The sequence below is a fragment of the Phyllobates terribilis genome, unplaced genomic scaffold, assembly GCF_046119375.1.
Source record: "Phyllobates terribilis strain yellow unplaced genomic scaffold, ASM4611937v1 Scaffold_6__1_contigs__length_29720123, whole genome shotgun sequence".
In the NCBI taxonomy this organism is placed as follows: Eukaryota; Metazoa; Chordata; class Amphibia; order Anura; family Dendrobatidae; genus Phyllobates; species Phyllobates terribilis.
Genome location: NW_027362766.1, coordinates 18718088 through 18790176, shown reverse-complemented (window position 1 = coordinate 18790176; position 72089 = coordinate 18718088). Strand labels below are relative to the sequence as shown.

The window sequence follows — 72089 nt, the reverse complement described above, 5'->3', positions numbered from 1 at the left end:
CCTGTCCAAATATATCAAGGAGATCCTAGCCATGGGATTTATCTTGAAGTCTACATCCCTGGTTGGAGCAGGTTTTTTCTTTGTAAAGAAAAAGGACAGTTCACTTTTGTTACACGCACTCTGCTAGGTTCAGGTAGGGCGAGATGGGTTTCATGAATTCTTTCTAATCCTGGGGGAACCGTTACCCAGGGCGACTATAGGCTACAGCTTCTCTCAGGCACACAATAGATTAAATTGCTGACCAGACACATCTGACAAGAGTCTTTTTCAACAGTTTAACAATGGAATTTAATCTGAAGCACAGCCAGTGCAATTCAGGGTTATTACAGCAACAATCTTCATTACAGAACAGTCTGAGTTTCTTGAGCAACAGGCTCCAGTAACAATACAGTAGTTTCTCCACAAGGCACAGAATTACATTCTCTTCAGTAGCATAATTCAGCATAGATTAGATCTCTTAGCAGCAGACTTCTATGCATACACAACCAAAGGCTTTTCCTTCACAAGGACACATTAGTACACGACATTCTTTATCCTGCATGGAGGTGGAGGGGCAGAGGGTTTGATGAGGGAGATGATCCCTGTGACACAATTCCTTCCAGTCCTTATCTTCCTGTCCAATAATACTTTGCACTGTTAGTTCAGGGAGTTTATCTGACCTGTGTTTAGTTTCTCTCCTGATCTGAATCCTGTTCAGTTGCCTTCTGTCAGATCCAGGTAACACACCACCTTTGGCTTCAGCCAGACTACAATAACAAGTTCCCCACAATCCCCCTGGGGCTCTGCTAAAGCACTTCCTGTCTCATGTGACTGTGTTAACCCCTCTAGTTGCTGGATGCTTCTGAAGCACAACACGTCCTGTCTCCTGTGCTTGTGTTATTTGTAACAGTTGCTGGATGCTTTTGAAGCAACAGCACTACTTCTGCATGTCACACTCTTCCCTCCTTTTTGAATGTCGTCCTTGTCTTAATTGGTCAATCTGACCAATTCGGTGAAAGTTGAGTAACTTTATATGCAAATTGAATAGAAAAGACTTCGGCACTCCAATGTAGATGCTTTTATAATGCTTTATTGAGACCCCATATACAAAGAGCAGGGTGCTTGCTGCCAACAATTCGACCTTTTGGTCTTTTTCAAGGCAATAAACTTCTAAATAAATATACAGAAAAGAGAATCAAAATCTATGGATGTCCAAATAACATGAAATACATCCTAATACAGACCAAAATATAATTAATTAGGGTCATAAATGTTATTCCAAATTCATAATTATTACTTCATATGGCAATCTGATAGAAGTGATGTAAATTAATGGAGCAGTGATATCTGAAATTGATCTACATATACATATATTTCATAGAGATTAGGTCCAAAAAAAGAAATACATCATTATCAAAGGTGAATAATACAGAAATAGATGAACAAAATCAATACCAGAGGTCTGGTAGTCAAAGGAAATCCTGCAATATCCTGGCATAATATAAAGAATGACACCGATAGTGCAAATTCATGTATTAGTGCTAATAAATAGAGACAGTGTGTCATGAGACCATGTCCAGAGGAACACACATACCTGCTGCGTGGGGTGCCTATGGAATCGCCGTAGTGGTGAGCGGTGTGGTGAAGGTCCGAGGGAAATGACATCCCTTATATACCCCGTAGTGTGAGTTTCATTGGTGGTTTAAGTGTGTAACAGTGCACACTAAGGGACATCCTGTCATGCGCAGTACGAGGTCCGGCTGTTGGACAGTACGCCATGGTGGAACGTACTGAGGCTGTGTGCCCACTTTGTGTTTTTTAAGCGTTTCTGTGGCGCCCCTGAGGGTTCAGTCGCCACAGGGATACTGCACCTCAGTAGAGGTGTGGTATCTCCTCTTCCAGGTAAGGATGGAGCACTTCTCAGGACCCTACTTCACCATTCAACACTACACCACTCCTGTCCTGTAGGGGGCCTAGATGCACCAGGGTGCTGCCCCGGCCCGGGATATAGGAGATGGGGGGAACCCAAGATAGGGGGAACCATGTAGTGGGTGAGGGTGGAGAACACACTTTTAGGGTACACTTACCCATTCATATTTAATCTTCAGCCATCTTAAGTTCAAGGTCTTTGATTGTGATCTTCATCGCTGAATGTGGCTTTCTGTTAAGAACCTGCAGCCTATTGAAGATACACGGTCCTTGTTCTCTGGCCTTGAGACGAGGAGCGGGTCAGAGTTAACCACTGCCTCTACCTGGTCAAGGTCCCTACCTAAGAAGGCCTAGGAGGGGAGCAGAGGAGACAAGCTCCACAGGCAAAAGGATCCCAGGGGGATACGGACGGAGCGGCATACGCCACCTGTATTTGTAGCACCCTGAGGATTCGGCTGCTACAGGGGTATTACACCTCAAGCCAGAGGTGTGGTATTCCACTCCCGGGTAAGGATGGAGTGTGGAACTGAGCTCAGTAGGCTGCATGCACTACACACATCCCATTTCCGGGGAACAGACTGATGGTACTCCCACTAGAGAAATGTGCAGGTACGACAGTGTCTGTTCCTGGCTGGAGTGGGAGGGGGGTGGAACATCACAGTAGTGTAGGGGCAGATAGGGGGAGCAGTCTGGGTAGTGCTAGGAGCTCATTGGGTGCTGGTCACCTGAGCTCACACATAGAGGGAGTATATAAGGTGGGCACCATCTTAGGACAGGGTCTTTTGCAGAGTGAGGTCAGTCTGTCAGAGTTGAGCAGAGGAGAAGAGCAGCTCCAAGGCCAAGAGAGAGAGAGAGGAGAAAGAAAGACCCAGAGGGGGAGAAAGAAGGAACTCCAAGAGCCCAAATTAGACCAGAGGGAGAAGAGTTGGCAACAGGGTACCGGATCCCAAGCTGGCAGAGGCTACAGCACACCTTAGCCAGGAACCGGAGGTCGTGGGCAGGATCTGCCACGATCACCCACTAAATCCACCCGGAAGGCAGACCAGGAATAGGGTCAGGGAACCCAGAGACAAGGGTTTACCACCAAGAGGCCCGAGGGAGCCGGACATAGGTGGATCCCTGGTGGGGAAGGCCAGAGAAGAGGACAAGACAGAAAGGGAGCTCAGGACCACGCTCCAGAATCACCTGGGGGTTGGCTGAGTCCAGGACCTGGTGGACGCAGCGCGGCTCGGGTGGTCACTTAAGGCCGGAGTGACCAGAACAACTGCAGTAAGTAAACAAACCCTGAACTGCACAGCCCGACTCTGAGTCTCATTTCCATCCTCGCTGCACCACCACAACCCACATCCTCTGCAACTGACCCCCTGAGGCTATACCCCTCCCGCTGGGGGTTATACTACCTGAGCTGCACATACATCACCAGCCTCAGCGGACCCTGTTGCAGCGGCGGCCGTACTGACCGCAATTCAACGGGTGGCGTAGTCGACACAAAAGAACATCTAGTAACATCATAAGGACTGCCACACACTGAGTTTGACACCCTGGGCACGGACCAGGTCACAGCCACTCGGAGACTACAACCCCCATCTGATCCGGCTCCGGGTATCCCTAACAGCACTGGCCCAGGGGGCGCGTCAACTTTGGCGTAGTCGGCAGGATTACGTGCCCGCAACAACCGGGTACTGCGTGCCTGAAGAAAAGTACACCGTTACCTCAAAAAGAAGTCTCCTGCCGGTTCCGGAGGGTCCCCGCCAACGGACCCCATCACAGGTCGTTTCCCGCCGGTTGTCCGCCATTTGCAGCTTTTTCCCGCCATCCATGGAGTTTCCCGCCACTGGGAGACGATTCCCGCCATTTCCAAAGATTTCCCGCCTTGGAAGAGCGGACGCCATTATGGGCGTGCCAGAGGGTGGCAAGAGGTCACCTCCCATCGTGGTCCAGGTCGAAGAATGGCGCCAAAAGCGGAAACCGCGCCCACCAACAGAGACTGTGATGCTGGAAGTGTCCATCAGCGTGAGAGAACTGCCCCTGGAACTGAAGTTGCCCCGGGACCACCCTCGATGTGGGCGGAGACAGAAGAAGAGAACAAAGATGGGTGTCGCCTGGAGCAGTCTGGAGAGAGCGCACCCGGAGACAAGACGTCTGGAAGAGAGTCCAGAGAGAGCCTACCCGGAGATGGAGGGAGAGTCAGGCAGCACCGACCCAGTGGTCAGGAGCCTGTTGCAGGTCGCCACTCCAGAAGGCCTGCTGGAGATCCTAGCACAGCTCCCCCGAGACCGGGAGTGTGCACAGACCGCGCTGGAGGGCCTCGCACGGAGGATGGCCCGGGTACAGCGAGAGACGTTGGCGGAGTGGAGCCGAGAGATGGCCCAGCAGACCGGAACCCGTCAGCGGAGCACGCCGCCCGAGACGAGGAGACAGACCGCCTCTGAGGATGGCGCAGGAGGAATGAAGGCAGGAGACGGCGCCGAGAAGGGAGCTGAACGGACGGAGGCAGGTAAAGGGGACGTCTCTACCCCGAGCCGGGAAACCGCGTGCCTGCCCCAGCTCCCCGTCGCAGAGCCCGAAATTCCCCCTGCCGTGCCCGTCGCTGCATCGTCACCACCGCCGACTAGGCCTCAACCGGAAACCGCGGCCGCGACCCCTGTGACGTCACACGCCTCGACCTCGAGCGTGGCCAAGCAGGAAATACCACCGGCCTGGTCGCAAGGCCTAGTACCCCCGGGCGCCGCTATTCCAACAGCGCCCCCTACCTCCGCGGAGCCACCGGCCTGGTCGCAGGGCCGAATAACCCAGGGCGCCGCCGTTCTTACGGTGCCCTTTGCCTTTAAGGTGCCCCAGGCCTGGTCGCAAGGCCTGGTTAACCCGGGCGCCGCTACCATCAACGCGCCCTCAACATCTCGAGTGCCGCACCTGGGTGAAAATCTATTCGCCCAGCATACGTGCCCGGATGGGCAGCCCTTCATCTGGCCCCAGGAGTACATTCAGCTAGAACTCCAGAGAGCAAGGCCCATGTGCGAGCCCCTGATTCCGGCTCCGAAGCCTGTAAAGAGGACCTCGCCCCCGCTGGAGGAGGCACAGTTTGAGTGGGACCCCACCGGAGGAGACCTCATGGGGTTCACTCAGGAGACTCGGGCGGCCGCAGCGGAGCGTGCAGAGTGCTGCCGCCAGCAGCTCGAGGTCTTCGAGAAGGAGCGGAGAGAGAGGCGGGTCCGGGAACAGCAAGCACAGATAAGGAGCGTGGAGCAGAAGAGCCGGACCAGGAGGAATCCCCGTGCAGCTCATGGTCCGCCTTCCACCGGGACTGTGATAAAATTCAACATGCAGCATGGGTGGGGCTTCATTAGAGACCATCATACCCCCGGCGACGTCTTTGTGACCCGCAGAGACGTAGAAAGCCATCTGCCGGAGGGACACAGAGGTCGTGACCTGTATTTAGGGGACGAGGTCACCTTCACCCGGCACAAGTGTGCCAAAGGACCCTACGCCCTCCATGTACATCGCCTGACGGAGGAGGAGCTGCGGTGTGAGGAGGAGCAAGAGGACCCGGACGGGTCTGAAGAATCTAAAGAAGGAGCAGGAGGACGCCGTCGTTGAAGTACGGTAGAGAGAGACTGTATAAAGTTACCCGTCAGGGTATAAGAACTGTTCTAGTTAAAATATAGTCCCCGTTGGGACCAGCCAAGAGTGAACTGTTAACCCCGTGTGTCCCTATTCCCACTGACCGAGGACTGAGAGCGGTCAATCCTCCCTAATACCTGGCCGAGGACTGAGAGCGGCCATATCTCCTTGTATATAGTTGCGCTTCCTAAAGCGCCCCCTACCGGTTTGATAGGAAACTGTTTTCTTCCAAAAGAGACTGTCGCACTTTACCCGGTCACAAGTTGCACCGTGACCGGAGGAACCAGAAACAAGAATGTTTATATGAAAAGTTTATTGCTGCTGCTGATGTTTTATATGTTTTATATGTTTATGTTTTATGAAAAAAAATGTATGTTTGTGGATGTTTATATCTTACAGCCCGAGGACGTGCTGTGATTTACCAGGGGGGAATGTAGCACCCTGAGGATTCGGCTGCTACAGGGGTATTACACCTCAAGCCAGAGGTGTGGTATTCCACTCCCGGGTAAGGATGGAGTGTGGAACTGAGCTCAGTAGGCTGCATGCACTACACACATCCCATTTCCGGGGAACAGACCGATGGTACTCCCACTAGAGAAATGTGCAGGTAAGACAGTGTCTGTTCCTGGCTGGAGTGGGAGGGGGGTGGAACATCACAGTAGTGTAGGGGCAGATAGGGGGAGCAGTCTGGGTAGTGCTAGGAGCTCATTGGGTGCTGGTCACCTGAGCTCACACATAGAGGGAGTATATAAGGTGGGCACCATCTTAGGACAGGGTCTTTTGCAGAGTGAGGTCAGTCTGTCAGAGTTGAGCAGAGGAGAAGAGCAGCTCCAAGGCCAAGAGAGAGAGAGAGGAGAAAGAAAGACCCAGAGGGGGAGAAAGAAGGAACTCCAAGAGCCCAAATTAGACCAGAGGGTGAAGAGTTGGCAACAGGGTACCGGATCCCAAGCTGGCAGAGGCTACAGCACACCTTAGCCAGGAACCGGAGGTCGTGGGCAGGATCTGCCACGATCACCCACTAAATCCACCCGGAAGGCAGACCAGGAATAGGGTCAGGGAACCCAGAGACAAGGGTTTACCACCAAGAGGCCCGAGGGAGCCGGACATAGGTGGATCCCTGGTGGGGAAGGCCAGAGAAGAGGACAAGACAGAAAGGGAGCTCAGGACCACGCTCCAGAATCACCTGGGGGTTGGCTGAGTCCAGGACCTGGTGGACGCAGCGCGGCTCGGGTGGTCACTTAAGGCCGGAGTGACCAGAACAACTGCAGTAAGTAAACAAACCCTGAACTGCACAGCCCGACTCTGAGTCTCATTTCCATCCTCGCTGCACCACCACAACCCCCATCCTCTGCAACTGACCCCCTGAGGCTATACCCCTCCCGTTGGGGGTTATACTACCTGAGCTGCACATACATCACCAGCCTCAGCGGACCCTGTTGCAGCGGCGGCCGTACTGACCGCAATTCAACGGGTGGCGTAGTCGACACAAAAGAACATCTAGTAACATCATAAGGACTGCCACACACTGAGTTTGACACCCTGGGCACGGACCGGGTCACAGCCACTCGGAGACTACAACCCCCATCTGATCCGGCTCCGGGTATCCCTAACAGCACTGGCCCAGGGGGCGCGTCATATTTCTTACTCTGGCCTAGCCAGAGGGATTCCTGCTGCAAGAGGGGTGACCGGCCCCCGATATCTGACTCTGTTACTTCACATCTCAGTCAGAAAAGCCCGGAGGCTTATTGGATCCCAGGAGGGATACGGACGGAGCGGCCTAAGCCACCTGTATCTCTCACACTGCGTTTATCCAGTGGGACCCGGCCTTACACCTAGTTCTAACCACACACAGTCAGGAGAAGACTTAGTGGGAGAACTCACCAAGGAGGGGAACACACACCAGAGGGGTCACGACTGGTGCTCCTGATCTACCTGGAAACTGCTGGACCCCCCTTCCCAGTGGCCGCAGAACACCGCGAGGAGCAGAGGGAAGCTTTGCGGCTGAAACTTCATCAAGTGAGTAAAAACCCTGGATGACTTCACACCCCGCTTCAGACTGTTATTTCCTGCGCGGCACTGCACCCACCATACTTCTCTCACACTGCCCTGAGGTCCGCTCCGCCTGTGGGCAGCCGTCCCATCTAAGCTGCCTTTAACACCGGCCTCAGTGGACTGAAACAGCGCTGGTGTCTATCACCGGAAACCGTAGGTGGTGTAGTCGGAAAATACCACTCAACCCTGAAAGCCCATTAAATCTTTTATGTGACGGCCCTGGGCACGGACCGGGTCCGGGCCACGACTGCAACCCCCAACAGCTGACCCGGTTCCGAGTAACCCCCATGTCCCAGGGAGGGCTGTGAGCGTCACATTTCCACAGCGGCAATTCCTCTGCAGAAATGCTTAAAAAACGCTTGGTAGAAGGGTTCCCCAATGATAATCCGCATGTGCTGTGCACATGCTGCGGAAATTTCCGCTGCGGATTATCATTGCGGAAAAATCCCCAGCACTACCAACTATCTTGCGTAATCGTGGTGTTTTTGCCGCCATTGACTTGCATTGAATCGCATAATATCCGCATCACTACATGTGCACATGCAGATATTAAGCGATTCAATGTGCGGATGGTACCCGGGTTTGGAGAAGAGGAGACGCTCATCCAGACCCGAGTACCATAGTACCTGTAAAAAAAAAAAATGAAAATAAAAAATCTACATCATACTCACCTTCTGATGTCCCCCGGTCTCCTCAGCGATCCGTCCTGGCTTCCCGGCAGCTTGCGATGGTCTAAAAGGACCTACCATGACGTCATTTAGTCATGTGACGGGTCACGCGACCGCTGACGTCGGCGGTCGCGTGATCCGTCACATGACTAAATGACGTCATGCCAGGTCCTTTTACACAACCGCGAGACACCGGGGAGACCGGACGCATCGGATAAGGACACCGGGGGCAATCAGAAGGTAAGTATAATATTTATTTTTTACCATTCTTTTACGGTCACACTATATAAATCCATGCCGGTTGCATGGATTTATATAGTGTAACCAAGTTGTCAAGCACTTTCCAAGTGATGCTAAAATCGCTTGGAAAGCGCTTGATAACCCGCATGTAAAATCTGCATGTGTTTTTTCTGCCAGGGAGATGCAGAAACGCTCAGGAAAAATCCGGAGAATTTCTGCATCGTGGGCGCATAGCCTGACAAGGACTTCCGGACATGCGCAATGGCGTCGCTGTTCATGCGCATTAGAGGATCCAAGGGAACAGCGCTTGTTGCAATAGAACATATTGGGGGAAGATTTCAGGCATGCGCTATAGCAGGGGTCTCAAACACGCGGCCCACGGGTCGCATGCGGCCCTTCAGGCTGCTTCATGTGGCCCGCAGGCACCATAGACCCCGATTGCGGCCCGGTCCAGGAGCTGCCGACAGTTGCGCTTCAGTTTAGTGTATTGTCGCGCAGAGACCGGCTCTCTGCACAGCAATACCAGTGCCACCCGCCGGCCTATCAGAGGCCAGCAGCAGCGTATGACGTCACTGACACACGCAGATGTCAGCTGCTGGCCTCTGATAGGCCGGGGCTGCCATTGGTTTTGCTGTGCAGAGAGCCGGTCTCTGCGCGGCAATACACTGAACTGAAGCGCAGCTGCCGGCAGCTCCTGGACCGGGCCGCAATCGGGTCTATGGTGCCTGCGGGCCACAGGTGCAGAAAGGACGCTGAGGGAACGGAGGACAGGTGAGAAGAATCTTTTTTTTTTCTCTTGTATGTGTAGAACGGCACAAGGGACAGTCCTCCAAGATTGGGACCAGGCTGGGGACAGTCCTAAAACATGGGGACCAGGCTGGGGACAGTCCTAAAAGATGGGGACCAGGCTGGGGACAGTCCTAAAACATGGGGACCAGGCTGGGGACAGTCCTAAAAGATGGGGACCAGGCTGGGGACAGTCCTAAAAGATGGGGACCAGGCTGGGGACAGTCCTAAAACATGGGGACCAGGCTGGGGACAGTCCTAAAAGATGGGGACCAGGCTGGGGACAGTCCTAAAAGATGGGGACCAGGTTGGGGACAGTCCTAAAAGATGGGGACCAGGCTGGGGACAGTCCTAAAAGATGGGGACCAGGCTGGGGACAGTCCTAAAACATGGGGACCAGGCTGGGGACAGTCCTAAAAGATGGGGACCAGGCTGGGGACAGTCCTAAAAGAAGGGGACCAGGTTGGGGACAGTCCTAAAACATGGGGACCAGGCTGGGGAAAGTCCTAAAACATGGGGACCAGGCTGGGGACAGCCCTAAAACATGGGGACCAGGCTGTGGACAGTCCTAAAACATGGGGACCAGGCTGTGGACAGTCCTAAAAGATGGGGACCAGGCTGGGGACAGCCCTAAAACATGGGGACCAGGCTGGGGACATTACTACAAGAGGGGGACCAGGATGGGGACATTCCTAGAAGATGGGGACATTACAACAAGATGTGGACCAGGATGGGGCATTACTACAAGATGAGGACATATCTACAATATGGGGACCGGTATGTGACATTACGACAATATGGGGCCCAGTATGGAATATTACGACAAGATGGGGACAAAGATGGGGGACATTACAAGATGCAGACCAGGATGGGGCACATTACTACAAGATTTTGGCAGAAAAACTTCAAAATAAAGCATGAAAAAATATTTTGCCACTAAAAATGCTGCTTTATATCTAAACTAAAGTAAACAAAAAAAGTGCATGTTTTATTATCGCCACATCCATGACGACCCAAGCTATAAAAAATAAAACAGCAAAAATGTTCAAAAGGTGTATAGAAAAAAAATAGTATCACTAAAAATGTCACTTTGTCCTGCAAAGAATGCGGCCCCCCAAATTCATTTTTCCGTGTGCGGCCCATATACCCAGCCGAGTTTGAGACCCCTTTTCTATAGTGTTATAGGTATAAATTAGGATCAATGACCACTAGTGTGCAATTAGAATAGGAAAGTGTGTAAGGACTGATTATAAGTATCATCCAAGCCTCTATTTCATGCACTATGAAAACGGAATTAATGAGGAACCTGGAAAACAAACAGAGGGAACAATCAAATGCACATTAGTATACTATTTCATATATATAATATATAGCACATAATATGAAAGCAGATGTAAAATTTACATGGGTCCTTCAGAATTTTTTTTTTTAAATCAGTAATGCAATTCGTATTCCCTATTTAAACCTTTTGGAGACAGGGTTTGTAGTGTATGAATCCAAAAGGTTTTGCGTTCTTTAAGTCTTTTGATTCGATCCCCCCCCCCTTCTCCTATTAAATGGAACATGGTCGATGACGTGGTATCTTAATTGTGATATTTTATGTGACATCTGGCTGAAATTGGCCGGTATGGGTAGCAACATGCGACCACATCTAATTGTAGATTTATGTTGGGAAAAACAGTCTCGGATATGTTGGGTGGTCCGCAAGGACATCCGAGACCACAAGGACATTTGATAAGATCTATCACATAGGATGAGTCGCACATGTAATACTCTTTAATAGGATACCTTTTACCTGATTGTGGATGTGTAAATGAATCGCCTTTCATGACATTAGAGCACTGTATGCCCCCCAAACATGGGAAAGTGCCATGGCGCGGAGTCGCCAAGGTACGTTGTTCGGGACCCTTACCAGTTGATTCCACATCTGCCCTAACTAAATAATCCCGGATGTTATGGGGACGTTTATTACATAATAGAGGTTTTTGAGCAAATTCAGGTATCATTGGATACGATTGTTTCAACAACACCCAATGTTGTTGAATACATTTGAAAATGGAGCCACTAAAAGGATGATAAGTGTTGGTAAACTTAATCCTTGTATGTTTATCGTCAATTGATGTTCTATTATTATTATACTCTAAGACAAGTCTCGGGGAACCCCTTTGCTGAAATTTCTGGTCCATTTCTTTGTCAGAAACAATACGTTCCACTCTATGACGTTGTGATTTTAGTAAAGATTTTTTGATGTGTCACGGGTGGCAACTAGACTACAATAATAAACTATTTTTATCAGTTTCCTTGACATATAGATCACTTTCTAGTGAACTTGTTTCCGTGATAGTAATCGTAGTATCTAGAAAATGGATTGATTTCAAATTATGGTGTAAGGCAAAGGCCAGGGGTCTCAAACTCGGCTGGGTATATGAGCCGCACACGGAAAAAAAATGAATTTGGGGGGCCGCATTCTTTGCAGGACAAAGTGACATTTTTAGTGATACTATTTTTTTTCTATACACCTTTTGAACATTTTTGCTGTTTTATTTTTTATAGCTTGGGTTGTTATGGATGTGGCGATAATAAAACATGCACTTTTTTTGTTTACTTTAGTTTAGATATAAAGCAGCATTTTTAGTGGCAAAATATTTTTTCATGCTTTATTTTGAAGTTTTTCTGCCAAAATCTTGTAGTAATGTGCCCCATCCTGGTCTGCATCTTGTAATGTCCCCCATCTTTGTCCCCATCTTGTCGTAATATTCCATACTGGGCCCCATATTGTCGTAATGTCACATACCGGTCCCCATATTGTAGATATGTCCTCATCTTGTAGTAATGCCCCATCCTGGTCCCCATCTTGTTGTAATGTCCCCATCTTCTAGGAATGTCCCCATCCTGGTCCCCCTCTTGTAGTAATGTTCCCAGCCTGGTCCCCATGTTTTAGGGCTGTCCCCAGCCTGGTCCCTATCTTTTAGGACTGTCCCCAGCCTGGTCCCCATGTTTTAGGACTGTCCCCAGCCTGGGCCCCATCTTTTAGGACTGTCCCCTGCCTGGTCCCCATCTTTTAGGACTGTCCCCAGCCTGGTCCCCATCTTTTAGGACTGTCCCCAGCCTGGTCCCCATCTTTTAGGACTGTCCCCAGCCTGGTCCTCATCTTTTAGGACTGTCCCCAGCCTGGTCTCCATCTTGGAGGACTGTCCCCAGCCTGGTCCCCATCTTGGAGGACTGTCCCCAGCCTGGTCCCTATCTTGGAGGACTGTCCCTTGTGCCGTTCTACACATACAAGAGAAAAAAAAAAGATTCTTCTCACCTGTCTTCCTTCCCTCAGCGTCCTTTCTGCACCTGTGGCCCGCAGGCACCATAGACCCCGATTGCGGCCCGGTCCAGGAGCTGCCGGCAGCTGCGCTTCAGTTCAGTGTATTGCCGCGCAGAGACCGGCTCTCGGCACAGCAATACCAATGGCAGCCCCGGCCTATCAGAGGCCAGCAGCTGACATCTGCATCCTAGTGCAGCAGCGTATGACGTCACTGACACGCGCAGATGTCAGCTGCTGGCCTCTGATAGGCCGGGGCTGCCATTGGTATTGCTGTGCAGAGAGCCGGTCTCTGCGCGGCAATACGCTGAACTGAAGCGCAGCTGCCGGCAGATCCTGGACCGGGCTGCGATGGGGGTCTATGGTGCCTGCGGGCCACATGAAGCAGCCTGAAGGGCCGCATGCGGCCCGCGTGTTTGAGACCCCTGGTGTAAGGTAAATGTCAAGTTGGGGATTTGAGTATTAAGATCGTTAAAGAAGGACAATAGGTCATCTTCAGTCCCGGTCCAGATCAGGAAAATGTAATCAATGAAACGTTTCCAATGTAAGGCATGTTTCTGAAATAGTGAATCGGTATATACAAAGTTATCCTCAAAATTGGCCATAAAAATATTGGCATAAGGGGGGGCAACATTGGAGCCCATTGCTGTTCCCCTCTTCTGAAAATAAAATAGTTTTTAGTGAGTATCAAAGTAAGAGTGTCAACACAGAATCGAATCTGTGAGGTTGTCAGGTCAGTATGCTGATGAAGGAAGGATGACATAGCTGTGATGCCTTCATGGTGATCTATACTTGTATATAAGCTATTGACATCCATTGTTACCAAGAAGCTATTTGTGGGGATGGGGCCCAATGTTCGTATAGACGACAGAAAATGAGAGGTATCCTTGAGATATGACGTAATTATAGGAACATGGGGTGTTAATATCTTCTCAAGTGTAATAGCTAAAAGCAACGATGGGTCTGCCTGGTGGTTGTCTTAAATTCTTGTGTATTTTAGGTAATGTATATGTAAAATGGCGGGTTTCCCTCCAAAAATATCAGTTATTAATGGGGAAACTCTCCTACACCTCTATTGAGGTCCGATATTAACTATTAACATCAAACTTGACTATTAATAATTAATATCCACTAACGTTACCTGTGCCTTATACTATACACCAACGGAGACAAAACCGTGTACTAATAAAAGGTATTTATTACACAAAAGTCTACAGTTAATATACTACTATTTATCACACTAACACAGTACACAATAATAATAATACAATTCCCAATTACCTAATATATTTTCCACCCACGTTTCCTAATCACTCATGCGGCCCACCCAACTATAATAACTTTCTCTATATATATATATGCAGATACAAGGATATCAATATCTAGGAGGGTTAGTACAGGGTATGTACGGCTAGTAAGGAAAGAAGTTACAGGGGAAGAGAGATACTCAGCCATGTGTTATTATGTCCTTCTCCAAGAGTCAAAGAGGCCCAGCCCATGTGGGCTCTGGGGTTTTAAGTCCAGCCAGTGTCACAGGAAATGATGTTTAATTCCTCGCCCATTGGCTAAGGTCTTTGTTCATGTTTTATGGCCTGTAAAATGTTATCAATGTCCCTCTGGACCAGGTCAATGTAGGTTTCCACATGGTGGTAGGAGCGGGGTGGGGTAGAAATGACTAGGAACCCATAGCTTTAAATTGAATAATGAGAATACAGAGTCACTTTGTTCAGTCAAACTATCACTAACCATACATTTGTCTCCCAGGAAATGGACCTTGAGCCTGAGGGTCCTATAAAAATAATGTAATTCCTTTTCCAAGAGGAATGTATCAAATGATGGAGTAGGGCAAAATGACAGTCCTTTTTGTAAAAGTCAATTCTTTAAATTGTACGATGAGATGCTATATACGACGTTACTTGTCCTACCTGGGATCGCGTCGTCATCCGTGTGCTGTCTGACTGTTGCGCGCCTCCCCCTCCGCGTCTTGGTTTGTATGGGCGTGTTTGGCGTTGTTCTAAAAAACGACCTGGATGTTGGGCACCTCGTCCACTGTCGGTAGATGAATTGCCTTGCCTGTTGAATTGGGTCTGCCTTGCCTGTTGAAATCTTTAGAACGCCATCTGTATACTTGGCTTTGTAAATAATCCTCTGCGTCACGGAGAAACTTAGATTTTTTCTTTTCTTGAAGATCATTGCGATAGTTGCTGATGGTTTTATAAATATTCGTTTTTAATGTAGAAAATTCTTCTGAGGATATTGTATTGCTAAATTGTTGCTCAGTTGTGGAAATCTTGGTGTTCAGGTCTGAGATCTCCCTCTGTAAGAAATCAATGGTTAGAAGTATAATGTCCATAGTGCCATATGAATTAATAATTATGAATTTGGAATAACATTTATGACCCTAATTAATTATATTTTGGTCTGTATTAGGATGTATTTCATGTTATTTGGACATCCATAGATTTCGATTCTCTTTTCTGTATATTTATTTAGAAGTGTATTGCCTTAAAAAGACCGAAACGTCGAAACGTTGGCAGCAAGCACCCTGCTCTTTGTATATGGGGTCTCAATAAAGCGTTATAAAAGCATCTACATTGGAGTGCCGAAGTCTTTTCTATTCATTTTGGATCTTATTTCTTCAGCGCACCCACCTTAGGAACCCACCTCATTTATTTACTTTATAAATGTTATGCCAATTTGTATATAAACATTTATAACAACCTATTCTACGACCTTTTTCTTTTAGTACTCTTGTAAAAAAATAAACAATTAACACAATCAGCATCTCTTCAGCTGGAGCTTTTCGTACGTCTTCAACCAGCTCTCTCTCTCTCACTAGGCTTTAACAGTTCTTTGTTTCTACAAAGTCTTTTAAGGAAAATCAAAGCATGAAAACAAGTCTTTCCACCAGGCAACATCTTCCATACTGCATCTCGGTGGCGAATACCACTCCAGTGGGCTTACCTGGTTTGCAGGCAGAGATACCTGTTTCCAGTCGACAGTCCTTGACACTTGACTCAGTTCACCAAGTGTCTCGTACGTCATCATCACGGGCCTCCTCACTTCTCGAGTCGACATCCTCCTGGTGGGTTGTTCCTCAGGTACCACGGGTTCTTCGGTCACAGGAGTTTCTTCCGCCGCACTCATTTCCCGTGCTTCCTCAGATGCCCCTGGAACTGTCTCTGTAAGTTCCTGTACTTCTCCAAAATCGCCTGGTTCCACACGGTCTGGTCATTTTCCTGAGTGTCGATTAGTCTCTCCAGTGACCGGTGTTCGATCATCAGATCTTAATTGGAGTTCATCTGTACTCCTTGGTACAAACTCTGGAGCCTCAGGACTTAGTTCACTCTCCTGAGGATGGTACATCCCTCTCCTTGCCGGTCCGAGAAATACAACGATGTGCACTTCTGCATCGGAACTTTCAAGGTCACTATCCACCTCCAGAGCTTCAATCTGTGGTGGTCTCTAAGTCGATCTCAGTCGAAGTCAGTCTGCTTCTGGGAAGTCTTGTTGTGGTGGGAGATAATCACAGGGTAGTAATAAATTCTGATGGACTAGTCTGGTTTTCTGGTCTCCTCTTTCCAATCAAATTTCATACACTGGACTGTCATCAGCTTTCCTCTTTACGACCACATACACCTTGTCTTCCCAGTACGACCAAAGTTTTCCTGGACCACCTTTCTCACATACGTTCTTGACTAGCACCAGGCTTCCCGGTGCCAATTCTGCTCCATAACATTTTCATCATAGTACTCCTTACTTTTGCTCTGTCCTTGCCTAACCACTTTGGATGCTATGTTGTATGCCTTTGCCATCTGTTCCTTCCATTTCCAAACATACTCCGGATACGTTCTGTAATTCTCTGACACCGGAGTATCGAACATGATGTCGATTGGCAGTCTTGGTGATCATTCGTACAATAGGAAAAAGGGTGAGTAACCTGTTGCATCGCTCTTTGCACAGTTATAGTCATGTACCACTTTTGACAGAGAACTCTTCCTGTCTTTCTTCTCATAAGCTGTTAAAGTGCGCAACATCGATGATAATGTCCAGTTAAAACGTTCCACTTGTCCATTACCCTCTGGGTGATAGGGCGTTTTGTGGGATCTCTGAATTCTACAGTACTTTCCTAGCTTGTCAAAGAGCTGGTTCTCAAATTCTTTTCCTTGGTAGTGGTGTAACCTCATAGGGAACCCAAACCTCAAAGCAAAATGATTTTTAGATCTTTTCTGCCGCTGTTTGACCAGCTTTATTGGTGGTGGCATATAATTGGGCAAATCGAGTAAAATGGTCCATCACCACCAATATGTATTCGTAACCACCCTTGCACGTCTCAAGATGTCAAAAGTCTATTGAGACCATCTCAAACGGATACGTAGTTTGGATGTTGCCCATAGGTGCTCGGGTTGATGTGTTGAGACATTTATCTTTCAGACACCCACACTCTCTGGTCACGTACCTCTCAATATCTCTCTGCATGTACGTCCAGAAGAAACGTTCACGGATCAAGTTGGTTGTCCTTTCCACTCCCAGGTGTCCCATGTTTTCATGGAGTTCTTTGAAGACCAACCTACGGAATACTCTGGGTAATACCAACTGCAGGTTTTGTCCTCCCTTACGATACAGGATACCGTCTTCACTGAGGTAGAGCTTCGTGAATCCTTTCATTAAAACAGATACTGCTGGTGACTCATTATCTCTCTCCTGTTTACTTGGAAATCGATTTTGGTCCACATAAAGTAGTATTCTACCAATTATTTGATCTTCCCATTGTGCTCTATGGATTTTTCCTTTTGGTAGTTGTTGAATGGACAGGGGGTGATCTTGTTCTCTCGCTTTTATGGTGGTTTCCACTGTCAACGGACACCACAATGGTGTGTCTTCCTCTTGATAAGCTTGTACTGCTTGGGTAGTGCTCTCAATTGCTTCCAGACTGACTTGGTCCGAGCATTCTTGCATGAACTCCTCAGGCTCTAGTGGCATTCTCGACAATCCGTCAACATCCATAGTGCATTTTTTTGGCCTGTACTTGATGCTGAAATTGAAGTCAGCTAGATCAGCGACCCATCTCTGACCCATTGCATTCAGTTTGGCAGTAGTGAGGACATAGGTCAAAGGGTTGTTGTCAGTGTATACCTCAAACTCTTTGCTGTAGTAGAGATAATATCTAAATCATTCACAGATAGCCCATTTCAATACCAGGAACTCAAATTTTCTGGAATGTAGATGGTAATTCTTCTCGGCGTCTATCAACATTCTAGATTCGTACCTGATGACTCTCAATTTTCCATCTTGATGCTGTTACAGGGCAGCTCTCAGTCCAACTTGAGAAGCGTCACAATGAAGAACAAGTGGTAAGTTGAAATCAGGATATCCCAAGATGGGTGGTTATTAGTGTTGAGCGAACATGCTCGACACTGCTCGGTACTCGCCCGAGCATCACGCTACTCGGGATGTTCGGCGAGCACAGAGCATTTCCAGGTTACTCAGGCGGGAGCTCGGGTCTCCGCCCTGCATGTTTGGCGCTCTTTACAGAGCCAATGAACATGCAGGGATTGCCAGCCAGTCACTGTAATGCCGCAGCCATGTTGGTTGTGGGCATTACATTGATTGGCTGGCCGCACAGCATCACCTCGAGTATTTAAAATCGGGCGCCGCCATCTTGGACACAGATGCTCCGGATCAGACAGTGTAGGGACAGCGCTGCTGAGTTAGGGAGAGATTTATACTGCGAAATAGTTAGTGTAGGGTCTGTAAAGGATGCCAGATCAAACAAACAGTCCTTCTCAGGACTAATATCCATCCCAGATATCAGGCAGGCAGGCTGTATAGGAGACGCAGTGGTTATACCAGCAAACGCTGCATTACAGTCCTGTATGCTGCTCCTGTTGCTGAAATTGCTGGACTTAGCACCAGGTCTCGGGGGCCAGGAAAAATCCTTTTCTTTTCATCTAAATCCTCTTTTTTTTTCCTCCTTCACACTGTACAAATACCCGTCTTTTTAACCTTTTGGTGTCCCCCCCCCCAAAAAAAAAAATAGTGTCTCCCTGATTTTTAAGACACAAATATATCTGTTGAAAATAGTCTGGTATAGGCCAGAGAGACAGAAGTGTGGTTTTGCTGTTCCACGGTTCAAACCTCTGTATTATCCACTTTTGGGCCATTTGTATGTAAAAAAAACAGTTTGAGCGTGTCGCTCACTGTTCAGCCGCAAATATATATATTTAAAAAAGTCTGGTATACACCAGTAAACAATAACTGTGGTTTTGCCATTCCACAGTGAAAAATCTCTATTATTCAGCTTTTGTTATTTTTTCCGTAAAGAAAAACAGTAATAGTTTATCCCTGCTTGTTCTGATTGTTTAAAAGATTCTGGTGTAGGCCAGAGAACTAGAACTGTGGTTTTCCTCTTCCACGGTTCTAATCTCCTTTTTATTACCCTTTTTCCATTGATAGTGCGAGTGTAAGCTATTTTACTTCCTTTACAATGGGCAAGGCGCGTGGCAAGGGACGTGGAACTGGACGTTCTGGTGATGGTGCGTGCAGAGGACGGGGCCGTGGCCAAGGTGAAAATGTGCCACAACCAACAGCCACATCTTCTCGCTCCCACTTCTTGACAGAATTACTAGGGAAGCACAGAACAACACCAGTATTGCGAACTGATTAGTGTGAACAGGTTATTAATTGGATAGCAGATAATACTTCCAGTTACCTGGGCACCACCACCTCCGGTCTGTCTTCCACACGGTCAACTCTTAGTAGCCGTGAGTCTCGACCGCATACTCCTCCTCACCCTGATGCTCCTTCCTCCCACCATGCCGAGTGTCGTCAGACAGCAACTGATCCCACACTTGGACACTTTGAAGAGCTGTTCACTTGTCCATTTCCAGATTTGTGCCCCTCACCTGCTCCGCTTGAAGAGGTGGAAGAGGAGATCCCATGTAGCGATGCCCAAATATTTGAACAGCCACGGCCACAGGAAGTCGACGCTGGCAATTTGTCACAAGAGGTGGACGATGACGAGACACAATTGCCAGGAAGTGAGGAGGAGGATCGTGGTGCGCAAGTGGAAGAGGAGGAGGTGGTGGATAATCTAGTAACTGACCCAAAGTGGCAGGAGGACATGCAGAGCGAGGCCAGCAGCACACAGGGTAAGGGAGGCAGAGTACCCCAACAGGCAGGAAGAAGCAGTGTGGTGGCCACACACAGAAGGCAGGCAACAGTTCCCTGTAACACCAACATGAGGAACGTTGCCAGTACAACCGGTAGGTCTTCCAGAGTCTGGAATTTTTTTTAAAGACTCTGCTGATAACCCCAAAAAGGCCATTTGTACCACCTGCCATTCCAGCAACAGCAGGAGTGACAAAACTACCAGCCTGACCACCACTAGCATGATCAGGCACATGTCAGCAAAGCACCCGACTTTGTGGGGCGAACCCCAGGGTCCACGACCAGTGTCAGCGGGTGTCACCACTGCTTCTTCCGCTGTTGTGCGTGCAATAGAACCCCCTGTTGTGTGTACAAGGCAATCCCCTGTCCATACTGCATGCAAAGATGCCCCCTCCTCTCAGTCTTCACTTGTTATGACAGTTTCTCAAGAAACAGCATCAACGTCCACGTCCCACCGCAGCGTTCAATTGTCCATATTCCAGACCTTTGAACGAAAGCGGAAATTGGCAGCCAACGCCCCACAGGCCACAGTCCTAAATTCGCACATTTCACGACTGCTTGCATTGGAAATGCTGCCTTTTAGGCTGGCAGAGACGGAATCCTTCCGCAACCTTATGGCGGTGGCTGTCCCTCGGTACTCGGTTCCCAGCCGACACTATTTTGCCCGGTGTGCCATCACCGCACTACACAAGCACGTGTCCCAAAACATCTGCCGTGCCCTCAACAACGCAGTTACTGGGAGAGTCCACCTGACAACGGACACGTGGACAAGTGCTTGTAGCCAGGGACAGTACATCTCCCTGACGGCACACTGGGTAAACATAGTGGAAGCCGGGACCCAGTCAGACCTTGGGACGGAATACATCCTCCCCACACCGAGGATTGCAGGCCCTATGTCAGTCAGAGTTGCCCCCACAGTGTACAGCTCCTGCGCATCATCCTCTTCCTCCTCCTCATGTTCAGCCTCCATCTCAGATATCACCACATCAGTTACAAGCTGGAAGCACTGCAGTACTGCCTCAGCCAAGCGGCAACAGGCTGTGCTGAAACTCATAAGCTTAGGTGAGAAACCTCACACTGCTTGTGAGTTGTGGACAGCTGTGAAAGAGCAGGCAGATCTGTGGCTGAGACGGCTGAACCTACATCCAGGCATGGTCGTGTGTGACAATGGCCGTAACCTGGTGGTGGCTCTGAGATGAGGAGAGATCACACACGTACCATGATGCCTGGCTCATGTGCTTAACCTCGTGGTTCAGCGGCTTCTTAAATCGTACCCCGAGTTGCCAGATCTGCTCGTCAAAGTACGCCGCCTGTCAGCTCATTTTCGCAAGTCGGCTACAGCTTCCGCCACCCTTGCTGTGTTGCAGCAGCATTTGCAGCTTCCGTCACACCGACTGGTGTGTGATGTCCCCACACGTTGGAACTCTACCCTCCACATGTTGCAAAGGATTTGTGAGCAGAAGAGAGCACTTGTGGAGTACCAGATGCAACAAGGCCGTCGATATTCAGGTCAGACTCCACACAAGACCTCAGGAGTGGATGTCTGACATATGTACCATCTTGACAAACTTTGAGGAGTCCACCAAGATGGTTTGTGGCGATGACGCCATTATTAGCGTCAGAATCCCACTTGTCTGTCTTTTGCAACGCTCTCTGCAGAGAATTAAAGAGGAGGCATTGCAGCCAGAGTATGATGAGATGGATCAAGAAGCCGTAGCGGTCAATTACACACAGCCCAGCGTCATCTCATCCCAACGTGCATTGGGGGACAATGAGGGAGAGGAGGAGGGTGAGGAAGAACAGGAGCTTGTATCACGTGCTGTAGACAGTAGTACCTGTACAACTGTCATACCGTCGGTTCAGCGTGGGTGGCCTGAGGACAGGGGGGAGGAGGAGGAGGAGGAGAGCATAGTCAGTCGTCATCTTGGTGAGGACACGGAAGTCTTGCCCGTTACCAGTCTGGCACGCATGGCTGACTTTCTTACGCTGCCTTAACCGTGACCCTCGCGTTGTCAAAATGTTGGGTGACAGTCATTACTGGTTGGTGACACTTTTAGACCCCCGCTACAAGGAGAACTTTCACTCTCTTATTCCTGAGGTGGAGAGGTCTACGAAAATGGGGCAGTACCAGAAGACCCTTGCTGCAGAACTGTTAAAAAAATTCCCATCTGAACACGCTAGCGGCAGAGGTCACAGTTCGTTGACCAACCAAGGCGTACAGGCGAGAGAGACGCAACTCCAATCCAGCAAAGGCAGGGGAACACTGTAAATGTTCTGGGACAGTTTTCTGAGACCCGCCCAGCTTACAGGCCCTGAGGCGCGGGTTACTCTCACAAGGAGTGGAAAGTTTCAAAAGATGGTGAGGGAGTACCTTGCCGACCGTACCAGCGTCCTCCGTGATTCCTCTGTGCCTTTTAATTATTGGGTATCCAAGCTGGAATGAACTCACTCTGTACGCCTTGGAGGTCCTGGCCTGCCCTGCCGCTAGCGTGTTATCGGAGTGTGTTTTTAGTGCCGCTGGGGGAATTATAACTGATAAGCGCACTCGCCTGTCAACTGACAATGCTGACAAGCTGACCCTTATCAAAATGAACAAGGGCTGGATTGGGCCAGACTTCTCATCACCACCAAATGACAGCAGAATAACATAAAGTCAAATCCACTGTGTTATTTCAGGAGGTGTATTCCCATGCACTGCTTCACACCCACACATGGGTATACGCTTCCTCATTTCGGCTGTTTTATGTTCTTCTCCTTATCCTCAGCCTCCACCACCACTATACCACCAGGGTGACCGTGGTCCGTGTTGCTATTATTGTTAGTTCCTCTGTCCTAATTTTTGGCAGCTTTTGCTTCGAAGGCATAAGCAAAGACTGTGGGAGACCCACTCCCCAATAATGGGAATAATATTTTTAAGATCCTGTACTGTATGGCTCTTGTAAGGGGCATTCAAACCGTCTGGTTAAGCTACTGGGACCTCCACGTCTCTTCCGAGGGGCATTAAAACCGTCTTGTTAAGCTACTGTGACCTCCACGTCTCTTCCGAGGGGCATTAAAACCGTCTTGTTAAGCTACTGTGACCTCCACGTTTCTTCCGAGGGGCATTAAAACCGTCTTGTTAAGCTGTGACCTCCACCACTTTTCCAAGGGGCATTAAAACCATCTTGTTAAGCTACTGGGACCTCCACGTCTCTTCCGAGGGGCATTAAAAGCGTCTTGTTAAACCACTCTGAACTCCACAGCTCTTCCAATGGGCATTGAATTGTTGTTTTTAATTAACTCTAACCTCCACGACTCTTTGTACAGGCATTGCATTTCCTCCTAATTTTTGGAAGCTTTTGCTTGGAAGGCATAAGCAAAGACTATGGGAGACCCACTCCCCAATAATGGGAATAATGTTTGTAATATGCTGTACTGCATGGCTCTTGTAAGGGGCATTGCAAGTTCCTCCATCCTAATTTTTGGCAGCTTTTTCTTGGAAGGTATAAGCAAAGACTATGGGAGACCCACTCCCCAATAATGGGAATAATGTTTGTAATATGCTGTACTGCATGGCTCTTGTAAGGGGCATTGCAAGTTCTTCCATCCTAATTTTTGGCAGCTTTTGCTTGGAAGGCATAAGCAAAGACTATGGGAGACCCACTCCCCAATAATGGGAATAATGTTTTTAAGATGCTGTACTGTATGGCTCTTGTAAGGGGCATTCAAACCGTCTTGTTAAGCTACTGGGACCTCCACGTCTCTTCCGAGGGGCATTAAAAACGTCTTGCTAAGCTACTGTGACCTCCACGTCTCTTTCGAGGGGCATTAAAACCGTCTTGTTAAGCTACTGCGACCTCCACCACTTTTCCAAGGGGCATTAAAACCGTCTTGTTAAGCTACTGTGACCCCAACGTCTCTTCAAAGGCGCATTAAAAGCGTCTTCTTAAACCACTCTGAACTTCACAGCTCTTCCAAGGGGCATTGAAATGTTGTTTTTAATTACCTCTAACCTCCACGACTCTTCCAACAGGCATTGCATTTCCTCCTAATTTTAGTCAGCTTTTGCTTTTCAATGCAAAGACGAAAACTAAGGGAGACCCACTCCCCAATAATGGGTAGAAGGTTTTTAGTACGCTGTAATCCACTTCTGTTTCAAGGGGCATTGCAGTTCCTCATAATTTTTGGAAAGCCTACCATTCACTGCTTAGGCCAACAGTGTACAGGAGACCCAGTTGCTATAAATGGAAAAAACGGTTTAGTTAAGGCCCTCTGACCTCCTTGTCATTTCCAAGGGGCATTGGAGTGCCTCAAAATTTTTGGTAGGCATTGCACTCACTGTATGCCCTATAACTGTGTAGCCGAACCGCTCCTTTTGGTACAGAAACATATCCTACGAGACATATGTGGTTGACTGGCCTGATATTGATGTGACTGGTTCCTGTTCCTCCTGCTCTTTCTCCTTTGCCACCACCTCATCCATCATTTATCACCTGAAGCTTTGTTTTAACGGGAGTCATAGAACTGGGATAGTAGTAGGAAAACATCCAGCAATCCTCGGAGGAGGTAGGATATGCGCCAAAATGCTGACCACCTCTGGCCTAACCGCTACTACATACATGTGTGTCACCCCAGGCCTGGATGCCACAAACTTGTAAGGCTGTGTCTGAGAGCAGGAGGGAGGTTCTCTGGTCATGGATCATTTGCATGCAGCACCTCCTGTCCCAGGCCAGTAGGGGGAGCAGGTTGCCCCTATAAAAACTGGTACTGAGGGCAGGGTTAGAGAGACCAGGACCCACTTCTGAAGTATCCAGAAGGGTTCCCAGAAGAGAGGGACAGGTCAGCCGCAGCTGAGGAGTCCAAGAGGCAAAGGAGGAACAGAAAGCCAGGGACAGAGGCGACGAGAGCCGGTCCTGGTTGAAAGGGAACTACAAACCGGACACTGGGGTCCGAGGCTGTCAGGGTTGCAAGCCCTGCAGCAGATAACCAACCCGCAAGGGATTTCAGGTCCCTTGGCCAAGAAGCCTGGAGGCTCCGCCACACAGAGGGACTGGTACAGCACAGAGAAGCTACAGGTACCAAAGGCCCGAGTCTCAAGCCATGCAGGCGTAGTACACGGCAAGCTCAGGGACGTGGGCTACCATACCACTAAAGGGGGAGATAGTCAGCAAGGGCAGAGAGAGAACGGTAGGCCTACCCACTCACCCTGGCCAGCGGAGCTCGCCTGAATGCCCTCAGACACCCAGGTCCATTCCTACCCTGTACTCCTGTTGGGTCTATGATAAGATCAGTAAAAGACCCTGGACTGCATTATTGGACTCTGTGTGGTTACTGCTGTGCCTGCACCATCACCCCCAGCATCCTATTACACTGCCCTGAGGCTACACTCCTCACGTGGGGAGTTGTACTATTCCCTGCTGCATCCCCAACACCAGCCTCAGCGGTCTGCCTTGCAGCGGCGGTCCTCCCTGACCGCAATCCACGGGTGGCGTAGTCGGACATTACCTACAGCACATCATAGACTACCACTGGCCTGACCACCCTGAGCCACGGGACTGGGTCGCCGCTACTACTCCCAGCATTGCCCTGAAGACCGGTCCCGAGTGCCCCACGGCCCAGGGGGTGAGTCACATGCGCTTGTGACGCGCCCCTGGGCCTGAGTCGCGCAGCGTTGCGCACGCGGGAGCCTACCCGGAGCCGGATCTGATAGGGGTAGTAGTCTCGTGGCGGTGACCCGGTCCGTGCCCAGGGAGTCAAGCTGAGTGGCAGAGTTTAGCAGAAGATGGTACGGTGTTTGACTACGCCACCCGTTGAACGCGGCCACGAGGCCGCCGCTGCAGGGCAGACCGCTGAGGCCGGTGGTACGATTGTGCAGCGTAGATGGTATAACCCCCAACGGGAGGGGTATGGCCCCAGGGCAGCCGACGTGTTTGAAGGGGGTAGCAGAATAGCATGCAGGTAGCAGGAACCACTCAGAGACGGTGCGGTGTAGTTCAGGGTCTTTACTGATGACAAAGGTAGACCCTCCCGGAGTACTGGCTAGCGATCGGGGCCTGGTCAGTCCGTGAGCAGATGGGATCTCCCCTGGCCAGGCGGAGTTGTAGGCCTCCCCAACTAATTGTACTCTTCTGGCTACCTTGCTAGAGGCGGGTAAAAGTAGCCCACGTCCCTGAGTGTACCGTGTGGTGCTCACCCATATGGCCGGTGACTCGGGGCCTTCTGGTAGCTTCCGCTCCACGACGGCGGTGCTGGTCCCTTGCGTGTGACCGTGCCTTCGGGTTTCTTGGCCAGAGGACCTGAAATCCCCTGCCGGTCGGTTTCTGCTGCTGGGTAAGGATTAGTCCCCACAGCCTCGGACTCCGGGTCCGGTGAGAACTCTTCAATCAGGGCGAGCTCTACAGCTTCCAGCCCCTGACTCCTTTTAGCACTGCTCCCACTGAGCTCCTGATCTTTCTTTCCTATAGCTGCTCCTCTCCAGACCAGACTATGTCTCTGTCTGGGACTCTTCTTCTCCTCTTTCTCTCTAACCCTGCCTCAGCCCCAGTCTTATATAAGGGAAGTTCTTCCCCTCCCAGGACTGGGCAGGAGGTGTGGCATGCATAGGATTCCTGGCCAGGAGACCTCCCACCTGCTCTCAGACGTAATATTGCTATTACTGTGGAAACCAGACCCCTGGGGTGCCACACTTGCATTCCAAGAAAACAAAGCAGATGCTAATTTCTATCATCATCATCATACTCCTCACCTTGGCACTCTCAACTCCCCTGATGGAGAAGCCAGGGCCCACCGGAGGAGTCTGGTTCTCTGGTGGGCTCGTCCAATGCTGCCCTAAAGCAGGCCAGGCTAAGAAAAGTGTGGGGGAAGGTGACAGGAGAAAGAGGGGCGGCTGGGGACCGTTTATGGACACCCGGCCACCCCCAGGCGGCTGGGGACCGTGTGTGGACACCCGGCCGCGGGGCGGCTGGGGTCCTAGTATGGACACTCGGCCGCCCCCTGGTGGCTGGGGACCGAATGTGGACACCCGGCCACCGGGCGGCTGGGGACTGACTATGGATACCAGGCCGCCAACGCAGCCATGACGTGGTGGCCATATTCCGCCTCCACATGCCTAAAAGGCCCAATTTAAAGTGCAAGCAAACAGTATGGTATTGCAGCCTGGGGGTGGGTGGGTGGCAGGCTGCATACTTGCGCTTGCATTGCAAGGAATGGGAGAGGTACAATTGAACACTGCCCTGGGACAAGGACTTGAACGGGGATAGTTGCAAGTCTGCAACGACAGGTGCAGGGTGGGAGGCATCTTCGCATGTACCATGAATAGGGGTTTTGCATGCACACACTACAGTGGAATAGGCTGTCCTTCCCACTAAATGCACTGGGGAGGGCACAGGTAATGTTTTGGTATGCGCGCTTAATCTTATGTATAAGGCGCACCGGGACAAATAGTGGCGGCTGGGGACTGAGTATGGAGACCTCGCCGCCGACGCAGCCATGAGGTAGTGGCCAGCTTCGACCTCCTCCAAACTAAAAGGCCCAATTTCAAGTGCAAGCTAGCAGTATGGCATTGCAGCCTGGGGGTGGGTGGGTGGCAGGCTGCACACTTACGCTTGCATTAAAAGAAAACAAAGCAGATGCTAACTTCTATCATCATCATCATGCTCCTCACCTCGGCACTCTCAACTCCCCTGATGGAGAAGCCAGGGCCCACCGGAGGAGCCTGGTTCTCTGGTGGGCTCGTCCAATGCTGCCCTAAAGCAGGCCAGGCTAAGAAAAGTGTGTGGGAAGGTGACAGGAGAAATAGGGGCGGCTGGGGACCGTTAATGGACACCAGGCTGCCCCCAGGCGGCTGGGGACCGTGTGTGGACACCCGGCCGCAGGGCGGCTGGGGACCGAGTATGGACACCTCGCTGCCGAAGCAGCCATGAGGTAGTGGCCAGCTTCGACCTCCTCCAAACTAAAAGGCCCCATTTCAAGTGCAAGCTAGCAGTATGGCATTGCAGCATGGGGTGGGTGGGTGGCAGGCTGCACACTTACGCTTGCATTCCAAGAAAACAAAGCAGATGCTAACTTCTATCATCATCATCATGCTCCTCACCTTGGCACTCTCAACTCCTCTGATGGAGAAGCCAGGGCCCACCGGAGGAGTCTCTGGTTGTCTGGTGGGCTCGCCCAATGCTGCCCTAAAGCAGGCCAGGCTAAGAAAAGTGTGGGGAAGGTTCCCGGGACAAATAGTGGCGGCTGGGGACAGAGGATGGAGACCTCGCCGCCGACGCAGCCATGAGGTAGTGGCCAGCTTCGGCCTCCTCCAAACTAAAAGGCCCCATTTCAAGTGCAAGCTAATAGTATAGTATTGCAGCCTGCGGGTGGGTGGGTGGTTGGCTGCATATTTGCGCTTGCATTGCAAGGAATGGGGGAGGTACAATTGAACACTGCCCTGGGACAAGGACTTGCACGGGGATAGTTGCAAGTCTGCATCTTCTGATGCGGCAAGGATCACTTCTGATGGGCACACTTTTAGGCAGTGACCTGGGTGTCAGAGATGCTTCTGTAGCGCCCCAAGGGTTTGGCCGCTACAGGGGTATTGCACCTCTGCCAGAGGTGTGATATTCCACTCCCGGGTAAGGATGGACTGTGGACCAGGGCTCAGGTAGCTGCAAACATTACACTCCTCATTCAGGGGGGGGGGGACAGCTCGATGGTGCTCCCATTAATATAAATGCAGGCACGAGTGACCTTGTTCCCTGCCTGGAGTGGGGAGGGGGGGGACCTAGTGATGTGGGAGCAGATAGGGGCTGGTTTCTGGGCATAGGTAGGAGCCCATTGGTTGCAGGTCACCTGGGCTCACACACAGAGAGGGAGGTATAAAAGGTGGGCACCATCTTAGATCAGGGTTGTTGTTGTTGAGAGAAGAAGTGCAGTCTGTGAGGAGAGGTGACAGGGGGCAGAGGCTCTGCAGGAGCTCTGCTCCAGGGCCAGGCCTAGGGTAGAGGCCGGGGCCTGAGAGAAGAGAAGAGAACAGAAAGGAAAGTAAGAAGGAACAGAACACTAGGAGAGGCCCAGAGACACGAAGGCAGAAGGAACCCTAAGGACCCAGGAGATTGCGGGTGACGGGTTGGCAGAACAGGGTACCGGATCCCAAGTTGGTGGAGGTGACTAATCCTTAGCCAAGAACCGGTGGTCGTGATCATTTACTGGTGCGACCCCTCACTACACCTACTAGGAAGGCACACCACATAGGGTCAGGGAAGTGGGCACCTAGCCCTCCCAGGAGAAGACCCGAGGCAGCTGGACAGAAGTAGTGTCACTGGTGGGGCACGGCTGACGAAAGGATAGAAGGGAGTCCTGTGCCACACTCCGGAATTGCCTGGGGGTTGATCGAGCCCCCTGCCTGGTGGACGCAGCACGACTCAGGCAGTCCTACCTGTGCACAAGTGACCTGGATGAGAACTGTGAGTAAAGAACCTGATCTGCAACACCTTGTCTCTGTGCTTTCTCACCGTGTACAGCACTACTAGTACTGGGACGCCCCGCACCACAACCACCGTCATCGCTCTACATTGCCCTGAGGCTAAACTCTTCCCGTGGGGAGTTATATTACACTCTGCTGCCCTCACAACATCAGCCTCAGAGGTCGGCTCAGCAGCGGCGGTTCTTATTGACCGCAATCCACGGGTGGCGTAGTCGGACATTACCTAAAACATATAAAAGACTGCCACTGGTCTGACCACCTTGAGCCACGGGACCGGGTCGCCACTACTACTCCCAGCATTGCCCTGAAGCCCGGTCCCGAGTACCCCACGGCCCAGGGGGCGAGTCACTTCCAGGGGTCTTCCCCATGCTGTTCCCAAGTCTTTTCAGCACTGTATGCATGTGTCACACAGCACATGGCCAGATAAGGTTGTAAAATGTTAAAATGACATTTCCCGGTGAATGCATTTGTCACGGTTGAAAGCAATACAAAAGTGCAAAAACGCATAAAAAATGCTACTTGTGAACACAGCCCAAGGTGTGGAGGAGTATTTTTTTTTTTGGTTATTTATTTTACCTTATACACAAGTCATTACCCTGGAAAGGAACTTCCTTAACATATTTCACAGGAAAGCAGTTTCAGTTTAGTTTTTGAACGTTTTATTGTGAGCCCTTAAAAGTGGCTTAATACCTATGACCACGTTGTTGACAGCAGTGACCTGGGGGTCAGAAATGCTTCCTGGGGTGATCCCCATGTCATTTGAGCACTGTCACTATCGTTTTGGGCACTTGTTAGGCTTTTAAAAGACTGCCGGGGGTGCCGCCGCAAAAATGCTCGGGTCTCCCATAGACTAACATTGGGCTCGTTGCTCGGGTCGAGCACCCGAGTATCACGGCGAGCTCGGTCCGAGCTTCGAGCACCCGAGCATTTTAGTGCTCGCTCAACACTTAGTGGTTTTACCAGGTAGTCTACTAGTTCTTCCAATATCTCCTGGTGGCCTGCTGTCCAGAGAATGGGTTTTTGGGATGAAACGGTGTTGTTTCTTTTAAGCCCGGTCCTACCCGCGTTCTTCTTTTTCTCCGTGGGTGTTGTTGACTCTGTCGTCGTCCCCAAGAGGAGTTATAGCGGGGCAGCAATCCTGGAGAAGTTCCAAACGTAAGTACGATAGTAGGAGAGGAATCCTAAAATCTGCCTCAACTCCCCGACAGTAGAGGGCCGCTTGTCTTTTAAGTCCAGTATTGGAGCGATTTCTGCTGGGTCCCTTGTATATCCTTCTCCGGACACAATTTTCCCTAGAAATCGGACTTACCTTTTGAATAGTTCACACTTCTTTGGGGTCAATTTAACTCTGTGTTGTTGATACCACTGTAATACGGTCCTCACGTGTTCACAATGCTCCCGAAAGGTTTTGCTGTGTACCACATTGTCATCCAAGTACGGCTGGCAGATATCGTCCCTCAATCCTTCCAAACGAGTCTCCATGCTCCTCTGAAATTCTGCTGGAGCTGAACTGAGCCCAAACGGTATGCTGATCTACTCATATAACCCCCACGGTGTGATGAATGCTGTCAAGGGTCTACTGGACTCTTCAAAAAACCCTTGGTGGTATGCCTTACCCTGATCGAGGACAGAGAACCAGGTACTTCCTGATAGGCTATCCAGCATATCTTGAATCTTTGGTATCGGGTGTCGATCAGGTACTGACTTTCGGTTTAGTTCCCGGTAATCACAGCAGAGTCTCAACGTACCGTCCTTCTTCCTAACACAAACAATAGGAGAGGAATAAGACGACTTTGACTTTTGGACCCAACCTCTGTTGATTTGATCTTGTAAATACTCTTTCACTTCACGGTGTAATGGTTTCGGCACAGGCATGTATCTTCTGGTTATTGGGGTCGTGTCTTTCAAATTGATTTTCAATTGCAATGACGGGATACAGCCTATATCAGAGTCATCTTTAGAGAATGCATGACACTCTTCTATCAGCATCTGTTTTGCTATCGCTATATCTTCAGCACACAAGTTTTTCAGGGATACTGGGGGATCCCAGGACCCTGAGGTGGGTCGTGCAATTTCCTCCCCTGGGCAACTCATGTTCCTTTGTGGGGAGACTGAATTCACGGTAGACCCATGGGCGGGTCTCACACTAGCTGGATATACCGTTTTAACGGTTTCAATGTGACCTAACACGGTCTTTGGATCCAGTCTAATTTCATGTTTCATAGTATTCATCACCGGTACTGCACTGGAGTAAACCCACCAGTGGGAATCGTAAGCACAGTCTCACCTTGAACTAGGCCTTCCGGAAGTTCAGAGGAGTCTTTTCTGTACTTTTCTTCCTGGTTCTACCCGGACTTCACACCTCACCCCCACCATATGGTTTGCAGGGATGATGGTTGGGTGCCAGCCTACCTTGACTTCTTTTAGGTCCATTGTATTTTGTGCTTTCTTTACTCTATGAATCACATTTTCCGCCACGGCGTTGGATATGGCAAATGATGTGGCAATTGCATCCACCACCAGCGCCCCTGACTTGTGTTTCGTGATGGCCTCACTGATTACATTATAACCCAGGATAGGACCCTCTGCCACGTTCTGATCACTAGTCACGAGAAAAGGTACCAAAAGCTCAATGGTGTTGCTGTTCTTTGTGGTCCTCAGTTGGAAAGTCACTTCCACCCAGCCTATGAAAGGGATTTCGGTCTGGTTGACAGCTTTGCCGTGGAGTTCCACTGGTTCTAGGAGTTCTTTTAGTGACCAAAGGCAGGTATATGGCAGGTAGCGCCTTCTCCATTCTTCATTTAAAAGGCTCACTTGGGCTTCTGTGTCCCACAGTGCTTTTACTAGGAGTCCATCTAGCTGGCACTGTGTAAAGCACCTTTCACCGATTAGGCTGATGTGGCTATCTTTACTGACCGAGGAATCCTCCTCCCAAGAGTATATCGTTTGGCCTCCACACTGGGCATTAAGTAACTGATGCCCCTGTCTACCTTGCAGCTGTTGTAGATGGGAACACACTTGGGGATAGTACCGACGCAGCCGTTTTACCTCATGTGCTGTTCTGGGATTTGGTGAGATTTGGATTTGCTTCTGGGGACTCCTCCATGTCGCGGTTACCAGGTTTTCACCTCAATTAACTCGGCTTGCAGTTCTCCTATTACTTCCTCCCAGTCAGAGCTGGCGGTCCTCTCTTTTGTTGGTGATTTAAGGTCCCCTTTCGGAGGTGGCACTGGAGGGTCTCCATGATGATCTTCGGACTGGCCACGGGGATCTCCAACTTCAGCTGACACATTTTACTGATTTTAGGAGCAGAGCCTTTCTTTAACTTCTGTTCGCTCTCTGACTCCAAAAAAGCTGCCTCATTCATTTTTTTCAATTAATGAGTGGGTGGAACAATTCTGAAGTACTCTCTTTATAGTGCCCTTTTAAAATTATCTTCAGCTGTTGAAAGGTCAATTAACTCTTCATTTCTAGCACACTACGGAGGTTCAGTCCTGGACTGATTGCTTTCACCACCCCCTCAACAATCTCATCTGGCTGGTAGCCTTTCTGTAAGCCTGCATCGATCTGGTGCAACAAGTTCATATAAGACAGTTTCTCTTTCTGTTCACACTCTACAATCTGTCCAAGGATCTTGAATACTTTATGGTGATTTGTGGTGTTAGAAAGGACTGTCTTCCTGATTTATCTAACCCGAGCAGGGTAAAGGTTCTGTCTGAGTCTGTCACCTGTTCAGAGGTTTTGGTCGATTCCTGCAGGGCTGTTAGGGATTTGAATTGTTCTTTCAATTCCTGTAGTTCTGTCTGCGGACAGAGATTCCCGCTTTTGGTAATTGGTGCCGTCCCTCCATCCTGGTTAGAAACTGTGTTAGCTCCTGGAGGAACGACTCCATGACGCCTTCAGCTTCTTTCTCCCCCAGCTCATCCATTTTTGCATTAATGGCAGCTAACAGTTGCCTACGGTTGTGTGCTTTAGAAATCTTTATATGTTCAGCTACTGTTCTCAATTATTCACAGGTTAACTGAAGAAGCAGCTCACTAATTCTGTCCATTTGTATTTCCACATCCATTTCTGCTAGTGAGTTTTCTTTAGGGCTGGTCCCCTTTAACTGGTGTAGCAGAGTTGAGTTGAGGTGCTGTGCTGCTATATTTCTCCAGACACTTTTCCTCTTCTCCCTCTACACACTAATTCCCACTCAGGATTCCCCGTACAGGCCACCAATGTTACACTCATGCCGCTAGGTTCAGATAGGGCGAGACTGGTTTCATGAATTCTTTGGAATCCTGGGGGAACCGTTACTCAGGGTGACCATAGGCTGCATCTTCTCTCAGGCACACAATAGATTAAATTGCTGAGCAGACACATCTGACAAGAGTCTTTTTCAACAGTTTAACAGTGGAATTTAATCTGAAGCACGGCTAGTGCAATTCAGGGATATTACAGCTAGAGATGAGCGTTGTTCTACTCGAGCTGTTCGCCAATCTCAAATTCGAGCTGTTTTGGGCGGTGTTCGAGCCGTTCGGCGAACACGAACAATTTGAGAAAAATTCGGCTGTTCGAGGTTATGTTCGATAACTGTTCGTGCACCAAAATCATAACTGGATTTTTTCTCAGTAATGATGAAAATTAATGTTAATACGCAGTTTGAGTGTACAGCGGGGTGGGGGGAGGGGCAGGGGATGGATCTCTGCAGGAACAATGAAGATCTCCATTTTTTTTTCTCTTTCCCGCATTTGCAGTGGGGAGGTGCAATCTGTCAGCCTATCAGCAGCGCACACACGGAGCGAAGTGCTTTTTTTCACACAAGCAAGGGCATGTGTCATTGGCAGTGTATGTCACATGTCCTTGCCCTATAAGACCCAGCCATTTTCCCCGTCGCCACCATTTTCTCACTGCTGCAGCTGCGTGTTAGACGGCACCGCTGTTGCTGTGTGCGCTATACCTTGTTAATTTCAAGCCAATTTTCGCACAAATATACAGATAGCTTGGGAGTAGGGAATAGTTGTGATTGCAGTCCTTTTAAGGACTAGGTTACAGCATTTCCTACGACTTTTATCAGGGAGGTCTGTGCTCTTAAATAGATAGGTTGTGGGAGTAAAGACTAATTGTAATTGGAGTCCTTTTCAGGACTAGGTTACATCAGTTCCTATCAGTTTTTGCCAGGCAGGTCTGTGCCAGTGCTGTGCAAGTTTTTTTCACAGCATTTGGCTGAATCTAGCAAAGCTAATCCTTTTTGACCTATTGCAGAGTGTGTTAGTCAGTGGAGTAGCCTATCTGTGTTGCAAGATATAACACCTGTGTATAGAATACCAATTTTTTTACTGCACCTAGTGAAGTAAAATCTTTTGGGCATAGCATCATTCTATTAGTCCATCTATACTGACCTCCATCAGGTTGCAAACTGAATATAATTTTTTTCTGCATCTAGCTCTGAAAAAATATTTGGGCTTCTAGCAGTGTGTGGGACTTGTTCTATTAGTCCTTCTATACTGACCTCCAGCAGGTTGCAAATTGAATATAACTTTTTTCTGCATCTAGCTCTGAAAAAATATTTGGTCTTCTAGCAGTGTGTGGGACTTGGTCTATTAGTCCATCTATACTGACCTCCATCAGGTTGCAAATTAAAAATAATTTTTTTCTGCATCTATCTCTGAAAAAATATTTGGGCTTCTAGCGGTGTGTGGGACTTGGTCTATTAGTCCATCTATACTGACCTCCATCAGGTTGCAAATTAAAAATATTTTTTTTCTGCATCTAGCTCTGAAAAAATATTTGGGCTTCTAGCAGTGTGTGGGACTTGGTCTATTAGTCCATCTATACTGACCTCCATCAGGTTGCAAATTAAAAATAATTTTTTTCTGCATCTAGCTCTGAAAAAATATTTGGGCTTCTAGCGGTGTGTGGGACTTTCTCTATTAGTCCATCTATACTGACCTCCATCAGGTTGCAAATTAAAAATAATTTTTTTCTGCATCTAGCTCTGAAAAAATATTTGGGCTTCTAGCAGTGTGTGGGACTTGGTCTATTAGTCCATCTATACTGACCTCCATCAGGTTGCAAATTAAAAATAATTTTTTTCTGCATCTAGCTCTGAAAAAATATTTGGGCTTCTAGCTGTGTGTGGGACTTGGTCTATTAGTCCATCTATACTGACCTCCATCAGGTTGCAAATTAAAAATAATTTTTTTCTTCATTTAGCTCTGAAAAAATATTTGGGCTTCTAGCAGTGTGTGGGACTTGTTCTATTAGTCCTTCTATACTGACCTCCATCAGGTTGCAAATTAAAAATATTTTTTTTCTGCATCTAGCTCTGAAAAAATATTTGGGCTTCTAGCAGTGTGTGGGACTTGGTCTTTTAGTCCATCTATACTGACCTCCATCAGGTTGCAAATTAAAAATAATTTTTTTCTTCATTTAGCTCTGAAAAAATATTTGGGCTTCTAGCTGTGTGTGGGACTTGTTCTATTAGTCCTTCTATACTGACCTCCAGCAGGTTGCAAATTGAATATAATTTTTTTCTGCATCTAGCTCTGAAAAAATAGTTGGGCTTCTAGCGGTGTGTGGGACTTGTTCTATTAGTCCATCTATACTGACCTCCATCAGGTTGCAAATTCAAAATAATTTTTTTCTGCATCTAACCCAGCCAATAGTTTTGGCCTAATACCACAGTTTGGCCACTCAGCTCTGCTCGGTTACCATCCATTGTTTTTTTGTGCAAACAACTCCAGAGTTGTGAATTAGTTAACCACCAAAATGAGTGGAAAAAGGCCTGCTGCTGGTGGAAAGGGGAATAGGCGTGTTGGGAAGGGGAAAAAAGGTTGTGTCCGTGGGGTAGGTGTTAAAGCAACAGTAACATCTGCAGAAGAAAGACCATCTTCCAGCCAAACTAAAATGTCTACTTCTTTTAGCGGACAATGTGATAAGATCCCTTTCTTACGGCCACGCCAATCGCTACAAATTCCAGATGAGGCACAAAAACAGCAGGTGCTTCAACGGATATCAAGTGCTCCTTTAAGTGGGCTCTCCTCCACATCAACTTCAACATCACAAATACTCCAGTCCTCAAAGGTGTCACCCAAATCGCACTTGCTTCCTCACAGCTCCCAAATCTCCAGCTGCCCGTCTGAGTATGAGGTAGAACAGATGGTTGAGTCTGCAGAGCTGTTTACTCATACTATAGCCTGGGAATCAGAGGTCGACTCCAGCGCTTCTGTGAATCCAGACGAGGAAATGATCTGCACTGATGCCCAGAATCTTTATGAGTCGGATCCAGGACCAGACGCAGAAGGTTCTGACCATAATGTAGACCCTCATTCCCAAACTGTAACTCCTGTTGGTGGAGACAATGAGGAAGACGATGATAAGACTCAAATACCTGATTGGAGCGACAACTTTAGTTTTTTGTCAGGGCAGGAACAGGTTGGCTCTGAGGACGACGGGTGTGATAACGCACAGGGTGATGATGATGAGGTCGGAGATCCCACTTACTGTCAACCCACAGTCAGCCAAGAGATGAGGTCAGCAGAGGAGGTGGAGGAAGATGCTAGTGACGACGAGGTCAGGTTGCGCCTTCCTGGACAGAGACGTAGTACTGGAAGCACGTCAACAACTGCATCCTCAAACACAACTCTGCCTCTCACCACAAGTCGTGGTGGCTCTTCAGGTCGCATGGGTGCTAAGCCTTGCATAGCCTGGGCATTTTTTCAGATCGATAAAGATGACCCAACTCGTGTTATCTGTAACATTTGTCAGCAAAAGCTAAGTAGAGGCCAAAAAATACATAGTTTGAGTACTTCATGCATGAACCGGCACATGGACATGAAGCATAAGTTGCAGTGGGAAGCTCAGTGTGCTACAATGCGGCCTAGCCGGCCGGGCCAATCACCGTCTGCCATATCTTGTGCATCCGCGGCCTCTTCATCCTCTGTGACTGGGGGGACAGCAGTCACACCTGTTTTGGGGCGCAGACCTGCCACCTCTTTACCCGCAACAGCCAGCGTGATTGGCAGGTCATCATTTTCTTTGGAGGTGGTAACACCAGCTGGTGTTGAGCGCTGTCCGACATCGATAGCACCACCTTTGGATCAAGGCAACCTAACATGTCCGCCTGCATCTTCCTCACAGACCGGCAGTTTGCCGGGGACACCCTTATCAACCCCGTCTAAGCACAATAGCCAGCCCTCGGTCCCTCAGATGTGGACAAGTAAAAGACCATTTCCTCCTAGCCATGAGAAAGCTAAGAGGTTGAATTTCACCATCTGCAAGCTCTTGGCTACAGAAATGCTGCCTTTCCGCCTGGTGGACACAGAGGATTTTCGAGACCTTATGTCCGTCGCAGTGCCCCAGTACCAGATGCCCAGTCGGCACTACTTCTCAAAGAAAGGTGTGCCTGCGCTCCACCAGCATGTCGCACACAACATCACCGCTTCTTTGAGAAACTCTGTGTGTGACAGGGTGCATTTCACCACAGACACTTGGACGAGTAGGCATGGACAGGGGCGTTACATGTCGCTGACTGGGCACTGGGTAACTATGGTGACAGCAGGACAAGGGGCTGCTGTCCAAGTCTTGCCGTCCCCACGAGTTGTGCGTCAATCCTCTTTATGTCAAAGTTCCTCCACTGCTTCTGCCTCCTCAACCTCCTCTCGGTCTTCCACCTGCACCCAAAGCCTGTCTGGTCATGCCACAAGCTTTCTAACTGCGCAGAAGGGATCCTGCACACCTCCTTACTATGCTGGCAGTAGGGCTCAACGTCATCAGGCGGTTTTTACATTGAAATGTCTGGGAAATGTGAGTCACACAGCTGAGGAGTTGTGGTCAGCTCTGGAGAACCAATTTCATGAATGGTTGTCTCCACTGGACCTGAAACCAGGGAAGGCCGTGTGCGACAATGCTGCAAACCTGGGTGCGGCCCTTCGCCGGGGCAATGTCACACACGTGCCTTGTATGGCTCACGTGTTGAACCTGGTTATCCAGCAATTTTTAGCCCACTATCCCAGACTAGATGGCCTTCTGCAGAGGGCACGGTCGCTGTGTGCTCACTTCCGCCGTTCGCATCCCGCAGCTCAGCGACTTACATCTCTACAGAAGTCGTTGGGCCTGCCACTTCACCGGCTAAAATGCGATGTGCCTACCCGGTGGAATTCAACTCTGCACATGTTGCAGCGACTGTGGCAGCACCGACAAGCCCTGGTGCAATACGTTCTGACGTATAGCCTGGGCCAACGAGATTCAGAGGTGGGGCAAATCACGCTGGAGGAGTGGTCTCAGATCAGGGACCTATGCACCCTTCTGCACAGTTTTGAAATGGCGACGAAGATGTTTAGTGCTGACGATGCCATTATCAGCATGACTATTCCGGTGATTTACATGCTGGAGCACATGTTAAACAGAATTCGGAGTCAGGTGGTGGCACAAGAGGAGGTGGAGGAAGTAGAGGAGGAGGAGTTGTATGCGGAAGGGCTAACATCTGCAAGGTCCAGACGGTCGGCAGCACCAAGGCGGTAGGCATGTGAGGGTGGGGGAGATGGTTTTACCAGGGCGCATGGTAGCAGCCAAACTAGTGAGGAAGGTGCAGGAGCCCAGGAAGAAGTGGAGGACGAACTGATGGAAGACTCATCAGATGAGGGAGACCTTGATCACATTTCTGTTGTGCGAGGTTGGGGGGAGAGGACAGAGGAAGGAAGTATGATTGTTACCTCGCCACCAACACAACAGGAACTTGGTGCTCCTGGATGCGCAACACACGAGTGCCTTCTTGCTGCACTACCTGCAACATGACCCTCGAATTGTGAGAATTAGAAATAATCCTGACTACTGGGTTGCCACACTGTTAGATCCCCGGTACAAAAGTAAATTTGCAGAAATTATTCCTGCCATAGAAAGGGATGCACACATGCAGGAGTATCAGCAGAGACTGTTGCAGAATCTTACATGTGCTTTTCCACAAAATACCAGTGGTGCACGTAGTGAATCTCACAGTTCCAACTTGCCAACCGTGGGACCGTCAAGTGTTCAGCACTCAAACCGTAACAGAACCACAGTATCTGCTGGTAACATCAATTTTGCGGAATCATTTCACCACTTTTTTAGCCCATCCTTTGCAAGGCCACAGGAGACAAGAAGTCTGACACATAGTCAACGCCTAGAGACGATGGTACAGGAGTATCTCCAAGTAAACATTGAAGCCACGACTGTGTCACTGGACCCTTGCTGTTTTTGGGCTTCCAATCTGGATAAATGGCCGGAGCTAGCCACTTACGCCTTGGAGATCTTGTCATGCCCCGCAGCCAGCGTTCTGTCTGAACGTGTGTTCAGCGCTGCTGGTGGTGTGCTGACAGATAAGCGCACGCGGCTCTCCACTGATAATGTAGACAGACTCACGTTCATAAAGATGAACAAATCATGGATCCGAAACGACTTTTCTACCCCTGTGTCATCCTGGGGAGAGTAAAAGCTTGATGATTGGTTAAAATCACCCTACCAACCGTTTTAAGCTTTCAAATTACTAATCATGTTTATCTGTATCTTGACTGGAAAATAATTTGGGCTTTGTAGCAGTGTGCAGCACTGATCCTATTAGGCCATCTATACTAAAGCTTCACCAGATTTAAAATTAAAAATAATTTTTAGCTGCATCTAGCCCGGAAAATAATTTTGGGGCTCCGAGATGCGCAAGGCACATAAGTGCCTTCTTGCTGCACTACCTGCAGCATGACCCTCATATTGTCAGAATTCGAAGTAATCATGACTACTGGGTTGCCACACTCTTAGATCCCCCAAACTTTTCGATCAACCTTTTCATTTTAATAAAGACCAAAAAAATGGTCATTTTTGAAATTATAAGCATTAGCAGGTTGTTAGAAACTGAAATCAAACAGTTTTCAACTCAAAACTTTATTCTAGGTGATGTTACATTTTCACATAGGACCCCTTGTTCGAAAGGAGCTTCTGAACTCTCTCGTCCATTGAATTTGTCAGGTTTTGGATGGTTTCTGCTTCAATTGTTTTGCATGAGGACAGAATACCCTCCCAGAGCTGTTGCTTAGATGTGAACTGCCTCCCGCCATCATAGACACTCCTTTTAATGATGCTCCAAAGGTTCTGAATGGGGTAGAGGTCAGGGGAGCATGGGGGTCACACCATAAGTTTGTCCCCTTTTATGCCCATATCAGCCAGAGATGCAGATGTTTTATGTGCAGCATGAGATGGTGCATTATCATGCAGAAAAATGATCTTGCTGTGAAATACACGGTTCTTCTTCTTGAACCATGGCAGGAAGTGCTGTTTGAGAAAATCCACATACATTATGGAGTTCATCTTTAGCGCCTTCAGGGATCCTAAAGGGGCCGACAATCTCTCTCCCCATGATTCCAGCCCAAAACATTACTCCACCTCCTCCTTGTTGGCGCTGTAGCCGTGTTTGCGTGGGGTGTCCATCAACCAGCCATCCTCCACTCCATCCATCTGGACCATCGAGCGCTGCACGGCACTCATCCGTGAACAAAACAGTTTTGAAATCAGTCTTCATGTAATGTTTGGCCCACTGGAGCCGTTTCTGCTTGTGTGAAGTGGATAGAGGAGGTCGACAGGATGGCGCATGCACAGCTGCAAACCTCTGAAGGACCCTGCATCTTGTTGTTCGGGGGACGTTGTCTGCTGCTATGACAAGGCTTTTTTGCCGCTGCTCTTTCAACCTGACGTAATTGCCTGTAGGAAAGAGTCCTCAATTTGCCCTTATCAGCACGCACACGTGTGTACTGTGAATCAGCTACATACTTCTTGATTGCCAAGACACTTCATCCTGATCATCGCACAATGTTGATTGTAGTCATGCCTTGACCTAAACACTCCACAATTTGTTGCTTCTCAGCAGCCGACACATCCTTTTTCTTTCCCATTTTGGCAGAAAATGTAGGCTGCTTAATAATGTGAGAGAGCCTTCTTAAGTAGTCTTGCCTTTCATTGGACACACCTGCCAAACTAATTAGCACAGGTGTCTGCAATTGCTTACAGTGATATAAAGAGCCCTGACACACATCACCATCAATGGGTTTAACTGACAAACAAACAAATTCTTCCCTTATCACTCCTAAACACTTTTTGTATAATAATTTGGAACGCAGTGTACATGTGCTTTTCCACAAAACACCAGTGGTTCACGTAGTGAATCTTACAGTTCTAACTTGCCAACCGTGGTCTGTATGGAGTTGTTCAATAAAGGGCCCAAAATTAAGATAACATAGATGGGAGAGGTCTCTATGAATAGGAATTCCTAAGTATTTGATACCCTGTGAGGGCCAGGCAAAGGGAAAGTTGGACTGGATGGAATCCTATATGGATTTAGGGAGGGAGACATCGAGGGCCTCAGACTTCGCTGCATTGATTTTAAAATTTTACCATGTAACAAAGTGATCTATTTCAGCCATAACAGCAGGGATGGATATATGTGATTGAGTGATATATACTAGGACATCATCAGCAAATAGAGAGCACTTGTACTCGGTGCCTCCCACCTCAATCCACCTAATATTGGGGTTATGGCGAATTGATGAGAGCAGGTGCTCCGTCACTAGGATGTATAAGAGAGGGGACAGAGGACATCACTGCCTTGTCCCATTGGTGATTGTGAAAGGTGATGAAAATGTTCTGACGCACCCCCTGGGCCTTGGGACACCCGGAGCCGGACCCTTTTTGGTGGATGCTGGTGGTTGTAGTCTTCGTGGCGGCGACCCGGTTCCGTGGCTCAGGGCGGTCAAACCAGTGGCGGAACTATTTATGTGGTTTTCATGTTTAAATGTCCGACTACGCCACCCGTGGATTGCAGTCAGAGTGAACCGCCGCTACAGGGCAGACCGCTGAGGCTGGTGTTGTGGGTGCAGCAGAGCGTAGCATAACTCCCCACGGGAGGAGTATAGCCTCAGGGCAGTGTATGCGGAGGATGGGGGTGATGGTGCAGGGCAGCAGCAGTAACGACACGGAGTCAGTGATGCAGTTCAGGGCCTTTACTCACAGTTCTTATTATCCAGACCACGTCTGCAGGTAACGGCTGCCCACGTCGTACTGTGCTCACCAGGTGAGGGGCTCAGACAACTCCCAGATAACTTTGGAGCACTTCACAGGACCCCCTTTGTGTGTCCTTTGTCTGGCCTTTCTTACCAATGCTTCTGTCCGGCTGCCTCGGGCCTCCTCTTGGTAAACTTGGCGCAAGTTTCCCTGACCCTATGTGGTGCCTTCCTAGCGGGTGTAGCGAGGGGCTGCGCCACATAAAATGTCAGAGCCTCCGGTTTCTAGCTGAGGGTCGTTTCCTGCCTCCACTAGTTCGGGGACCGGTCTCCCCCTTTGGCCTGACCCCTCCACGCAGGTGGATTCGGGCGTGCGGTGGCGACTCGCCCGTCCGCACCCCTGGGATCCCTTCATTCCTCGTTCCTGGAGCCTTCTCCGCTCCTCTTCCTTCCTTCTCCCTCTTCCAGGCCTGGGCCTCTGTTACTAGGCCCGCCTCCGGAGCAGAGCTCATGCAGAGCCCCTGCTCCCTGCCACTTCTGCTCAGACTTCTCTGCACTGAACTAAGATGGTGCCCACCTTTTATACTCCCTTCTCAATGCACCCAGGAACTGCTTCCTCCCTGCTCCTGCACTACAGGGTTCCCCTTCCTCAGTGTTCCCTCCCCCCACTCCAGCCAGGGACAGGGACTGTCGTGCCCATCTCAGGGGCATATTGGTCGCCCTGCCCCACGGCAATGTGGTGTAATGCATGCAGGTGTCGGGTCCTGATCCACACTCCATCCTTACCTGAGAGTGAGATATCACACCTCTGGGTGAGGTGCAATACGTCTGTAGCAACCGAGCCCTCAGGGTGCTACAGTTCCATTTATCTTCAGCCTAGGTGACGTATTGCGATACAGGGCCGTGATTTTGGCTATAAAAGGGTCCCCTAGACCCCTACCCTAAGCTTTTTAAGAGAATCATATATGGTGTGCCAGGAGACTCTATGGAATGCTTTCTCAGCATCCAACGAGAGTATCTAATTACAAATTTTTAACTGCATCTAGCCCAGGAAATACTTTGTGCCTAGTAGCAGTGTCTGCTAGTGAGCGGATTATCCCGGCTGTTAAGCAAGCTGCACCACCTGTAGTTTAGACACTTAATTTTTTCAAAGGAAATGCTTCGGGACCATGGGATACTTAGTGAAGAGCATCAGGAGGCACCCCAAGGCATAGGGGCTGGGACTGGCAGTAGGATGCCTTGCGGTGGACAGCCGAGCTCGATCCTTATAAAAGCTTTTTAACTGCAGCAGCTTTAGTGGACGCTACTGGAGCTGGAATTACCGCGGCTGCTGGCATGAGACTTGCCCTCCAATAGATCCTTGTAAATGGATTTAAAGTGTATTCATTCAAATTAGAGAGACAATTTAAATTAAAAAGCTTAGAGCTGCCTCCACCACAGGGGGGCTCGCTCGACCCACCAGCGGACAGGCACCAGTATTGGGAGAGGGGGGCTGGCCGTCAGGGTTCACCGCGGCTCTGGCACAAACCCGGCGACACGGAGGTGGCACGGGCAGGAGCGGACTGGCCGTGTCGGCTTCTCACTTTTTGGATTTTAGAAGGGCATGACATGCCTATATCTGTGTCTCCCCCTCCTTTTACTCCTCCACCTCTTTTATTTTCGCATGACTATATGTACTTGTCACTTTTCCATGTGTTAGTTATGTCTTCTGAGCAGTTTGTCAGCTTTTGGACACCTTTGAAGGTGTTTTCTATGTGTTTCTATGTGTTTTTGTTTGCCTGCCATTGGTTTTAACGGTGTTCGAAGGTGTTCGACGAACAGTTCGACGAACAGTTCGGCGAACACACGGGTGTTCGACGAACCGAACCGAACTCGAACACTACGGGGGTGGCTCAACACTAATTACAGCAACAATCTTCATTATAGTACAGTCTGAGTTTTTTGAGCAACCGGCTCCAGTAACAATACAATAGTTTCTTCACAAGGCACAGTATTACAGTCTCTCCAGTAGCATAATTCAACATAGATTAGATCTCTTAGCAGCATACTTCTATGCCTACACAACCACAGGCTTTTTCTTAACAAGGACACAATAGTACACGGCACTCTTTATCCTGCATGGAGATGGTGGGGGGAGGGTTTGATGAGGGAGATGATCCCTATGACACAATTCCTTCCAGTCCTTATCTTCCTACTCAATAATACTCTGCACTGTTAGTTCAGGGAGTTTATCTGACCTGTGTTTAGTTTCTCTCCTGATCTGAACCCTCTTTCAGTTGCTTACTGTCAGATCCAGATAACACACCACCTTTCTCTTTGGCTTCAGCCAGACTACAATAACAAGTTCCCCACAATCCCCCTGGGGCTCTGCTAAAACACTCCCTCCAGACCAGCAAGGAGAGCTCTTCCCCTTAGCAACTGGGATCTGAAGGCGGGGTTAGTTAGAGTTAGTGAGAGGAGTGGAAGACAGGACAGCGAAGAGGAAAGACCTGGGGAGTGGAGCTGCACGGCAGCTCACCCCAGAGAGGAGCGTAAAAGAACCGGACACCGGAGTCTGAGGTTGTGGGGCACTGAAGGCCCAGCAGCAGAAACCAGAGGGCAGGAGACTGCAGGTCTCCTGGCTCCATCAGATGCTCGGAGGCTCCACAGCACATAGGGCCTAGCACAGCCACGTGGGAGCGACACTCCGGGAAGACCCGAGCTGCCTGCCATACGTTTTACTCAGGGACAAGGGCCACAGCACAGCTATAAGCAGCAGGGCCAAAGAGATTAGCACAAAGGGAAGGCCTACAACTTCACCTGGCGAGCTGCATTCCCAACTTGCTTCCAGGCCGCCCGGACCTCTACTACAAGCTAGTACCCGTGCCCCGGTCTGCCTAACCACCGCAAGTAAAGATAAGAGGAAACCACAATTAAGTTGTGGACAGGTTATTATCTGCGCCATCCCCTGCACTACACTGCACAGCAACATCTATAGCATCACCATTTCCTGCTCTGGAGCTAAGCTCTGCCTGTGGAGAGCTGTCCCAACTCTGCTGCGTCACCATCTGCTCCAGAGGATCTGCACCGCAGCGGCGGCTCCATATAGCTGCATACCACAGGTGGCGTCACGATCATCTATAATATAACCGCGGATGCGTCCCACTGCCTGAAGCCTCAATAGACTGCGCATGTGACTCGCCCCCTGGGCCGTGGGGCACACGGATCCGGGCGATAGGGGAACGATGGGGGTAGTAGTAGTGGCGGCCCGGTCCCGCGGCTCAGGGTGGTCAGGCCAATGGTAGTCTGCTATGCGCTCCAAATAATGTCCGACTACGCCACCCGTGGATTGCGGTTATTAGGAACCGCCGCTGCAAGGCAGTCCGCTGGGGCTGATGATGGGTGCAGCTGAGGTGATGTGACTCCCCACGGGAAGAGTGCAGCCCCAGGGCAGTGTAGTGGATGTTGGGAGTGATGGTAGTGCGAGTCCCGGTGCTGATAGTGCTGGAGGCGCGAAGGAGCACACAGACAACAAGTTACAGTCCAGGGTCTTTACTCACAGTTCGTTTGTTCCAGGTCACTTCGGCCAGCAGTGACCGCCCGAGCCGTGCTGCGTCCACCAGGTGAGGGGCTCGGTCAACTCCCAGGCAGTTCAGGAGCATGGCACAGGACCCCCTTTTATCCTTTCTCTGGCCTGCCTCACCAGTGACCCACTTTTGTCCAGCTGCCGCGGACCTGTGCGGTTAAACGTGGGCCCCGTCCTCCGCTGTCCTATATGGTGCCTTCCTAGCAGGTTTGATGAGGTGTCGCACCAATATATGATCACGACGACCGGTCTTTGGCTGAGGGTTGTTTCTCCTCCACCAACTTGGGATCCGGTACCCTTAATCTGCCTGACCCTGCACCCTGGATTCTCGCGGGTTCTTAGGGTCCCTTCCACCTTCTTGTTCCTGAGCCCTTCTGTTTCTCTGTCTCTCCTTCTTTGCAGTTCCTTTCTGTTTCTGTTCCTTTCTCTTGGAGCTGAGATGAGCCAGAATCTCAGCTCCCCCTTCACCTCCTCCTCGGCCTCTTCTCCAGGCCCACTTCTCCTTCTCCTCTCAGGCCCCGGCCTCTTCCCTAGGCCTGCCTCTGGAGCAGCACTCAGCCTGAGCTGCTGCTCCCTGTCTTCTCCTCTCCACAGAACGAACCTAGATCTAAGATGGTGCCCACCTTTTATACCTCCCTCTAGCCATGAGCCCAGGTGCCCAGCAACCAATGGGCTCCTTCCTACACTCAGAAACCGTCCCCTATCTGCCCCTACAGCACTGGGTGTTCCACCCCTCCCTCCCCACTCCAGCAGGGACATGGTCGGTCGTGCCTGCACTTCTGTCTAGTGGGAGCACCGTTGAGCTGTCCCTCGGAAATGGGGTGTGTGTGCTCCATGCAGCTAACTGAGCCCTGGTCCACACTCCATCCTTACCTGGGAGTGGAATATCACACCTCTGGTCTGAGGTGCAATACCCCTGTAGCGGCCGAACCCTCGGGGCGCTACATCCCCCCCTGGTAAAGCACAGCACGTCCTCGGGCTGGAAAAGAGCAAAAACAGTTGATTACAAGACATGCAAAACTTTTTCAATAACTTTTTACATTAGAAACAGACATTACGGTTCAACTCCCTTTATGGGACACACTTTTCTTTTCACTAGACATTATAGAAAACTTTTTCAATACTTCCGGAACTCTTTTGTATAAAACATCTTATAAAACTCTTGCATTATCACCTAGCAGCATATAAAACTTTCTTATGTAAAACATTTTCAAATACGGCATATTCTTGTATCCTGGCCGCGGTGCAACTTGCGACCAGATGTTCTTTCTTCTTAAAGGTGCAACAGTCCAGTAAACTTGTCTTGAGGTAGACGTTGCGGTTTTTATATAAAACCAGTAGGGGGCACTTTAGGAAGCGCAACTATATACAAGGGAGTGGCCGCTCTCAGTCCTCGGCCAGTTTTGGGAAGGGAAATGGCTGCTCACAGTCCTCAGCCTGTTAGGGGAAGAGGGGTGGCTGTTCTCAGTCCTCAGCCAGGTTACTTAGGGGATAGGGCATAACGTTCACACAGTCCTATATCAGTCCCAACAGGGACCACACGCAATTTGAAACAGTCCCACACAGTTCCTTTGCACCCTTACGGGTAACTATTTACAATGCCACTTGACCGTTCACTGGTAACGGTGTCTTCGTGACGCTCCTTCTTCCTCCTCATACGGATCTTCAGGCCCGTCCGGGCCCTCCTGGTACTCAGCGTCCGAGTAGTGCTGTTCCTCCTCCTCTACTACTCGGCAGACGTGTAGGGCGTACCACCCCTTCACGCCTTGGTGTCGGGTGTAAGACACCACGTCGCCTGGGAATAGATCCCGCCCACGATGGCCTTCCGGTAGGTGACTCTCCACATCTCTCCTTGTCATAAACACGTCACTGATGGTCTCGGGGTCTCGGATGAAGCCCCAGCCGCGCTCCATCTGGAACTTCACCACAGTCCCGGTGACTCGGGGTCTGCGGGCAGTTCGGGGATCTCGTCGCGCCTTCATTTTCTGCTCCGCGCTCTGGACCTGCAGCTTCTCTTGCTTCATGCGCCGCTCCCGCTGCTCCCTCTCGAACACCTCCAGCTGTTGGCGGCAGTACTCCCGTCGACGGGCGGCGTACGGGGGCGCTAGGCCTTGCGACCGGGCCTGCGATCGTGGTCTGCTGATCACGCCCGGGGTCAGAGGGCACGGCGTGGGGCGGGGCTCGCTGGTGGTGTCGATGGCCTGGGAACCGGTTGGTAGCGGTGGAGGCACGGTGTCGATGGCGGGTTCAGGTACGTTGGGCTCCGCAACAGGGTGCAGGGGCAGGTCGGCGGCCCCAGGGTTCGGGGTAGGGGCGTCTCCGTTACCTGCCTCTGCTGTCGCGGCCTCCTCCGCGGCGTCGTCCTCGGCCTCCGCTCTGCTTTCACTGCCCTCAGTGGCTGGTGTGCCGCTGGATGTCGACGGCGCCTCCTGCTGCAGGATCACGGCCCGCCGGGCCATTTCTTCTTTCCACCCGGCAATCACGTCCCGCTGCGCCCGGACCATCCTCCGGTCCAGCTCCTCCAGCGCAGCCCGCACATACTCGGGGTCTTCCTTGGCGAGGTGTGCTAGCAGCTCCGTGAAGCTGCATGGGGATTCGGCCTGCAGCAGGCCACGCGCCAGGGCGCTGGAGCTGGTTCCTGTCTCTATCTTTGGGTGTGGCCTGGCCAGACTGATCCAGACCGCGCCCTGCCCCACAGTTTTCTTCTCTCTCCGCCCCCAGAGGGGGTGGTCCTGGGGCATTCTGCTGACAATCACTTTCAGGGGCAGCCCCCCCATGTTGATGGACATCTCCACTGCTGCATTCATGGCTGGTGGGGGCAGGCTCCTTCTTTGGCGCCATTCTGGGACCTGGCCCACGATGGGAGGTGGCTTCCTGCTGTCTTTTGGTGCGCACATAATGGTGTCCGCTCTGCCAGGGCGGGAAAGACGGATGAAGATGGCGGGAAACGGTCCAAGATGGCGTCTGATGGCGGGAATCGGCTCCGGATGGCGGGAAACGACTCCGGACGGCGGGAAACTTATTTTTAAGGTACATGTGCAATTTTCTTCAGGCACGCAATACCCGTTTGTGGCGGGTTGGTCACGAATCCTGCCGACTACGCCAAAGCTGACTCGCCCCCTGGGCCGTGGGGCATGCGGATCCGGGCGATAGGGGAACGATGGGGGTAGTAGTAGTGGCGGCCCGGTCCCGCGGCTCAGGGTGGTCAGGCCAATGGTAGTCTGCTATGCGCTCCAAATAATGTCCGACTACGCCACCCGTGGATTGCGGTTATTAGGAACCGCCGCTGCAAGGCAGTCCGCTGGGGCTGATGATGGGTGCAGCTGAGGTGATGTGACTCCCCACGGGAAGAGTGCAGCCCCAGGGCAGTGTAGTGGATGTTGGGAGTGATGGTAGTGCGAGTCCCGGTGCTGATAGTGCTGGAGGCGCGAAGGAGCACACAGACAACAAGTTACAGTCCAGGGTCTTTACTCACAGTTTGTTTGTTCCAGGTCACTTCGGCCAGCAGTGACCGCCCGAGCCGTGCTGCGTCCACCAGGTGAGGGGCTCGGTCAACTCCCAGGCAGTTCAGGAGCATGGCACAGGACCCCCTTTTATCCTTTCTCTGGCCTGCCTCACCAGTGACCCACTTTTGTCCAGCTGCCGCGGACCTGTGCGGTTAAACGTGGGCCCCGTCCTCCACTGTCCTATATGGTGCCTTCCTAGCAGGTTTGATGAGGTGTCGCACCAATATACGATCACGACGACCGGTCTTTGGCTGAGGGTTGTTTCTCCTCCACCAACTTGGGATCCGGTACCCTTAATCTGCCTGACCCTGCACCCTGGATTCTCGCGGGTTCTTAGGGTCCCTTCCACCTTCTTGTTCCTGAGCCCTTCTGTTTCTCTGTCTCTCCTTCTTTGCAGTTCCTTTCTGTTTCTGTTCCTTTCTCTTGGAGCTGAGATGAGCCAGAATCTCAGCTCCCCCTTCACCTCCTCCTCGGCCTCTTCTCCAGGCCCACTTCTCCTTCTCCTCTCAGGCCCCGGCCTCTTCCCTAGGCCTGCCTCTGGAGCAGCACTCAGCCTGAGCTGCTGCTCCCTGTCTTCTCCTCTCCACAGAACGAACCTAGATCTAAGATGGTGCCCACCTTTTATACCTCCCTCTAGCCATGAGCCCAGGTGACCAGCAACCAATGGGCTCCTTCCTACACTCAGAAACCGTCCCCTATCTGCCCCTACAGCACTGGGTGTTCCACCCCTCCCTCCCCACTCCAGCAGGGACATGGTCGGTCGTGCCTGCACTTCTGTCTAGTGGGAGCACCGTTGAGCTGTCCCTCAGAAATGGGGTGTGTGTGCTACATGCAGCTAACTGAGCCCTGGTCCACACTCCATCCTTACCTGGGAGTGGAATATCACACCTCTGGTCTGAGGTGCAATACCCCTGTAGCGGTCGAACCCTCGGGGCGCTACACATGCGTGACGCGCAGTCTGGCTCCAGACAGAAGCAGGCATCCAGCCGTTACAGGTAAGAGGAGGTGTATGGCGCTGTAGATTGCGGTATGCATAGGCACTGACCGCATACCGCGATCTCTGGCGCCATACTTGCATAGTTACCTGACCGGCAGGAGCGTTGTTGCGGTGCCTCTCTTCGCCGGAGACTGGCGCTGAAGTGAGGCATCGGATCGGCGCGTGCACATAGCGCTATCCGGCACCATTTTACTGAAAACACATTTACAGTGTGTCTTCAGCAAAATGGCGCCGGACAGCGCGGTGCTCCGGAGCCGCACTCCTCCCCCGGCCTCCGGCAGAACAGGACGCAGCAGCCCTGGAGTACAGAGAAGAAAGGTGAGTATAACTGTTTATTTTTTTTGTATGTGTGTACAGTATGAAAGGGATGAGGGGGCCACACATACCAGGATTGTTGGGTGAGGGGACCATGCATATACCAGGATTGTGGGGTGAGGAGACCATGCATACCAGGATTGGGGGGTGAGGGGTACCACACATACCAGCATTGGGGGGTGAGGGGACCACGCATACAAGGATTGGGGGGTGAGGGGTACCACACATACCAGGATTGTTGGGTGAGGGGACCATGCATACCAGGATTGGGGGGTGAGGGGTACCACACATACCAGGATTGGGGGGTGAGGGGTACCACACATACCAGGATTGGGGGGTGAGGGGACCATGCATACCAGGATTGGGGATGAGGGAGCCATGCATACCAGGATTAGGGATGAGGGAGCCATGCATACCAGGATTGGGGATGAGGAGTGCCATGCATACCGGGATTGGGGATGAGGGGTGCTATGCATACCGGGATTGGGGATGAGGGGTGCCATGCATACCGGGATTGGGGATGAGGGGTGCCATGCATACCAGGATGGGGATGAGGGATGGGGTACCATGCATACCAGGATGAGGGATATCATACATACCAGGATAGGGATGAGGGATGGCTTACAATGCATACTAGGATAGGGATGAGGAGTGCCATGCATACCAGGATTGGGGGTGAGGGGTGCCACGCATACCAGGATTGGGGATGAGGGTGCCATGCATACCAGGATTGGGGGTGAGGGGTGCCATGCATACCAGGATTGGGGATGAGGGTGCCATGTATACCAGGATTGGGGGTCAGGGGTCCCATGCATACCAGGATTGGGGGTGAGGGGTGCCATGCATACCAGGATTGGGGATGAGGGTGCCATGCATACCAGGATTGGGGATGAGGGTGCCATGCATACCAGGATTGGGGGTGAGGGGTGCCATGCATGCCAGGATTGGGGGTGAGGGGTGCCATGCATACCAGGATTGGGGGTGAGGGGTGCCATGCATACCAGGACTGGGGGTGAGGGGTGCCATGCCTACTAGGATTGGGGCTGAGGGGTGCCATGCATACTAGGATTGGGGCTGAGGGGTGCCATGCATACCAGGATAGGGATGAGGGGTGCCATGCATACCAGGATGGGGATGAGGTGTGCCATGCATACCAGGATTGGGGATGAGGGGTGCCATGTGACGCGCCCCCAGGGCCGTGGGGTACTCGTCAGCCGGGCCTCTGGTTGCCGGGGGATATCACGGTGGCTGGCCACGTCCGTGACCCAGGGTGGTCAGTGCAAAAAGGGGAATATTTTGGGGATTTGGACAGTTCGTGACGCCATCTGTGGAATGCGGCTAAGGGGTGCCGCCGCTGCGGAGCAGTCATCTGAGGCAGATGGTAGAGCAGCTTGTGATGGAATGGTTCCCCACAGGTGGAGCGGGCCTCAGGGCAGCGCGGGGTGTAATGAATGGTGCTGCAGGGGAGAGATGGCAGGACATTCCCGGAGGAAAGACGGACACTCACACGGGGGTAAGCTTCAGTACCTTTACTGGTGATGCTGCAGGCACGGTCCAGGGTACTCCAGGTGAAGGGCGCACTTCTGGACTCTACCCAGTGAGCGGGTATAGGGCCTCCTGATCCGTTGCTTTATTCTCTAAGCTTCTGGCCTGCCTGGAGCTAGGCCTAGCTCGGTTACTGTCTCTCCTTGTGACTCGCCCCCTGGGCCGTGGGGTACCCGGAACCGGGCTTCTATGCCATGATGGGGGTAGTAGTGGCAACCTGATTCCGTGGCTCAGGGTGGTCAGACCAAATGCTGTGGCAGTCTATTTGTAGAGTTATGAATGTCCGACTACGCCACCCGTGGATTGCTTTCAGGGATAACCATTGCTGCAAGGCAGACCGTTGAGGCTGATGTTGGTGTGCAGCACAGGGGTCGGATAACTCAGCGTATGTGAATGCTGGGGATGATAGTGCAGGCCGCAGTAATAAGAGTTCAGAGTCCACTTCAAACAGTCCAGGGTCTTTATTGTAGGTATTACTACTGACCCAACAGTAGTACCAGTTAGGAATGGGCCTGGGTGTCTGAGGGCATTCGGGCGAGCCCCACTGGTCAGGGTGAGTGTGAAGGCCTACCGTTCTCTCTCTGCCCTTGCTGTCTATCCCCCTTTTCGTGGTGTAATAGCCCACGTCCCTGAGCTGGCCATGTACTTTGCCTGTATGGCTTGCGACTCGGGCCTTAGGTACCTTTTGCTTCTCCGTGCTGTACTGGTCCCTCTGTGTGGCGGAGCCTCCAGGCTTCTTAGGCCAAGGGAGATAGGAGAACCACTGAATGTCCAGTCCAGAATACAAGAAACATAAATCAATATGAATATAAAAGGACCTTTATTGAAAATTGGTCAAAGTGGTGCTGCAAACACATGCAATCCCACCATATCACAAACCATGAAATGCAACGTACTAGTAAAAGCAAAATACATAGAACAATGCAATGGACAAGATATGTTACAAATCCACAGAATAAATAATCAATACGTATGTCAGAATCAAAAGAGTATATCTATATATCACAGCATAAAGGACACATTTTTGTATATATAGGAGAAAATCACCAATTCATATATCAGTGTAACTATGCTGTTGTAGTGGTACATCTATTAAAATATAGTGTGCCCAATATTAAGCAGAAAGCCTGACATACCTGTATATGAGAAATGGAGGGATCACAGGAAAGGCCCCGACGCACGTTTCGGACTGCAATGTCCTTCGTCAGGGGGTGTTTGGTCTTTGGAAGCACAGACTATAAAAAGGGTTGTGTAGCCAATCGCTAACAATGTAAGAAAGAAGGGGGACGCCGTGTGCACGGCGTGACTGTTCCGAAACCGGAAGTGGCCCAGCAGGATCGCGTCAGAGAGGGCGGGCGTATACAATACCCATAATGCACTATAAGGTAAGGTCCTACACGGTGGTCCATCCAGCGTAGTTGCGCACGCACCATCTGGAGGCACCAGGACCTGCGGGTCCCCGCATCAACTTTCCCTTATTTCACAGTTAGTCATATCGTCATCATACACACACACTCCATTTTTTCATTTATCCCATCCTCTTTCATCTCACCATACACATACACTTAGCACATCATATCTTTTGTTCACTGCATTCGTTTCACACATATCTCACTCTAGTGTCTTTTATACCCCACACTTTTTTTTGCACAATTTTTTTTGCACACTTTTATATATTCTTCAATCATTTTCATTTTTACTATTATTATTTTACTTGTATTATTATTTATATTTATTTTCATTCATTATTTATTATTATATTTATTTTTATTTATTTTTTATTTATTTATTTATTTATTTTATTTATTATTTTTCATTTATTATTTATTTTATTTTATTTATTTTTTTATTTATATTTACTATTTTTATCCATGTTCCATTACTATTTATGTGTACTCTATTTATATTTATTCTTATTTAGTATTTTTTCGTTTTTATATTTATTTATTATCTTTTTGCCATATTTAGTGGTGGTATATACTTGATATTTTTGTCCACCATACATGGTTGTATATATTTATATATGTATCTGTATTTATATATATATTTATTTGTACTCATATGGATTTTTGTATATGTGATAATCATAGTTTTATCTGTGACATGTATATATATATATTTATTTTCTTATTTATATTCACATGTTTTATTGAGAATTTGTCTTCACATTCTTGGTATTAATTATTCTCATGATGCATTGTATTTAATTAAAATATTTTCACTACACTCTTCACGTTTTCATAAATTCTTATGTATTTTACACTTATATCTTTCTGGCTGACATCCTCCTTTTATCTTCCTTTTTATTACTCATATTTTATTCGACACACACTTACCTCATACTTTACATATATATAGTTATATGTGTCACAGTTTTGCACATTGCACTTTACTGTCTTGATCCAAATATACATGTCCTTGGTAAGATACAGTACAGACCAAAAGTTTGGACACACCTTCTCATTTAAAGATTTTTCTGTATTTTCATGACTATGAAAATTGTACATTCACACTGAAAGCATCAAAACTATGAATTACCACATGTGGAATTATATACTTAACAAAAAAGTGTGAAACAACTGAAAATATGTCTTATATTCTAGGTTCTTCAAAGTAGCCACCTTTTGCTTTGATGACTGCTCTGCACACTCTTGGCATTCTCTTGATGAGCTTCAAGAGGTAGTCACCGGAAATGGTCTTCCAACAATCTTGAAGGAGTTCCCAGAGATGCTTAGCACTTGTTGGCCCTTTTGCCTTCACTCTGCGGTCCAGCTCACCCCAAACCATCTCGATTGGGTTCAGGTCTGGTGACTGTGGAGGCCAGGTCATCTGGCGTAGCCCCCCATCACTCTCCTTCTTGGTCAAATAGCCCTTACACAGCCTGGAGGTGTTTGGGGTCATTGTCCTGTTGAAAAATAAATGATGGTCCAACTAAACGCAAACCGGATGGAATAGCATGCCGCTGCAAGATGCTGTGGTAGCCATGCTGGTTCAGTATGCCTTCAATTTTGAATAAATTCCCAACAGTGTCACCAGCAAAGCCCCCCCACACCATCACACCTCCTCCTCCATGCTTCACGGTGGGAACCAGGCATGTAGAGTCCATCCGTTCACCTTTTCTGCGTCGCACAAAGACACGGTGGTTGGAACCAAAGATCTCAAATTTGGACTCATCAGACCAAAGCACAGATTTCCACTGGTCTAATGTCCATTCCTTGTGTTCTTTAGCCCAAACAAGTCTCTTCTGCTTGTTGCCTGTCCTTAGCAGTGGTTTCCCAGCAGCTATTTTACCATGAAGGCCAGCTGCACAAAGTCTCCTCTTAACAGTTGTTGTAGAGATGTGTCTGCTGCTAGAACTCTGTGTGGCATTGACCTGGTCTCTAATCTGAGCTGCTGTTAACCTGCGATTTCTGAGGCTGGTGACTCGGATAAACTTATCCTCAGAAGCAGAGGTGACTCTTGGTCTTCCTTTCCTGGGGCGGTCCTCATGTGAGCCAGTTTCTTTGTAGCGCTTGATGGTTTTTGCAACTGCACTTGAGGACACTTTCAAAGTTTGCCCAATTTTTCGGACTAACTGACCTTAATTTCTTAAAGTAATGATGGCTACTCGTTTTTCTTTACTTAGCTGCTTTTTTCTTGCCATAATACAAATTATAACAGTCTATTCAGTAGGACTATCAGCTGTGTATCCACCTGACTTCTGCACAACACAACTGATGGTCCCAACCCCATTTATAAGGCAAGAAATCCCACTTATTAAACCTGACAGGGCACACCTGTGAAGTGAAGACCATTTCCGGTGACTACCTCTTGAAGCTCATCAGGAGAATGCCAAGAGTGTGCAAAGCAGTCATCAAAGCAAAAGGGGGCTACTTTGAAGAACCTAGAATATAAGACATATTTTCAGTTGTTTCACACTTTTTTTGTTAAGTATATAATTCCACATGTGTTTTGATGCCTTCAGTGTGAATGTACAATTTTCATAGTCATGAAAATACAGAAAAATCTTTAAATGAGAACGTGTGTCCAAACTTTTGGTCTTTACTGTATATATATTGTACATATAATATCATCTGTTCTTTGTCTTTGCACACTGGTCACTCACTCTGGCCTATCCAGTGTGCCCGCGCCGTCTGTGCCCCTTGTTCCTGCCGGCCCCGCATCTCTATGCGTAAGGTGGCTTGGGTCACATGACCCGATTCATCCGATCACATGATGCGGGGACCCGCAGGTCCTGGTGCCTCCAGACGGCGTGTGCGCAACTACGCTGGATGGACCACCGTGTAGGACCTTACCTTATAGTGCATTATGGGTATTGTATACGCCCCCCCTCTCTGACGCGATTCTGCTGGGTCACTTCCGGTTTCGGAGCAGTCACGCCGTGCACACGGCGTCCCCCTTCTTTCTTACATTGTTAGCGATTGGCTACACAACCCTTTTTATAGTCTGTGCTTCCAAAGACCAAACACCCCCTGACGAAGGACATTGCAGTCCGAAACGCGCGTCGGGGCCTTTCCTGTGATCCCTCCGTTTCTCATATACAGGTATGTCAGGCTTTCTGCTTAATATTGGGCACACTATATTTTAATAGATGTGCCACTACAACAGCATAGTTACACTGATATATGAATTGGTGATTTTCTCCTATATATACAAAAATGTGTCCTTTATGCTGTGACATATAGATATACTCTTTTGATTCTGACATACGTATTGATTATTTATTCTGTGGATTTGTAACATATCTTGTCCATTGCATTGTTCTATGTATTTTGCTTTTACTAGTACGTTGCATTTCATGGTTTGTGATATGGTGGGATTGCATGTGTTTGCAGCACCACTTTGACCAATTTTCAATAAAGGTCCTTTTATATTCATATTGATTTATGTTTCTTGTATTCTGGACTGGACATTCGGTGGTTCTCCTATCTCCTGTGTTTTCAACCGAATGGTCTGCCATTCATTATTGTCCACATAATATATACAATCTTTTTACTGTTGTTGGGCCGTTCATATTGACAGACATGTCTCTATGACATATCCCCATTGTTTTGATGTGGATTCTTCTAAGTGTATTTGCGTTCTTAGGCCAAGGGACCTGAAATCCCTCGCGGGTTGGTTCTCTGCTGCTGGGATTACAACCCTGACAGCCTCGGACCCCAATGTCCGGTAGTGTAGTTCTCTCAGCCAGGACTGGCTCTGTCGCCTCTGTCCCTGGCTCGCAGCTTCTCCTCTGCCTCACGGACTCCTTGGCTACAGCTGAACTGTCCCTCCTTCTCTGGGACTAGTCTCAGTCCTGAGCTAGGTCGTCCAGTTCTCCCTAACCCTGCCCTCAGTTCCAGCTTTTATAGGGGCAGCCTGCTCCCCCCTACTGGCCTGGGACAAGAGGTGCTGTACGCTAATTGTCCCTGACCAGGGAACCTCCCTCCTGCTCTCAGAGACAGCCTTTAATATTTGTGGCATCCAGGCCTGGGGTGACACACTTGCACCTGCTGACCTGGTGGTAGGGCCTTCTCCTTGGCGATCACTCTCCCTGGACGCTGGGGCCTCCGTGACTCTTAGCCCTGATACTATTATCAGCATTTGGTGAACCTGGGACCTGTAGTCCTCCAGGGGTTCCCGTGGTTCCTACTGGGTATAAGGCGTCCCTGTAGGCGCGGACCCGGTGTCCGGTATATATATTGGGGTGAGCCTGGTATGCTCCTCTGCCCCCTCACTACTTCTTCCTTCTCTCGCCTTCGGCCCACTCAAGGCCCTCATTAGGCTTCCACACGTGCTGTAGGCCTTGGCTCGCCTAAGCACAGCAGCCAGCTTGCTGCCTCTTCACTGCTCTCTGAGCATCAGCACGCTCTCTGCTCAACTCTGTGCTGTGTTCCTCTCTGTCTCTGAACACTAACACAAACTAACTGAGCTGCCTGGCTCCACCCTCCCTTTACATATCCCTAACGTGCTCCCTCTGCTGGTCTGAGGTGGTAGGGTGGAGGTGTGTGAATGTGTGAGGGCCTCTTGTGGAGAAGTCCATCCATGCACCCTTCTGGGTTCTGTGGCACCAATGCGTAGCAGGGCGCCACACATGCGTACCAGGATAGGATGGTGGGGACAGGGTGGGGGCAGCACAAATACCAGGAGGGGGGCAGCACACATCAGCATGGAAGACCATATACCAATAAAAATGCTCGCCACCCGGGCGTAGAACGGGTTCAATAGCTAGTTAAACTATAAAAACGATAATCCCTTTTATTGACCGCCCTGGGTCATGGACCGGGTCACTGCCACTGTGACATCCCCTGCACTGACCGGCATGGCACCGAGGACCCCACGGCCCAGGGGGCACGTCACTAGAAGGGGTTGAGAGTTCAGCAGCAGTTCAGTGAAGGGTTCTGGCTGAGGCCAGTCTCCTGCTCCAGTGCTTGGAGCAAGAGTGCAGAGTGAGTTGGGAGCTGGGAGCTCAGGAGGAGCTCTGCTCAAGAAGAAGGAAAGAGAGGAAAGAGGACGGGAGAAGTGAGGAGGGCTCCAGAGAGACAGAGGAGATCCCAGGGGCACGGCGAGTGCGGGATGCCATCTGTGCGCCCGAATTCACGCTGACGTGGAGAGATCAGTAGGGGACTGGCCCCAGCCTAGTGGAGTACTTGAGGTCTCAGCTAGCAAACCAGAGGCTGCAGCATTTCAGGTGCTGTAGCCACACTCCACAATTAATCGCCGAAAAGGTGGCCATAGAGGACCAAGGGGACAGACCAGACGTTGCCCAACAAGGCCCGCGGCCACTGGCTTCGGACACTGATTTTGATGCGCAGGGCAGGAGGGTGAGAGCCAGCACAGTGAGATAACCGAGAGAGGTACACAGAATGGGGTCCCGTCTAAGTGCTCCTGAGGTACCTGAGAGTTTGCAGGATCACTACCCCGGAGGACACAAGACGACGTGGGCAGTTATAATCTGGCCATTGTAACCTGGAGAACTGAACAACTGTGAGTAAAACCTGAAGACTGCACCCCACCGTGTCCTTGAATAATTGTTGCGCCATCACCAGCCCTGCACTACACCGCATCTACAACATCTACCTCTACAATTCATCATATACTGTCCTGGAGCTTAGCTCTGCCGGGTAGAAAGCTGAACAAACCCTGCTGCGTCACCATCAGCTCCAGTGGATCTGCTCTGCACCGCAGCGGCGGCCCCATATAGCCGCATACCACGGGTGGCGTCACAAACATTATCCCAAAAACTTTATTCCCCTTTTCTTTAATCTTTATTTGACCGCCCGGGGCCACGGACCGGGTCACTGCCACCGTGACTACCCCGATACAGGACCTGCCCGGCTACCGAGTACCCCACGGCCCCAGGGGGCGCATCACCAGCCACTGGAAAAAGGTCCTGATCCCCGGCAGGAAAGATGATAACCCTGCCCCTTTGGACCATGTTGATGGCAATTGCATCCTAATCCCAAACTCTCAATGAGGTACTAAAGGAGGTGAGGACTGGAACAACAAACTGTAAGTATCACCAAGTTTCTAAAGACTGTCCTAAGAACTGCGGGATATGCACCCATAGCCCAATGTCCTCTGATACTATGCTATATCTCGCAGTGCCCCTAACCCCATATGAGGCTTTCAACTATAGCTGTTTCCATGAAGAGACTTTTGACACTGGCTGTTACGATGGAGGAAACCTCCAATGCAAAGACTTTTGACTTATATACGTTGTCTTGGGAGGCTCACTGACATCATACCCTGCATATTGTCCAAGGATTTATATCTAGTATGTGGTCACCAGGCCTATAAATGGCTTCTCCCGGGTGCAGAGGGAACCTGCACATTAGCACGCCTTACACCTGCTACCTTCAGACTTCCGCATGGTGATCTAAATATACATGCTGTCCCCAAACATTCCCTATATACATGAGCTGCAGACAATCCAACCGAATGGTAGACCTCATATAGTGGAAATGAGGATAGGGAATAAGAGTATATTCATTTACCCTTTCATTACATAAATGTTTTTATTACTAGTGTATGTAACCGCTAAGACTGGTGTATTTGTTATGATGACACTATGTAAAGAGATGCGTAAGAGGAGACAGTATAGATTATTACTTATCGCATCTGCAAAATATCACAGTGCTCCTCCAGTAATCATATATGACAAGATCTACAGACAAGATGTCCGCCAGTGAACGGGATCTGTCCCCTCCAGGCTCCCATAGCATAGGGAAGTAGCTGATGGATAAATTGTCTGTAAATAATAAAAAGGGAGGAATTGTTATGGTAAATATTTATACTTTGTTTTATTATTTAGACAATTCATATATCTTTGATAATTTTGTATTTTTTTAAATAACATGGTGTTGTCTCTGATACAGAGATGTATTAAAGCCGTCCTTTGTTCTGGAAGTGGAGTAAAACTAGATATAACCAGCCTCTTAAGGAATGCGGCAGATGACATGATTTACGACCTTGTTTTTCTCAACTTATCTCTCTTTTTAGGTAACTGTAATGTAAACCACTCCTACTTTCCTTCTCTTTTTGGTTTGTAATAAAGATATGTGACCAGGCATCTGAGACTCAGATGAGCCTGAGACACAGTCAGATTTGGTTGTGTTTCTCTTGTCTCCTATCGATCGACTCCCTGATTTGATCAAAACTGGTAAACGTGTGAAACTTCTCCTAAAGCTTTGCAAATAGGTTTCTGACGCGCCCCTGGGCCTGTGTCGCGCTGCGTTGCGCACGCGGGAGCTTACCCGGAGCCGGATCTGTTTAGGGTTGTAGTCTCGTGGCGGTGACCCGGTCCGTGCCCAGGGAGTCAAACTGGACGGCAGTCTGTTAGCGGTAGAAAATGGTTGATGACTACGCCACCCGTTGAATGCAGCCAGGGGGCTGCTGCTGCAGGGCAGACTGCTGAGGCCGGTGGAAGGATGGTGCAGCGTGATAGTATAACCCCCAACGGGAGGGGTATGGCCTCAGGGCAGCCGACGTGGATGATGGGGGTAGCAGGAACCACTCAGAGACGGTATGGTAGCGTTCAGGGTCTTTACTGGTAACAACGATAGACCCTCCCGGAGTACTTGCTAGCGAACGGGGCCTGGTCAGTCCTTGAGCAGATGGGATCTCCCCTGGCCAGGCGTAGTTGTAGGCCTCCCAAGCTGACTGTACTCTTCTGGCTACCTTGCTAGAAGCTGATGTAAGTAGCCCACGTCCCTGAGTGTACCGTGTGGTGCTCACCCGTATGGCCGGTGACTCGGGGCCTTCTAATGGCTTCCGCTCCACGATGGCAGTGCTGGTCCCACGCGTGTGACCGGGCCTTCGGGCTTCTGGGCCAGGGGACCTGAAATCCCCTGCCTGGCGGATTCTGCTGCTGGGTAGAAGTTAGTTCCCACAGCCTCGGACTCCGGGTCCGGTAAAGAATCTTCTTAGTCAGGGCGAGCTCTTTAGCTGCCAGCCCCTGACTCCTTGTGACTCTGCTGCTTCCTATGCTGCTCTTGTCTCTACTCTTCCTGGACTCCCTAACCCTGCCTCAGCCCCGGGTTTATACAGGGGAAGTTCTTCCCCTCCCAAGGCTGGGCAGGAGGTGTGGCATGCACAGGATCCCTGACCAAAGGACCTCCCACCTGCTCTCAGACGTAATATCTCTATCACTGTGACAACCAGACCCCTGGGGTGTCACACTCCCCCCTAGTGAAATTTAGTACTCCGGGACTAAACACTTTTTAGAAAAATATAACAAGGTATATCAAAGAACAATAAAATACAATAAGGAAACACAATAAGATGGTCACGGATGTCCGCAACCGGGTGCAGTCTTTGAAGAAAAGCAAAGGTGTCCATTTCACCAACACAGGGAGACGTAACCAGGTAGGGGTCTGTCCTACCCCGAGTCCTTAACAGTCTCTAGTCCATCCTGGGTTACGCTCCAACTATATACAAAGGATTCCCGGTAAATCCACCGAAGACTCCTAAAAACAACTAGAAACACAAAATTACACACAAGCAACAATAAACAGGTAAACATTGTAAAACAACTTAAACATTTAGATCCTCCAACGTGCGGGTAACTGGCCTCTAGTGGCCCTAGTGGACCTACGGAGCTGACTGTCTGGCCCTGAACTACAGGGTGTAGGAGCTGTCAAGGGTAAACTGGGCAGCTGTCTACCGGCTCTTTGTCTCACTAGGGGTACGGCAGGCTCACTATAAGCAGAGGGTGGATTCTCCTGTTCCGCTTGGGTGGAGTCTTCTGCCTCCTGGACCGGCTGCTCTTCCAGCTCTACCCGTTGCTCCTTAGGTTCTTGGGATGATGGTTGGAGGAAGGTGAGTACGGGTACCACAACTGCACCATTGACTTGAGTCCAAGACCGAGGGAAGTCCCCGAGCACGGTACTAACCATATCTTCCCTTTCTTCCACGGGTCGATGGTCTTCCTGTTCCTCCTCAGGGTTCCTCAGTTGTTCGGGGCACTTCTTCAGGTGGTCCCGGGATACAATGGCTGTGGTTTCCCCTCCGTCTTTACTGATGGTACAGACCTTCGGGTTCTCGTGGCTTGAGGGCAGTACGGTGTACGGGTCCTTCTCCCACTGGTCGTCCAACTTGTGGAGCCGTCTCTTCCTCTTCAAGACCTGCTCTCCGGGTACCAGGGGAACAGCGGGAGCATACTGGTTGTAAGTCTTCTCTTGTCTTTCCCTAGCCTGACAGAGACTTCGCTCCACGCTCTCCTGTACTTTCCGGTACTGCTGCTGCCTCTCTGTGTCCCAGTCTGTTTCTGGTGAAGTGTCCTCGGGCGTCAGGACTCCCATTTCCAGGTCAACAGGTAACTTACCAGGTCTTGCCCTCATTAGGTAAGCCGGGGTACAGTTGGTGGAACCTACCGGGATGTGGTTGTATAGGTCCACCAGATCGGGCAACTTCTCAGGCCACAGACTGCGTTCTTCCAGGGGCAACGTTTTTAGAAGATCCATTACCACCTGGTTCATTTTCTCACAAAGTCCATTAGTTTGCGGATGGTAGGGTGTCGTCCTTATCTTCCGGCAGCCATACAGATTGCAGAATTCCTGGAAGACCTCCGCTTCCAAGGCAGGTCCCTGGTCCGTCAGCACTTGGTCCGGGTACCCGTGTGGACGGCAAAAGTGCTGCTGGAAGGCTCTAGCTGCTGTTCGAGCCGTTAAGTCCTTGACGGGGACGACAACCAGAAACCGGGAGTAATGATCCACGATGGTTAACGCGTAGACGTAGCCACTTCTGCTGGGGGTCAGTTTTACATGATCCAAGGCTACCAGTTCCAACGGTTGCCGGGTGACGATGGACTGCAGGGGAGTCTTCTGGCTGGCCCGGTCCTTCCTTCTCAGATTGCACGGGCCAGAGTCTCTGCACCACTTCTCGATGGTTCCCCTCATGCCTACCCAGTGGAACCGCTCGCGCAGCAGGAACTCCAGCTTTTTCCACCCGAAGTGTCCAGCTCCGTCGTGGTATGCCTCCATCACCATGGCTGCGTCTCTTCGTGGCACCACTACTTGCCAGAGTAGTTCATGCGTCCTGGAGTTAACCATTCTGCGGCACAACTTCCCCTTGTAAAGGAACAGTCGACTCTTCTCTGCCCATAGTTGTTTGGCTTCCTCTGGAGCGTCTGATTCCAGGCTAGCCTCCGGGCGAGTCAGCATCTCCTTCACCAGTCGGACGGCAGGGTCGCTGTCTTGCGTTTCCGCCCAGTTGTAGTGAGGTAAGGGGTTCAACGTAGCAGCCTGCTTACTCCTTACCCGGTGGGAATACTGGATAGTCCCATGACGGTGGAACGCAGGGAGTTCAACTTCTTCCAGTCCCTCCGGATCTTCTCCTCCGTCCGGCAGGTTGGGCATCCTGGACAGGGCGTCCGCGTTGGTATTGGAGCGCCCTGCCCGGTATTTAATTGTGAACTCGTAGTTGGACAGACGGGCCATCCACCTCTGCTCCAGGGCACCGAGTCTTGCCGTGTCCAGGTGTGTCAGCGGGTTGTTATCCGTGTATACGGTGAACCGGGAAGAAGCGAGGTAATGCTTAAAGCGCTCGGTGACTGCCCATACCACGGCCAGGAACTCTAGCTTAAATGAGCTATAATTCTCGGGATTCCTTTCGGTGGGTCGCAGTTTTCGGCTGGCATAGGCGATTACTCGCTCTTTCCCCTGCTGAATCTGGGACAGTACGGCTCCTAGCCCGACGTTACTGGCGTCGGTGTAGAGGATGAAGGGCTGGCTATAGTCCGGATACGCCAAGATTTCATCCCCCGTGAGGGCCATCTTCAGCTGGCGGAAGGACTCTTCCTCTAGCTCTTCCCATTTGAAGGGCGGCTTCTGGTTCTTGGCCTTCCGGGACTGGCCTATCAGGAGGTCCTGCATAGGCGCCGCCTTTTTGGTGAAACCGGGAATAAACCTTCGGTAGTAGCCTACCAACCCTAGGAACTGCCGCACTTCTTTTACGCTGGAAGGGCTTGGCCATCCTTTGATTGCGGTGATCTTATCGGGGTCGGGAGCCACTCCGTCAGCGCTCACCACGTGTCCCAGGTATTGCACCTTTGGTTTCAGGAGGTGACACTTGGAGGGTTTCACCTTTAGGCCGTAACTCGCCAGAGCTTCGAACACCTCCGCCAGGTGTTTCAGGTGGTCCTCATAAGTTTTGGAGTATACGATGACATCGTCCAGGTACAACAGGACCATCTCGAAGTTTCTGTGGCCCAGACAGCACTCCATTAATCGTTGGAAGGTTCCTGGGGCGTTGCAGAGTCCGAACGGCATGCAGGTGAACTCGCTAAGTCCCATCGGGGTGGTGAATGCGGTCTTCTCCCGGTCCGCCTCTGCTACAGGAACCTGCCAGTACCCGCTAGTGAGATCCAAGGTAGAGAAGAAGTTAGCAGATCTTAAAGCAGCCAATGACTCCTCTATCCTTGGTAAGGGGTACGCATCCTTGTGTGTGATACGGTTGATTTTCCGGTAATCTACACACATCCTCATGGTGTTGTCTTTCTTTTTGACTAAAACTAGTGGGGCTGCCCAGGGGCTACAGCTATCCCGGATTACCCCAGCCTCCTTCATGTCTCTAAGCATCCCCTTGGCGTGTTGGTAATGTGCAGGGGGTACGGGTCGATACCTCTCTTTTATGGGAGGATGATCTCCCGTGGGGATGCGGTGTTCTACCCCCTTGACTCGCCCGAAGTCTAACGGGTGTTTACTAAACACTCTCTCATACTCTTGAACCACCCGATAGACTCCTTGTTTCTGGTGTGAGGGAGTGGAGTCAGTACCCAGATGTAGTTGCTGACACCAGTCCTCCATGTCTTTCTTAGAGCCGTTACCTTCCTCCGGGTGAGATGGAGGCAAGGGTTCCACAGATTGTATAGAATTTTGATTAGTGGTATATAATTTGGCTAGCGTGGCATACCGGGGCAGGTACACTTCCCTCTCCCCGATATTTATTATGCGAACGGGCACCCTCCCATGGCGTACATTGACCACCCCCCGTGCTGTCAAAATGGTGGGCCTACTGTCTGAGTAAACTGGTTCTACCATTGCCTGGTAATCTCTACCTCTCAGACCAATAGCTGCCCGGCACCAAATCATCATTTCACTTTTTGGGGGCATGGCAATAGGAAAAGGGTCACACATTCTTACGCTACCAATCTCACCGCCGGAGAGTTCCACTTGTTGCCGTTGCATCAGTGCCCGGATCTCTTTCTGGAGCACCCGCTGCTCGCCGGAGCTGGCATTCTTGGCAACCTGCTGTAAAAGGAAAATCACCTCTGCAAGACAATTTTCAATTACATTAGTTCCTAGAGTTATTTTTGGGTGACTCTCATGTTTGTCAATATCTACAATGATCAGTCCCTGTGCGGCCAGTTCGACTCTACCAATTTTGATGGTCACCTCTTTAAATCCGATCTGTGGCACGGGCTGACCATTGCTGGCGATGATACTCAAGTCGTCGTCAGGGTAGCGGGTAATATCCGAGTCATTCCAGTACTGCTTGAAGAGCACGTACGGGATGGTGGTGACCTGTGACCCGGTGTCCAGTAGGGCACTCATGGGAATGCCATCCAGTACCACAGGCAAGACTGGACGTCCTCCCACATATCTGTCGCGCCAGTTCGATGGGCCTGGTGATCTTTTTCCTGGGGGTTGGCCCTCTACCCCAGGTTGTGCCCGTTTAAAGAACAGTACCTTTCCATATGTCCGGGTTGATTGCAGCGGCGGCAGATGGGTCGTCCGTCCTCGCTGTATCGGTCACTGGGTCTTCCTCTGGCCGGTGGGGTCCTCCTTGGTCGACGCCACGGGATGTCCTCCGGTCCGGATGCCAGCTGGATCTTCCCTGGAGTGGAAACCTGTAAAGACTGCACAGTTCGGGTTAGCGCAGCAACGCTTTTAGCTAGCTCTTGGACCTGATGGTGTAGGTCTGGAGCCGGGTCATTGTCCAAAGCCTGCGCATCAGCTCCCACAGGCCCTGCTGACAAGGGCGCCGCCTCCTGGTAGTAAGTGGTAGTGGGGCGTCTGTGGGTCACAACGCCACCTGGTGCCGGTTCTCGGAGCACCCGGATGGCTCTGTCCTTGAACTGTGCAAATTCTAGATGAGGGTCCTGTAAGGCCATTGCCCGCAACTGGGTGCGGTGGGCATTGCAATATAAACCCTCTATAAATTGTTCGGTCAACAGCCTGTCCTCGTTTCCCACTCCATTAGGGTCGGTCTGCTTAATGGCCCTCAGGGCCTCTTGTAGGTTGAGTGCATAGTCCCTTATACTCTCATGCGCTCGCTGCTTGCACCCGTAGAATCTAAGTTTAATCTCGGCTGAGGTGCGGGTATCAAAGGTGTCCTTCAGCCGGGTTAGTATCCCTGCGACAGTCTTCCTCCCAGGTGGCCAGGATTTTACTTCCCTTTTGGCTGCCCCAGTTAGTTGGGCCACCAGGATGCTCACTTTTTGCTCTTCTGTGAGGGGGTACACCTGGAAGAGGCTATCCAGCTTTTCTCTAAAGTCATGCAGGGTATGTGACTCCCCTGAGTACTGGGGTAGCCAAGCTGCTCCCGGGATATAGGGCATGGTGAAGGGCATAACTGCAACAGCGGTAGCGCTGGCGGGGGTTGAGGCAGTGGAGCTCTCCTCCGTATCCGACATCTTCCTCCCCCCTAGTGGACCATGGCCTACCTTGCGATGATCCTGTTCCGTAGGCCGCGGCTCCGCAGTGGATCGTCAGGGTTGAGGACCTTCCGTCGCGCTCCTGTGACGTCGGCGTCTGCTGGGCTCCTTCCAGGACCTTACGCAACGTCCGGACGTGAGGCGAGGCTTCAGTTCTCGCGCGCTTTCGGAGTCCACGCCCCTCTTCTTCCCGCGCGGCGTCCTCAAGATGGCGTCCAATGGCGGGAAAACTCCACGGATGGCGGGAAGAAGGCTGAAGATGGCGCCGGATGGCGGGAAACTTCACCGATGGCGGGAAGAAGGCTGAAGATGGCGCCGGATGGCGGGAATCTTCACCGATGGCGGGAATCTTCACCACTGGTAAGTTTGAACAGTCTTTGCTTTTCAGGCACGCAGTACCCGGTGGTTGCGGGCACGTGATCCTGCCGACTACGCCAAAGTTGACGCGCCCCTGGGCCTGTGTCGCGCTGCGTTGCGCACGCGGGAGCTTACCCGGAGCCGGATCTGTTTAGGGTTGTAGTCTCGTGGCGGTGACCCGGTCCGTGCCCAGGGAGTCAAACTGGACGGCAGTCTGTTAGCGGTAGAAAATGGTTGATGACTACGCCACCCGTTGAATGCAGCCAGGGGGCTGCTGCTGCAGGGCAGACCGCTGAGGCCGGTGGAAGGATGGTGCAGCGTGATAGTATAACCCCCAACGGGAGGGGTATGGCCTCAGGGCAGCCGACGTGGATGATGGGGGTAGCAGGAACCACTCAGAGACGGTATGGTAGCGTTCAGGGTCTTTACTGGTAACAACGATAGACCCTCCCGGAGTACTTGCTAGCGAACGGGGCCTGGTCAGTCCTTGAGCAGATGGGATCTCCCCTGGCCAGGCGTAGTTGTAGGCCTCCCAAGCTGACTGTACTCTTCTGGCTACCTTGCTAGAAGCTGATGTAAGTAGCCCACGTCCCTGAGTGTACCGTGTGGTGCTCACCCGTATGGCCGGTGACTCGGGGCCTTCTAATGGCTTCCGCTCCACGATGGCAGTGCTGGTCCCACGCGTGTGACCGGGCCTTCGGGCTTCTGGGCCAGGGGACCTGAAATCCCCTGCCTGGCGGATTCTGCTGCTGGGTAGAAGTTAGTTCCCACAGCCTCGGACTCCGGGTCCGGTAAAGAATCTTCTTAGTCAGGGCGAGCTCTTTAGCTGCCAGCCCCTGACTCCTTGTGACTCTGCTGCTTCCTATGCTGCTCTTGTCTCTACTCTTCCTGGACTCCCTAACCCTGCCTCAGCCCCGGGTTTATACAGGGGAAGTTCTTCCCCTCCCAAGGCTGGGCAGGAGGTGTGGCATGCACAGGATCCCTGACCAAAGGACCTCCCACCTGCTCTCAGACGTAATATCTCTATCACTGTGACAACCAGACCCCTGGGGTGTCACATTTCCACATCACAGGCCAGAAGAAGAGGGGGCACAGAGAGGGGGGGTACTGTAGTGCCAGCGTCTCTGCCCGTTCCCTCCCTCCCCCGGCAGAGACACCGACTCAGAGCCATGGCCTCCATCCCGCTCCTCCTCCTGCTGCTGCTTGGGGTCTGCGCACGACTCGCAGATCCCCGGGCACTGTGCTAAGGGCGTGCACGCTCCTCTCCTCTTAAAGTGACAGTGTGCGCCATCCTTATTATCTATTTCCCATGTTGGGAGATGCCTGAGCAATGTTATTAGTCTGCTCCCTGCACGTTTGCTAGTAGTCAAGTCCCCAGTTTGTTGGTACCTGCCCATACTCGCTTGTTCTTGTCTCGTTCCTGCCTGTCCTTACTTGTGCCTTCCAGCCGTACCGGCCTGTGCCCACCTGTATACCAGCCTGTGTCCACCAGTATATAAGCAGTACCCGCGGGCACTTACCTGTGCCCACCTGTTTACCAGCTGTCCCCTTCTTCACCTACCTGTGCCTACCTGTATACCAGCCGCACCTGCCTGCATCAAGCCAGTACTTGCTTGTCTACCAACTGTGTCTGCCAGCACCTGCCGCTCCTGGGTTCTTGCTGTGCCTGCCTGTACCAGCTGAACTTTCTCTTCTTGGCTGTTCCAGCCTCCTGTCCCTTGAGGGTCGGCTGCAGTGCATCCAGGGTCAGTCTTGGTGTGGCACCTAGTCACGCCCCCCCAGGCTCTCCTTGGATCACAGCAGCAAAGTGGTTCCACAGTCATGGCCGAAAGTGTTAGTACCCTTGAAATTGTTCCAGAAAATTAAGTATTTCTCCCACAAAATTATTCCAATTACACATGTTTTCTTATACACATGTTTATTTCCTTTGTGTGTATTGGAACAATACAAAAAAAAAACAGAGAAAAAAGGCAAATTGGACATAATATCTGTCACGCCAATTGTGGGAAATACTTAGTGCAACACAGAGGGAAGAGGGAAGGAGCCTAGACACTAGGGAAAGGGGGAAGTGGAGACCTCCTAGTCTGGTCTAGTGTCACCCTGTCTCAACTACCATCCCTATATTGCCTCTTCAGCAATAGCTGCACGTGTGCCTCACCCTATCTTTCCCTGGCGTATGGCTAAGGCTAGGGTTGGGAGGAGATGAGCACTAGTCAATCTCCACTAAACTCTATAAACAACAAGGGTAAACAAACGGGGAGAATGCTTAGCTGTAGACGACTCCAGACAAATGCGAACTCGGCCTCACGCTCCACAGTGTATAATAACTGACAGCAGGGGGCAGCGGTGCAGTGTATAGTAATGGACAGCAGGGGGCAGTGGTGCAGTGTATAGTAATGGACAGCAGGGGGCAGTGGTGCAGTGTATAGTAACGGACAGCAGGGGGCAGTGGTGCAGTGTATAATACCGGACAGCAGGGGCACCGGAGCAGTGTATAATAACAGACAGCAGGGGGCGCCGGTGCAGTGTATAATAACAGACAGCAGGGGGCACCGGTGCAGTGTATAATAACAGACAGCAGGGGGTGCCGGTGCAGTGTATAATAACAGACAGCAGGGGGCACCGGTGCAGTGTATAATAACAGACAGCAGGGGGTGCCGGTGCAGTGTATAATAACGGACAGCAGGGGGCACCGGTGCAGTGTATAATAACGGAGAGCAGGGGGCGACGTTGCAGTGTATAATAACAGACAGCAGGGGGCACCAGTGCAGTGTATAATAACAGACAGCAGGGGGCACCAGTGCAGTGTATAATAAAGGACAGCAGAGGGCTCCGGTGCAGTGTATAATAACAGACAGCAGGGGGCACCAGTGCAGTGTATAATAACAGACAGCAGGGGGCACCAGTGCACTGTATAATAACAGACAGCAGGGGGCACCGGTGCAGTGTATAATAACAGACAGCAGGGGGCACCAGTGCAGTGTATAATAACAGACAGCAGGGGGCACCAGTGCACTGTATAATAACAGACAGCAGGGGGCACCAGTGCACTGTATAATAACAGACAGCAGGGGGCACCAGTGCACTGTATAATAACAGACAGTAGGGGGCGCCGATGCAGTGTATAATAAAGGACAGCAGGGGGCACCAGTGCAGTGTATAATAAAGGACAGCAGGGGGCACCAGTGCAGTGTATAATAACAGACAGCAGGGGGCGCCAGTGCAGTGTATAATAACAGACAGCAGGGGGCACCAGTGCACTGTATAATAACAGACAACAGGGGGCGCCAGGGCAGTGTATAATAACAGACAGCAGGGGGCACCAGTGCAGTGTATAATAACAGACAGCAGGGGGCACCAGTGCAGTGTATAATAACGGACAGCAGGGGGCTCCGGTGCAGTGTATAATAACAGACAGCAGGGGGCTCCGGTGCAGTGTATAATAACGGAGAGCAGGGGGCGCCAGTGCAGTGTATAATAACAGACAGCAGGGGGCGCCAGTGCAGTGTATAATAACAGACAGCAGGGGGCACCGGTGCAGTGTATAATAACAGACAGCAGGGGGCGCCGATGCAGTGTATAATAACGGTCAGCAGGGGCACCGGAGCAGTGTATAATAACAGACAGCAGGGGGCACCAGTGCAGTGTACAATAACGGACAGCAGGGGGCACTGGAGCAGTGTATAATAACAGACAGCAGGGGGCACTGGAGCAGTGTATATTAACAGACAGCAGGGGGCACCGGTGCAGTGTATAATAACAGAGAGCAGGGGACATCAGTGCAGTGTACAATAACCGACAGCAGGGGGCTCCGGAGCAGTGTATAATAACAGACAGCAGGTGGCGCAGGTGCTGTTGTTAAAAGGCTCGGATGCCGCATGCAGCACGCAGAGAGTATGGCAGAGGTTTAATTGAAGATTTGGTTTCTCCACGCAGGGAGGGTAAATTTAAGTAACACAACAATAAAATAGTAAAATCGGACAATAAACGATTGTGGTTTAACTATAACACGGAAAGGATGAACAGTACGGCGCAGTCCCAAAAGTTCAGGCTGAATAAGAGAAGGTAGATTACTGGAGGCTTGCACTTATCTGTCCTTTAGCGATAACTACGTCCGTCTTCAGACACTCACTCCGGAGGGTGTCCGTCTTCTGGCGGTAGTGGGCGGTCTCAGGTCTCACCCACTGGGCCCCCAGTCCTTTTGACCACACGACAGCGGTCACGACTCCTTTAAGAGCCGTAGCAAGCTCCTCCGGCGTACAACAAACTGCGTTAGGATCACTAATCCCGGGTGCGTCCTCACCCGTAGGTCACCGTCAGATGTCTGGAAAACTGTGGTGATGCAGGTAACTGAACGATCACTTTCTGTAGGCCCGGTACAGACCACCCGCCCCTTGTTTTGCGGCAAGCTGTGTCACCCGTTCATCCGTCACCGCAGACAGGTTAGCACGTCTCTATTTCACC

The 72089-nt window shown here is 50.5% G+C and overlaps 1 protein-coding gene across 1 annotated transcript; it reads right to left on the bottom strand.

The window, feature by feature from the left end:
- Positions 1 to 13860: 13860 nt before the first annotated feature.
- LOC141152642 (uncharacterized) lies at positions 13861 to 63191 on the bottom strand. The gene is made up of 2 exons (XM_073637200.1): positions 60868 to 63191; positions 13861 to 14902 (listed from the first exon to the last, which is right to left on the bottom strand). The coding sequence occupies exon 1, from the start codon at positions 63088 to 63090 to the stop codon at positions 62155 to 62157; it is 936 nt and encodes a 311-aa protein (XP_073493301.1). The 5' UTR covers positions 63091 to 63191; the 3' UTR covers positions 13861 to 14902; positions 60868 to 62154.
- Positions 63192 to 72089: the final 8898 nt, after the last annotated feature.

Bases quoted from the DNA above. Each gene is read 5' to 3' on its own strand.
- LOC141152642 (XM_073637200.1), bottom strand. From the start codon at position 63,090: ATGAACCAGGTGGTAATGGATCTTCTAAAAACGTTGCCCCTGGAAGAA.